The sequence below is a fragment of the Triticum aestivum genome, chromosome 7A, assembly GCF_018294505.1.
Source record: "Triticum aestivum cultivar Chinese Spring chromosome 7A, IWGSC CS RefSeq v2.1, whole genome shotgun sequence".
Lineage (NCBI taxonomy): Eukaryota > Viridiplantae > Streptophyta > Magnoliopsida > Poales > Poaceae > Triticum > Triticum aestivum.
In genome coordinates this window covers 419,207,785-419,279,873 of record NC_057812.1, presented here as the reverse complement: position 1 = coordinate 419,279,873, position 72,089 = coordinate 419,207,785, and positions in this window count along the sequence as shown.

The window sequence follows — 72,089 nt, the reverse complement described above, 5'->3', positions numbered from 1 at the left end:
GCGGGTTGCACCTGGCACTGGGCCTTATCTTGTGATGTGTCCCTGCAAATTTTTCTAGATGCCGGCACTCTACGTCCTCGGGTCCCGGCCCTCGAGCTGGTCTCAGCCGTCGCTGGTATGCCAGGTCACAATGTCGTGGACAAGGCCAGAGGGTGAGGGATGGAGAGCTAGTAAGAGCCCTGAGTGGCGATGCTCAGGTACCCCCCCTTTAACGTGCAAGTGGTCGGCATGGAGAAGAAGAGGTGCCATGGACAGGCATCAAATAATCAAGCATGGTGTGTCGAACGCATAGCCGAAAATAAACGCAAAAGGGGTACATGCCGCTCGGTCTGGCCCGAGAGACTTGGGGGATGATGCAGCCCGAGGGGCGCCCCCAATAAGGTAAGATAACAACATGGAATAAAAGGGATACATGTCGCAGGGATGGACCCATGCGGCCTGGGAATAATGCAGCCCTGGGGGGGGGGGGGCGCTCCCAGCTGGAATGAAACTTGAAAGATGTCACCTGATGATGTTGAGGATGAAGGAGTGTTGGTGTAGCAGACTCGGTGGGGTGCGGAAGCCGATCCTCACGAGCCCCCAGGCCCAGGGGCCTCGGGAGGCTCCGGAGGCGCTGGTGGCTCCTCGCGGACCATCTCCATCTCCGCCAGGGCTGCGGAACGCCTGGCCTCTTGAGCCTCCATGATGCCCCTCATGAGGCGCTGGTACGTGGCAGCCGCGTTCGGCAAGCCGTAAGGCATGGGAACGTAGCTGTGGGGTGGACCTTCGCAGCGCCCCACTCGCGAGGGCCAGAGGCGCTCCAGAGAGGCGACTCGATTGAGCCCTGGTATGTCGATGCAGACGCGCAGCCCACCATCCTCGCCTGGATGGGGAGCCACAGCTGGTAGGCGGCGGCCGCCTCTCATGACTCTTGACTCCTGTAGCTCCTGAATGGCCTTGCTGACGAACTCCTGAGGGTCTGGCTCTCCTTGCCTTACTCCTTCCTGAGGGAAACGTGCTTCGAAACACGCCTCCATGTGGTGCCCAAGCGCCTCCCTCGTGACCTTAGCCAGGTCGGTGGCCCTCCAGGGGAGAGCCCCCGAGCCCTGCCTGAGGAGGGCGCCGGGCGCGCTTTCCTATGCGATGGAAGGAGGTTCCCCTTGGGCAGGCGCGGGCCCTGAGGGGCCTGCCTCCTGAGGGGCCGGGCCGGACGATGTCTTCTTCTTCTTGGGGGCGGTCTCGGGAAGCCTCCTGCTTCCGCGATCCGGGTCTTCCAGTGATGCGGCCTGAAAGGCTCGTTCCAGGGAACACACCGCGTCCTTCTCTTCACAGGGCACCGTGATGACTCCGCCACTTCCTGGCATCTTGAGGACGTTGTAGCCGTGGTGAGTTACGGCCATGAACTTGGCCAGCGCTGGGTACCCAAGGATGGCGTTGTACGGCAGGCGAATGTGAGCGACGTCGAAGTCGATGAGCTCGGTGCGGTAGTTGTCGCGTGCCCCGAAGGTGACAGGGAGGCGGACCTGCCCAATCGGGACCGTGGAGCCGTCGGTGACTCCGGAGAAAGGCTTGGTCGGCTGAAGCTGGTTGTAGGGCACTTGGAGATTGTTGAATGTTTCCACGGACAGGACGTTGAGCCCTGCCCCGCCATCGATGAGGGTCCTGGTGACCACCACGTTGCTGATGATTGGGGAACAAAGCATCGGGAGGACTCCGGCTGTGGCCGCACACTTGAGCTGATCTGCTGAGCTGAACGTGATGGCGCACGCCGACCACCTGAGAGGGCGCGTGGCTTCGAGCTTGGGGAGGACTGCATTCACTTCGCGGGTGAACTGCTTGAAGATGCGTTGAGAGGCTGGGGCTTGAGCCCCGCCCAGGATGCAGGCGACTGCGCGCGGCTCCTGGAAGCCCCCAGCCCCCTCGTCCTGATGGCGGTCCTCGTTTCTCCTTGGCTGCGGCGGCAGCGGAGGGAGGCCTGCGTTGCCTTGCGGGCGATCCTTGCGAGGCTGATCCCTCCAGTCTCCCTCGTGAGGCGGGTCTTGCCAGCGATCCTCACGAGGTTGATCGCGCCACCCTTGGCGCGGGCAGCGGTCTTCCCAGCGTCCTGCGTTCCTTCCTCCTCCTCGACCGTAGCCCCGGTCACCGCGGTCGGGGCGACGGCCGATCCTTCCTTCTCGCACGGCTCGGAGCTCTTGACATTAGTTGGTGTTGTGGGTGTGGAGGTCGTGGCACACACAGTATCGACTGCCCTTGGAAGATTCGGGCTGATCTCTGTCCCGCTTGGTGTCTGGTTCTTCCGCGAGCACGGCAGCCCCCTTGCGCTTCACATCCTTGGCCTTGGGCTTCTTCTCTTCTGGGTCTGCGGCAGGCAGCTCGAGGAGGGAGAGACGCCCTTCCTCAGCCCTGGCGCACTTGGTTGCCAAGTTGAACAACTCCAAGGAAGTGCACAGGTCTTCATGCATCGCCAGCTCCTCCTTCATCTTGACATCACGCACGCCGTCGGAGAAGGCTGAGATGATGGCCTCCTCGGTCACCTTGGGAATCTTGAGGCGTGCATTGTTGAATCGCTGGATGTACTTCTGCAGGGTCTCTCCAGGTTGTTGCTTGATGCGGCGCATGTCGCTCACGGTGGGTGGCCGGTCGCGAGTACCTTGGAAGTTGGCGATGAAGCGGGTGCGCATCTCATCCCAGGAGGAGATCGTGCCTGGGGCCAGGTTCAGGAGCCAGGTGCGGGCCCCGTCCTTGAGCGCCATGGGAAACCAGTTCGCCATGACCTTCTCGTCTCCGTTGGCAGCTTCGATGCCTAGCTCATAGAGATGGAGGAACTCCGCAGGGTCGGCCGTGCTGTCGTAACGAGGAGGCAGGTCTGGCTTGAACTTGCTGGGCCACGCGATGCTGAGTAGCTCGGTGGTGAATGCACGGCAGCCTGTTGTGCCCACGGGAGGCCTTGGGTGACGAAGAGCTTGGTCCTCCATGCCCCCACGCGCTGCAGCTGGGAGCAGCGCGGGGTCTTGACGCGCGGGAGCAGGAGCATGGTCGCGACGTGCTGGAGCAGGGAGCGCCCGTGCAGCTTCTTGCGGGCGAGGGACTTCTTGGCAGCTCTGCTCTTGCCGCGCTGGCACCTGACGGAGCGGGTTCCGCCCAGGGGCCACGCGCCTTGGAGCCATGGCGCCTTCTTGAGGAGGAGGCGGCTGGGGCGCCGCCGGAGCTTCGTCGCCCGCGCGGGGCGGGGTGCGGTGCAGCGGAACAGACGGCGCAGGAGAGCCCCCTGCGGCGCGGACGAGCTCGGCAACGCGGTCGAGCCATTCTTCGTAGACATCGTCGACGGGACGGTAGCGTAGGAGCTCGTTTGCCGCGATGAGTGCAGCTCGAGCCTCCATGGTTGCGCGGAGCGCGCGGGACGAAGAGCCAACTGGGGTGAGCGAGGGAGTAGCGGTGCGGCCGTCTAGCCGCACGGACGGATGCTGAGACGACGCTTGCTGCTCGTCCCCCACCGGGCCAGTGGCGGCGTTGACGGCAGGTGACGGGGAACGACGAGGACGCCCGCCGATAGGAGCCGTCTGGGCGACGCGGGAAGCGAGAGCGGCCCGGCGCAAGGCGCGGGCCCGACGAGCGTCAGACATGGACGCGATGGTCGAAGGAGAACGGGGTGGTGGGAGACAAATTCCGGCGAACCCCTACCTGGCGCGCCAAATGGCGGATTTCGGGTTCCGGCAGACCCTTGAGGTTCGAACACTGGGGTGCGTGCAGAGATTTCGCCTTCTACCTACCTCCACCCCTCCGCCTCGCTGAGATGTAAGCTATGGAAAGAACAGCACAAGAGAAACAGGGTTTATACTGATTAAGGCCACCGTTGTGGTGTAACACCCTACTCTAGTGTGTGGTGTGGTGGATTGCCTCTTGGGCTGATGATGATGAGCAATACAAGGAAGAACAGCCTCGCGAGGGTCTGTTCTTAGTTGGGAGGATGAACTGCTAGGGGTTCAGTCACCCTTCTCTCTCTCTCTTCTCGATTCTCTCTCTGATTTCCGATCCTCTCTCTGATTTCCCATCCTCTCTCTGATTTCCGATCCTCTCCCCGATATGCGATCCCTTCACCCTGTGGGTGGCTAGTCCTATTTATAGGCAAAGGCCCTGGGCCTCTTCCCAAATATTGAGCGGGAAGGGCGCCAACAATTGGCCATTTTGAAGGTGAACATCTGGTACACTTATCCTGACTAAAGTTGGTCCTCGCCTGCCAAAGGCTCTGGTGGTGACGCTGGCTTGGGCTCCACAATGACTTCCTCCCTACCGTTGGACTGTTCTTGGCCTCGTTGCACCGAAATGGGTGCCTTTGCTTGATGCTCTCGCCTGCGCTTGCTCCCTTTGCACCAAAGAGGAAAGGAGGACACTGCATGGGCTGGCGCCCGCCTGGCGCCCTTGGTCGTCATGGTTTGCATCACGGGCACCTCGTGAGGTACCCCGCCTTGATCTCTCCGCCTCCTTGCAAGCCAGCCTGATGTGGCCATGCTTGAGGAAGCTCCGTGTCATCCGCCCTGTGAGGCTTGGCCCCTCGCGAGGGTCTTGTGTTTGCGTCGATGAAGACGGGCCGTGCTGGGCCCCCTATGAGCCACGCCGCAGGCCGCAGGCAGGCAACTCTGGGGACCCCCATTCCCAGAAAGCCGACAGCGCCGCCTCGCCCCACCGCCCCACAAGCCCGCCACCTCGCTGCCTGAGCCCCGCCTCACCGGAGAGGTAACGCGCCGTTTGTCATCGCCGGTTTTTTTAAGAAAACCGATTCGTTTTTTAGAAAGACCCTAGTTCGTTTTTTAAGATCGGTTTGCCTATTTTCCCGGTTCTTCTATTTAGCGGACGTTCATCCATATGTTCATTTTAACGAACAATTTTCGCTCGATAGTTACAGAAAATGAACGTTCGTTCGTTAGCCTGTTCGTCAGTTTTCTTTTCTATCGGATTTTTCCGCAATTATTTCCAATCGCGATTTCTGATCCGATTTTCGTTTCAGTTTATCTTTTGGCTCGTTTATCGGAATCAGGCGATTCAAGTTCCTAGATCTTCGTCTCGAGACTCTCTTTCTGTTTAATCAACTTAAACAAGATTTTGGTACTACAAAATTTGACTTTAGTTTAGATTAGTAAACGGATCTTGTTTCTTTCGCTGTTTGAGTTTCGTTGCTCCGTTCGATTTGATTCTTTTTGCTAACAGGAGTTATTAAGTTGAACTTTCTGGTCAATTCTTCTTATTTGAGTTTTTCCCTTGCATCTTTGCTTGATTTATTATGTATGCTATTGTTTGTTTGCGATAGGATTCCCGGAGTGCGATGCGTGCTACTACGAGTCCCTAGGTTTCGCGGATCGTCAGCAAGGCAAGTAACACATTGATCATACTCTCTCCATACCCAGTCTTTATGCATTAGTTTCAATCCTCAAACACTGCATGGTTAGGATGTCAGTAACGTGTGGGTTGGGAACTAGTTGATGAGGTAGAACCTATTGCCCTCTTACATTTAAACCTTTGGGAGTTACTTCTACGTATTGCTTATATTGCTATGCTATGCCCATAGACGTGGTTTGGGTGAGTGAAATCCATGACAGATGTGAGATTGTTAATTAATGGTTCAACTTAAGGTGGCAACTTCAATACACATCTGGGTGGATTGAGGCACCTGGAGAATCCAATGTTGCCTATATTTTTGGAAATCTTGGGGTTCCGTGTGATCTTCCTATGGACCGCCAACCAGGCTAAAGGGAACTGAGATGATTCATGCTAGAAACTTCCGTGTGCAGCCACAAGCTATTATGGGCTCTAGCATAGTTGAGTAAGTTATGTGAAGCTCTCGAAGAGGTAGATAAGCAGGTAGTGGGTTGTAGGTTTGGTATGGTCTGCCCGGAGTAGAGAGTTAATGTTTCCGAAAGACTGTGTCTCGGTCATCTATTTCTCAAACACCATATAGTGCGAGAAATTCAACGGAGGCGATCGAGTCTTGTGGGGAAAAGTGTGCAAACCTCTGCGGAGCGTACAATCTAATCATGGTTAGCCATGTCCCCGGTCACGGACAATTTTGAGTATCTAGTACTTGGAGTATCTTAAGTATCTCATCACTCTCTAAACTAATATTGTTGGGTTGCTAATTACTTTAATTGGGATTGAGTTGGAGGAACCTTCTCAATGATGTTTCAACTACCATGATAGTTAAAATAAAATAAATTCCCTTGTTGTAGGGAAAAATGGGCTTTTCGCAAAAACTATAATCATAGAGCTTTCCACCAGCCAAATATGCATGTAGTGATAGCATTATTCTGTTCTTGCTCTACTGTGTTATATTGCCAACATATTCCATGTGTTGACCCATTTTCGGGCTGCAACGTATTATGTTGCAGACTTTTCAGGCGAGGAGTAAGGTTCGTTAGGTTGTTGCCGTGCAGCTCAGCTATGCCGTTGGAGTTGATGGACTCACTTTATCTTCCAAGACTTCCGTTGTTATCGTATTAGATGGCCTTAACCCATATTTATTGTAATAAGATCTCTTTTGAGACATTCGATGTAATAAGTGTGTGATTGCTACTCTGTTATAAATCCTTCGAGTATTGTGTGTGTCAGCATTACCGATCTAGGGATGACACGGAAGCACAGAGACTTGACCGTTTGAGGTCGGGTCGCTACAACGGTGGCCTCACCATCGCCGTCGCGGGCCGCCACCACCCCATCACCGGCCTCCTCCATCGCCCCCAAGCTCGCCGGCCGCCGCCACCTTTCCGTCGTCCTCGCCGCAGTCCGCCCTTGCCGGATCCATCGGAGTGTATCAGATCCACCCGTACGGCGAACCAAACGGCGGCCCCATCCCCGGATCTCTCCGTCCCGGATATCTTCGTCGCGTGTTGACTTTTTCGGAGGTTGAATTTCTCTAAGTCCCTAGATCTGCAATATTGTGATGCCCTATTCAACATGTTATATCTACATTCTCTGTGCTCCGAATCATGCATATGATATATGAAAATGTTCGTCTCGTGATGCTCTTCATGTTAGTGTCATTTGCATGCATGTTAGTGTCAATATTGATGCCTTTATCATCGTTGCAAAAACTGCTATATGATATTGTCTGCTGGAAGTTAACGGAACTTGATGATTTGTCAGTTTCGTTGCATTTTGTGTGTGCATCCTATTAGCATGATGTCTACACGTTTTGCGAGTTCCATCATGCCATCTTTAGAGAGGTGCAAGTCTTGTATTTTTGTGATCTATGTGGTGACTAGAAAAAGCATGCAAAGTCCTTTTCCTATTACATTTTGATGCCATATAATCTTGCTGCTACCATGAGATCCATGCACATTTTGAGATAGTTCAGTAAGCATGTTTTGGAGATGTGGTGTTGATCTATCTAGTCATGCATCTGGTTGTAATTATGGAGTAATCTAGCTTGTCATTTCGGTGCTCTACTTTTCCTAAATATTATTCCTAGCAGATTGTTAACATGATGATCAGTTTTGCTATGTGTGTTGCTAGGGATACGTGTACCCTATGAACTTGCTCTTGCCATGATTAGCTTCATGGATATGTGTAATTCATGTTGGTTACATTTTTATGCCATGAAATTCTTTGTGGTGAGTGGCTTGAGCTTGCAAAGTTGCTATCATGAATCTGTTTATGCCATGCTCTGTTTTCTTCTAAGTCTGAAACTGGTAATATAAGTTGCCATGTTTGCATGGGCGTCACCATATTTTCCACACATCTTTGGGTAAAGTTCAGTAAGGGAGTTTTGTTTTATGCCTTTAGTACTAGCATTCCATGCCTTTGTTTGCCATGTTATGTTCCTGTAGCATGTTCTTTGCAAGCTCTAAACATTGCTTCCTTATGCTGTTTTGACATGTTTAGTATTTTCTCTCAAGTCTGTGAAACTGATATCATTTCCATTTTTGCCATGCTATTTTGAGCTTGTTCTAGTGAGAACTAGCAGGATCTTAGTGTTCATAATTCGTAGAGCTTCACCTGTACTTTATGGTCATATGCTTTGTTGCTATGTTGGAGTCCTGTACCATAGTTTCTTGTTGCATTCTAACTGCTATGATGTTGTTAATCGCAGATTTGCATCATTCTTGTTTTGCTTGTCATTTGCAAATCGTGCATCCGTTTCCGGTCATCCTTATATCGATTTCGACCGAAATCACCTCATCTTTCCAGCGGCATAATTGGTTTGCCAAGTGGATGCCTTGATCATCCTTTCCCTTCTGGAGCACGCATATGCATTGCACATCATACCTTGCATTCCATGCCATGTCTTGCATCATGTTTCTTGTGCATTGCACCATGATTGATTTTTGTTTCATTGCTTGTGTTCTTGCTTTGGGTAGAGCCGGTAGAAGGGTACGTGAACAAGGAACCTGTTGAGTACGCTAACGAGGAGCAAGCTTTTGACAACTTGGAGAACATTGCAAGCAAGATGACCATTACCCTCGATATCACTTCTGTCTTTGCTTTGCTAGTTGTTTTTTCTATCGCTATGTCGCGCTAGGTACCACTTGTTTATCATGCCTCCCATATTGCCATGTCAAGCCTCTAACCCACCTTCCTAGCAAACCGTTGTTTGGCTAAGTTACCGCTTTTGCTCAGCCCCTCTTATAGCATTGCTAGTTGTAGGTGCCTTGCAGGTTGTTCCATGTTGGAACATGGATATGTTGGGATATCACATTATCTCTTATTTTAATTAATGCATCTATATACTTGGTAAAGGGTGGAAGGCTCGGCCTTATTCCTGGTGTTTTGTTCCATTGTTGCCGTCCTAGTTTCTGTTATACCAGTGTTATGTTCCTTGATTTTGTGTTCCTTACGCGGTTGGGGTTATGAGACCCCCTTGACTGTTCGCCTTGAATAAAACTCCTACAGCAAGGCCCAACCTTGCTTTTACATTTGCCAACCTAAGCCTTTTTCCTTGGGTTCTGCAGACCCGAGGGTAATCTTTATTTTAACCCCCCCCCCCCCCGGGCCAGTGCTCCTCTGAGTGTTGGTCCAACCTGGGCAATGTCCAGTGCCCCCTGGGCAACCCGGGTCTACGCCAACCTGACGTGTGGCCCATCCAGTGTGCCCTGAGAATGAGATATGTGTAGCTCCTATCGGGATTTGTCGACACATTCAGGCGGTCTTGCTGGTCTTGTTTTACCATTGTCGAAATGTCTTGTAACCGGGATTCCGAGACTGATCGGGTCTTTCCGGGAGAAGGAATATCCTTCGTTCATCATGAGAGATTGTAATGGGCTAAGTTGGGACAACCCTGCAGGGTATAAACTTTCGAGAGCCGTGCCTGTGGTTATGTGGCAGATGGGAATTTGTTAATATCCGGTTGTACAGAACTTGACACTTGACTTAACTAAAATGAATCAACCGCATGTGTAGCCGTGATGGTGTCTTTTCGGCTGAGTCCGGGAAGTGAACATGGCTTGGGTTATGTTTGAACGTAAGTAGTTTTAGGATCACTTCTACTTCACATCTAGCTTCACGACCGTTGCGTAGATTCTCATCTTACTCTTATTTGCGTATGTTAGCCCCCATATTTTCTTAGTGCTTGCTGCAACTCCACCTCATTACCTTGTGCTACCCATAAGCTTAAATACTCTTGATCTCGCGGGTTGTGAGATTGCTGAGTCCTCGTGACTCACGATACTTCCAAAACAGTTTGCAGGTGCCGATGATACCAGTGCAGGTGATGCTACCGAACTCAAGTGGGAGTTCGACGAGGACCTTGGTCATTACTACGTTTCGTTTCCTGATGATCAGTAGTGGAACCCAGTTGGGACGATCGGGTATCTTGCAGTTGGGTTATCTTCTTTTTCATTTGGTTGTCCGTAGTCAGACTATGAGTGTACCCTGATGATGTATGAACTTATTTGAATTTTGTGTGATGTGGCAAGTGTAGGCCAGCTCTATTTATCCCTGTCTCGTTCATTACATGGGATGTTTGTGAAGATGACCCTTCTTGCGACAAAACCACTATGCGGTTATGCCTCTAAGTCGTGCCTCGACACATGGGAGCTATAGCTGCATCGTGGGTGTTACACCCTCCTGAAATATGATGGAGAAGAAATGTAAACAACCTGATCTCATGATTAGGCATATGTTAAAGGACATACCTCTTTGAAGAAGGAGGAGGCTCAACGGTGCTCCCGGTCTCCTTGCATTTTGAATACTACCCCCGCGTAGATGTTGCCTTCCTAGAGTCCGCCCGTGATGGAGTGCGACGCGTTGTGCGCCGATCCTATAAAACACAATTCAGTGTGAGGGGTGAGACGCAGGCGGACTCCCCTTGTTCTCGAAGATGATTCCTGAATACTTACAATGGAGAAAGGGAAAAGGCGGGGGTAGTCGGCCATGATAGCCACTTCCGAGCCATCAGGGCTCACTTGATAAAAGACTCCATCATCAAACTCTATAAATATATCTGGATCCTCACGAAAGTCGGGGTCTTTGTTGCGAGCATAATCCTATAGCTGGGGGGAGGGGCAATGAATATTCTCGACCAAAAAAATTTGCGACCTCCATGTCTGCTTTAAGACAACCAAAACAATTTAATTAGAATACCTCGGTAACGAGGTTGAACAGTGCTGGTAATCAAAAACATGCCCATTCAATGGGGTTATACATGGAGAAACCTTCCCGGCAATTTGAACGGATGAAGTCTTCTTTTTCCCCCTTATAAAGATCAGCCAGGATAATGGCCAGCTCGGTGGGGGTATCCGGGTCCTTGCGCCTATAACGAGACACGTCGTCCTCTCCGTTGTAACACCATAAAGGGGTCACTCTGGACTGAAGGGGCTGGATACATCGCTTTATCGCAATGGCCATGACTTCGATTATCGAAAGCTCATAGTGAGCAAGTAATCTGACCTTGCTGACCAACCCCTTCACTTCCACACCGTCTTCTTCTTTGGGACTCTGGGGGGCCAATTGAGGCACTTCTTCAAAGGGGCACTGGAAAATTCGGGGAGTCCACGCCGAACTAGGTTCGGAAGGGGAACATCTTCAATATAAAACCATTCAGAAGACCATTCTTGGGATACCTCCTTGGGAGTTCCGACAGGGTAACCTGATCCGGCTATGTGCCATACTTCGGCGCCGCCCACTTCAAATATGAAACCCCCTCGATGATGAGGGACGAGGCAAAATAACTTTCTCCATAGTTCAAAATGAGCCTCATAGCCTAAAAATAGCTCGCAGAGAGCGATAAACCCCGAGATGTGCAGGATAGAACCTGGCATGAGGTTGTGAAGTTGGATCCCGTAGACTTCCAATAGACCTCTGAGAAAGGGGTGGATCGGAAATCCTAAGCCTCGCAGGAGAAACAAGACGAAGCACACCCTCTCCTCCTTGTTGGTGTTGGGAAAATTCTCTGCTGGCACATCATTGCCAATCGAGTCCAACCCTGCTAGCACAGGGACTAGATCTGCGAGAGGGAGATATCCTTGCGTCTGAAGTTGATTCAGCTAGAGGTGAGACACTGGGAAACTTTGCCAATCACCCTCTTGGGAGCCATGTGGGCGCGAGGAAGAGCTAGGAGCGCTCGCCATGCTTTGAAGTTTTTCATGGTTTGCTCCTATGCTGTGTGCATGATGTGGGATGGCATTTGGGGGGATCTAACCTCCTTATATAGATGCCGCCCACGCGTGATAAGAGGGTTATTTGTAAAAATTATGGACCGTTCGCATTTGCCCAGCGCGTGGAAATCGAGGCGACAACAGGAATGAATCATAAAGACAGAACATGGAGGTCAAAGTCGGACTTCCATCAATCTGGAGTACGATGAAGAACCCGCCTTGCAAAGCCGAAGATATAAGCCGGATACTACATCGTCATTGAAGGCAAGTTCGGGGGCTACTGAGGGAGTCCTAGATTTGGGGGTCCTCAGGTGTCTGGCCTATTCGGTATGGGCCAGACTGATGGGCCGTGAAGATAAAACAGAAGACTATCTCCCGTGTCCGGGTGGGACTCCTGTATGCATGGGCGGAAAGTTTGGTATCCGGATGTATTATTTCGTCCTTCCAAAACAAAGTTTGTACAACCTAGGCCCCTCTGGTGTGTATATAAACCGTGGGTTTTAGTCCCTAGAGACCATCAGAATAAATCATAGGCTATATAGTTAGGGTTTAGCCATTACGGTCTTGAGGTAGATCAACTCTTTTAACCCCTATACTCATCGAATACAATCTAGCAGGATGTAGGGTTTTACCTCCTTTAAGAGGGCCCAAACCTTGGTAAATGTTGTGTCTCTATTGTTTCATGTTACCATTGATCCTTAGACTCACAGCTTGCCCCTCCCCCTACCCGAGATCTGCCGGTTTTGACACCGACAGTGGGCCTCCTCCGTTAGTTATTTGCTCCAGTATTTTTTATATATTGCAAAATAATTCTCCGTAAATTTCCAACTCATTTGGAGATGTGCAGAATAGGTAACTCTGATGTAGCTTTTCCAGGTCCAGAATTCCAGCTGCCAACATTCTCCCTCTTTGTTTAAACCGTGCACATTATGAAATAAAATGCATTATAAATACTCCAAAAAGCATTATTATGCATAAAAATATTATAAATAACAGTAGGAAAACATGATGCAAAGTGGACGTATCAACTCCCCAAAGCTTAGACCTCTCTTGTCCTCAAGTGAAAACCGAAATCGAAAAACATGTCCACATGCTTAGAGAGAGAGAGGTGTCGATAAAACAAAATACAGACATAGAAGCATCACGTAAATTATTATAATAGCAACAAACTTTAACATAAAACTTTGTCAAAGAAATTTCATCATATAACTTCTCATGAACAAGTAACAATTCATCACAACATCGAAGTGTAAAGCATAAACTCTATTGAAGCCAACAAACTATGTTCTAAGTCAACTTTGCAACTACAATTCATCATCCTTCAGGAAGGGTCACGTATCGAAGCCTTTTGGCAAGTCCACATACTCAACCATCATATAGTATCTATGATTGCTAACACTCACCGCATACACATGAGCAAAAAGTGTCAACCAGACACATAGGAAGATAGGGGCATAAAGTTTCACCTCCCAACGTATTCACCTCAAGGGTGATGTCAACAATAATAACTCATGTCCACCCATATTCAACTGGATATATGTGCCTAGATCTTTCCTCACCGCACGATGTTTGCAAAAGGGGAAAATAAAAAGGAATAGATAAGAATATGTTGACTCTTGCATAAAAGTAAATACATAAAAGTAAAAGATAGGCCCTTCGCAGAGGGAAGTAGAGGTTGCCATGCGCCTTTTGGTTGTATGCTCAATCTCATCTTGCAAAAGAACGTCACTTTATATGGCCCCTTGTGATAGAAACCTTTATTATGCACTCTGTCACTTTCATTATTTTGCCATCACAAGTCCGTACAACGCTCAATTTTCTCTTACACTAAATGATCCAACACATTTTGAAGAAATTTTATTGCCTTATTACACCGATGACAACTTACTTGAAGGATCTTACTCAATCCATAGGTAGGTATGGTGGACTCTTAAAACAAGATTTGGGTTTAAGGGTTTTTGGATGCACAGTAGTATTTCTACTTAGTGCGGAATTTTTGGCTAGAAAAGATATTGAGCAAGCACCACATGTTGAAGAATCTATGACAATATAACTTCTATGTGAATATGAACAAACATAAATCATTACGTTGTCTTCCTTGTCCAATGTCAACAATTTTGGCATATAATATTTTGATGGGGGCTCACAATCATAAATGATGTCCAAGATAGTGTATTTGCATGTGAAGCTTCTCTTCCCTTATTAATTCTTCCATGAATTGCATCATTGACGAATGCTATTTTGTCAATCTCCAATAAATCTTAGCACTTATACTTTTCCTTATGTGATGTTATTACTTACCATAAGATTAGCATATGATCTTTTTCATTTATTTTCCTTTCTTTTTATTGGAACATAAAAGTAAAGAAAGCAAACTCAAACTAAACTTTATTATATATCTCACACATGAGTACGAAGATAGATCACTAAGCAAACACTCGAAGAAAGATCGAACTATTTTTTTCAACTTACTCAAAAGACAACTAAGGATCGAACTAAGATAAAACAGAGGCAGAGATAATGGTGTGATACGATACCGGGGCACCTCCCCCAACCTTGGAACAAGCCAATTATTTCATCCTTACTAGGTAATTCTTTCCTATGAGGTTGTCTATTAAACTTGGAGAAATTAAATTCATGAGACTCATCACCAAATCTAACAATGACAGTTTGTTTATGACAATCTATAGTACCATTGCTAGTATTCAAGAAAGGTCTACCACAGATAATGGGACAAAAGTCATCTTGTGGGGAACCAAGAACATGAAAATCAGCAGGATATTTTATTTTCCCACACAAGACTTCAACGTCTCTAACAATCCCAAGTGGTGTGATGGCGTCTCTATTTGCAAGTTTAATAGTGGCATCTATGTCTTCTATTTCAGCAGGTGCTATGTCATTCATAATTTCTTGGTATAAAGTAAAAGGAATAGCACTCATGCTAGCACCTAAAGCACATAAACCATGATAACCGTAATATCCTATCTTAACTGAGACAACAGGCATGCCAACAACGGGTCTATGTTTATCTTTTTCATCAGGTTTGGCAATTCTAGCAGCTTCATCATAGAAGTAAATAACATGCCCATCAAAATTTTATGCCAGGAGATCTTTACCCATAGCAACACTAGGTTCTACTTTGATTTATTAAACATGTTTTGGTGCTCTAATATCACTTATGCGAACCACAGTTGAAACCTTAGCATGTTCCTTTATCCTAACAGGGAAAGGTGGATTTTCGATATAAGCAGTAGGCACAACTGGATCAACATTGTAAATAATAGTTTCATCTTTAGTTTTGACCGGTTCTTTAATTTATTCTTTAATAGGGGGATGATATTTAAACCACTTCTCCTCAGGGAGATCAACATGTGTAGCAAATGATCAACATGTGTAGCAAAGCATTCTTGAGGGCACACGGGAATTTCATCTAGTCACTTTCATCATGTTGGTTTGATTGATGTTCGCTACTTTGATAATTTGATATGTGGGTGGACCAGTGCTGATGTGTTGTTCTTACTTGAACAAACCTCCTACTTATGTTTAACCCCCTCGCAAGCATCCGCAACTATGAGAAGATTATTAAGATAAAATCTAACCATAGCATTAATCTTTTGGATCCAAAGCGGTCCCTTACAAAGTAGCACATAAACTAGGGTTTAAGATTCAGTCACTCTAGCAACCAATAATCTAATAACTACTCCACAATGCATTCCCTTAGGCCCAAATATGGTGAAGTACCATGTAGGCGACATTCACATGACACCACTAAGGGAATCATAACATATCATCAAAATATCCAACACATATCAAGTTCACATGATTACTCGCAATAAGATTTCTCCCATGACCTCAAGAACAAAAGTAACTACTCACAAATGATAATCTTGCTCAATATCAGAGGGGTATTAAATAGCATAATGGATTTGAACATATAATCTTCCACCAAATAAAACATATAGTGATCTACTACAAGATGTAACCAACACTACTACTCACCCACACACACCAATCTAAGGTCCCGGTACAAAGATTTGACACAAGACATGAACTAGGGTTTGAGAGGAGATAGTGTTGTTGAAGATGTTGATGGAGATTGCCCTCCCCAAGATGGGAGAGTTGTTGGTGAAGATGATGATGATGATTTCCCCCTCCGGGAGAGAAGTTCCCCCGGCGGAATCACTCCGCCGGAGGGCAAAAGTGGTCCTGCCCAAGCTTCGCCTCGAGATGGTGGCGCTTCGTCCCGAAAGTCCTCCCCTTATTTTTATAGCTCAAAATGACTTATATACCATAAGAGCGGCATTGCAGGTGGGCCGAGGAGGGCACAACCCACTAGGGCGCGCCCATGTGAGTTGTGCCCACCTGGTGGGCCTCCTCCGGTAGTTATTTGCTCAAGTATTTTTTATATATTGCAAAATAATTCTCCGTAAATATTCAGCTCATTTGGAGATGTGCAGAATAGGTAACTCTGATGTAGCTTTTCCAGGTCCAGAATTCCAGCGGCCAGCATTCTCCCTCTTGTGTAAACCTTGCACATTATGAGGGAAAATGCATTAGAAATACTCCAAAAAGAAATATTATGCATAAAAATATTATAAATAACAGTAGGAAAACATGACGCAAAATGGACGTATCATCGGTCTAAATCCTAAGCGCACAGGGTTTTTGGGCCCATCGCCCTTTGCACTCCTGCATGTTGCGTGGGCGGTCGGTGAGCGGACCTAGCAACCTCCATTACAAAGGCGGTTGCTTTATGCGGTCCAACCTAGCATGCTCCGCTCAGTCACTGACGTCTGAAAAGCTTTGACTGATACTACGACGCCGGTTGCCCATATCTTGTCCCATGTGGCGTTAGTGTGTATAGGCTAGTGGCCAACTCAGATCAAATACCCAATTCCATTAGTGTCTTTGGAGTGCGCGGTTACAAGAAGACACTCACGATCATGTGACCCCGTCGCCCCGTCTCATATGGACTTACGGCAAGAGCTTGGAATGCCCGGCTGTGCCCCGTAGAAATCTTGCGGGTACCCTCCAGGTCAACCCGACAACACATCAACTCGTGGGTACCCCTCAGGGTCGACCCGACTTCAGTAACATGGTTCTGTTCTAAAGTCAAAGTAATTGTGTTTAAAACAGCAAGGGGGAACCCGAGGAATCATCCTCGGTGGATTCCCACTTGATGTAACCGTCAAGGTCACTACAAAAAAAATACACATCCGTGACATTTTGGGCCAAACGTATTTTTTTGTCATGCTTATGACACTTCTATGACGATAATTGTGACAAACCGGGTATCATCATAGATGTGGTGGGCTCCAACTTCTATGACAAAAAATCATGACAGAAAATGAGCTTTTTGTCCTGGGCGGGCCGGAGACGCAGCTGCATGATATTCTTTGGGCCGTCCATGACGGAAATAATCATGGTAGAAGCGATGGCGAGGAAAATTTTGGGGAGTTCCCGGTTACGGTGGGTGGTCAGGGCCGAGCGATGCACGGAGGTTTTGTGCGTTTCTCTTGTACACATATGCGTGTGTGCGCGAGGCGTTGCACTCTAACAGAACCCGAGCGAGGTGTTGGGCTCTAACTAAACCCGAGTGATTGCACTAGCTATGTTACTGAACCCCGATCGATCCCTTGATGTTAACTGAACCTGAGTGATTCCTTTGCTACTGCTGCTTACTGAAGCTGATCGAAGCCGCCTCTTGATGAACAGTGAGTGTTGTTGGGGGTTGGATGAACAGTTCCTGATGGGGGTTGGATGAAAAGGACCCCGTGATAGTAGCTAGAGGCCGTTGCCGATGGATGTCAGGACCCCGATCAAGCCGGTTGGGGGTGGATGAACAGGACCCCTTGGAGGGCTAGATGAACAGCAGCCGGTGGAGGGCTGGTTGAACAGTAGCCGATGGAGGGCTAGATGAACAGTAGCCCGTGGAGGGCTAGTTGAACAGGACCCCGCGGAGAGGGCTGGTTGAACAGTAGCTGGTGGAGGCTAGATGAACAGTAGCTGGTGGAGGCAGGAGGGAGACACCGTGGATGAACAATCGCAGGTGGAGGCTGGAGGAGGTCGACGGTGGATGAACAGTAGACCATGGAGGGAGTAGATGGTGGATGAACAATAGCCCGTGGAGTCCCGTTTTGTGGTACGCCACACCCTTCCCGATGAACAGGACCCATGTTTCGACCGTAGCGCTCCAAGACAAGTCTGTTTCCTCCATTTTGCGGTAGGCCACACCACTCCCGATTAACGGGACCCAGTTTTGATCGTAGGAGGTCCAAGATAAGTTCGTTTCCTCCATTTTGCGGTAAGCCACACCCCTCCCGATGAACACAATCCCGTTTCAACCGTAGGCAGTCGAACACAAGGCCGTTTCCTCCATTCTGCGGTACGCCAGGCCTCATTTCGGCTGTTCTGTCCAAGCCGGTTGGCCCCCGATGAACACGACGCATTCCATTGCCTCCCCATGAACACGACGACGCAGTTTCTCCGTTCTGACCCAGCCATGTACAAGAGCCCTGGTCGTACATATGCGCGAGTAGGCGTTCGAGACCCCGCCCGTATCTATGTATGTGGCCGTATTTACTTTCTTGCACCCTGGCTATACGTACGCATACACGATATTGATGGGACTATGTGACATGCTACGTGTGTGCCTCTACTACGACACGTGCCCTTCCTTATTCGGCCATGGTTCATCAATGCAGCCTGCAGACAGACTGATCGACCAGTATCTATGTACACGTTCGCGACCAGAATGACAACACTACATACGCTTCGACCAGGTGGGTCCCGACTGTCAGGGATGATAAGGAGGCACTTCCTTGCATGCGAAGATGTAGCTGGTGGGTCCCAACAGTTAGGGGGAAACATTTTTTTATGAAATACGATGGCCCGTTCGGTGGGTCCCTGTTGTCAGGTGGAGGAATCATTATTTTACACGTAATAAGGTTGCATTTCCTTGCTGCGGCCGTCGACCCAGCTGTCAGCCTCTCCACATACAGTACTCTTCTGATGGAAGTCGTTCCTTGACCACATTCACCATGCCGGGAGCACCAAGGCGGTGGACGATGGTGAGGCCTAGGAACGGGACGACATGGAGCCGGGGAAGACGCGGCAGTGGATGCCCATGCGGAGAGGAGTACGAGGGTTGACTGGTTCTACTGTGGTGTGAGGGTACCGTCACCGCAGAATAACAGGGCTTGTGCGTGAGTAGAGGGATGGCCTGGCCAGCGGTAGGAGTAGTAGGGGGTGATAACCCACAAGTATAGGGGATCACAACAGTTTTCGAGGGTAGAGTATTCAACCCAAATTTACTGATTCGACACAAGGGGAGCCAAAGAATATTCTGAAGTATTAATAGTTGAGTTGTCAATTCAACCGCACCTGAAAGACTTAATATTTGCAGCAAAGTATTTAGTAGCAAAGTAGTATGAAGGTAACGATAATGGTGGAAAAAGTAACAGTAGCAGTTTTGTAGCAATTGTAGAAGTGGCAACGGAAAAGTAACTAAGCAAAGATCAATATGTGAAAAGCTCATAGGAAATGGATCAATGATGGATAATTATGTCGGATGTGATTCCTCATGCAACATTTATAACATAGGGTGACACAGAACTAGCTCCAGTTCATCAATGTAATGTAGGCATGTATTTCGAATATAGTCATACGTGCTTATGGAAAAGAACTTGCATGCCATATTTTGTCCTACCCTCCCGTGGCAACGGGGTCCTATTGGAAACTAAGGGATATTAAGGCCTCCTTTTAATAGAGTACTGGACCAAAGCATTAACACTTAGTGAATACATGAACTCCTCAAACTACGGTCATCACCGGGAGTGGTCCCGATTATTGTCACTTCGGGGTTACCAGATCATAACACATAGTAGGTGACTATTAACTTGCAAGATAGGATAAAGAACTCACATTTATTCATGAAAACATAATAGGTTCAGTACTGAAATCATGGCACTCGGGCCCTAGTGACAAGCATTAAGCATAGTAAAGTCATAGCAACATCAATCTTAGAACATAATGGATACTAGGGATCAAACCCTAAGAAAACTAACTCGATTACATGATAAATCTCATCCAACCCATCACCGTCCAGCAAGCCTACATTACTCACGCACGGTGGTGAGCATCATGAAATTGGTGATGGAGGAAGGTTGATGATGACGATGGCGACAGATTCCCCTCTCTAGAGCCCCGAATGGACTCTAGATCAGCCCTCCTGATGAAGATTAGGGATTGGCGGCGGCTCCGTATCGTAAAACGCGATGGATCCTTCTCTCTGATTTTTTTCTCGCCGAGCGTGAATATATAGAGTTGGAGTTTACATTGGTGGAGCCTCAGGGGGGCCACGATGCAGCGGGCGCGCCCCGAGGGGGGCGCCCTGCACCCTCGTGGACAGGGTGTGGGCCCCTTACGCTGATTCTTTCACCAGTATTTTTTATATATTCCAAAACATGTCTTTGTGAATTTTAGGTCATTCCGAGAACTTTTATTTCTACACAACAATAACACCATGGCAATTCTGCTGAAAACAGCGTCAATCCGGGTTAGTTCCATTCAAATCATGCAAGTTAGAGTCCAAAACAAGGGCAAAAGTGTTCGGAAAAGTAGATACGTTGGAGACATATCAGGGGGTGGTGAGGCCTCTGCGGCAGCACACCGGTCACGGGAGGCAGGAGAAGGTGTCACGACCGGCGCTGGTTTGGGCGGCTGGAGCAAGAAGACCAGAGGTTGAAGAAGCACTATGGCCGTTGAATGGACATCATATGGTCACTGGAGCTTGAATCGTTCATATTGACTAAGTTGACAAAGCCCTCCGTCCGTATCAACTTAGTAGGCCTAGAAATCAGCCTCCCACTATGGTGGGTCCAAGCTACCAGGGGGAGTATTCATTTTTTGTGCGTAATAAGGAGGCACTTCCTTGCGGGCGAAGATATTACTGGTGGGTCCAAGCTGTCAGCGGGGGGGTGTTTTTTTTCCCGTAATAAGGACACACTTCCTTGCGTGCGAAGATATAGCTGGTGGGTCCCAGCTGTTAGGGGGAGAAAAAAAATTATTTTTCAATGTAAAAAGGATGCAGGTGCATGCATGTGTCCATGGGCGTGGTGCGTCCCCACTGTTGACCACACTATGCACATGTATAGTCATCTTCCGATGACTCTCATTTATTGACCATGTTGACCACACTGTGCACAGCGCACCAAGCCAGTGGACGACGATGAGGCCCCAGACTGGAATGCCTCGGAGGTGGGGAAGATGCGGCAGTGGAGTCGCAGACGGAGAGGAGTGGGTAACTTGACTGGTTCGGTGCGGGGTGGGCCTACACTCGATAGAGAATAACAGGAGGTGCGGAGCAGTGGAGGGATGGCCTGGCCGGCGGTGGGGTGGCGTTTCGCTGCGAGGCACGCAAAACAGCGCCACTGGATGAGGGAGGCTGGAGCAGGCGGTCCCGATAGCACTGGGGGAAGAATACGAGAGATTGAAGAAGAATGTCGGCCGTTGGATGTAAATCCAACGCCTTGCTTAGGCTTCAACCTTTGTATTTTTTTGCGAAAGTGCTTAGGCTTCGACCTACTGGCCCACATGTCAGCCAGTCCATTTGTATTTAGTCCATTTGGTGGGTTGGGTGAAACAATCATGTAGCAGCCCGTTTATATATTATGGTAGAATTTAAATCCCATTTGCAATTTTCTCGAAATCCGTGGACTTGCTTGGCTGGGTGAAACTATCATGTTGGGTTGGACAGAGAAATGTTATAAAAACATAAACACATGATTGCACATCTATTACAACATTGGTCAGTAAAATCTTTGCAAGCTTATGTACGCAATCACGAGGAGTTAACTTGCCAAGTTATATATAAACAATTATTATTATTATTTTGTAAGAACTTTCGATTTACGAAATAAAATATCATTTTAATTTTATGAGTTAATAGGACGTGGGGTATTATTATTTTTTAGGCTAGACGTGGGATAGTTGAGTTGGTTGTAGGGAAAAGTACTGGGAGAAAACTCACATTACATCGAAAAGGGAGAAAATTCAGATATAGGATTAATGAAAACAAAAATAAAGGAAGTGGGAAGGTCTATAAAATGGTTGCACGAACGACAGGTTTAACGGAACCTTATGGTGTTTCTATTATATATATGTAATAAAATAAGATATAAATATAAATATATATACTATTATAGAAGGGAAAACATAGGTTCCGTTTTGCATTCTTATAGAAAAATAGAACTGAGCTATGCGTTGTCTTGAAAAAAAAACATAACTTGGGCTGCTGATGTTATGGACAAGCTAGGCTGGGAGGCGTAGAGGCCACTTGATACCTGCTCGATCCAAAAAAAGTTGAAACATGTCGTGGGCTGGCATGTTAAACAACAAAACCTAGGCCATGGACCTAGTGGGCCCAGGACTGTCAGCTTCTCGACGAACAGTCGTCTCCTGATTCCTCTTGTTTTGCTGACCATGTTGGGAACGACAGACGGTGGCGCCGCGGCGAGAGCACAAGGCGGAGGACGATGTCGAGACCTAAGACCGAACGAATTGGAGCAGGGGAAGACGCGGGCGGAGGGGAGTACGAGGGTTGACTTGTTCGGGTGTAGGGTGGGCTGGTGGAGCTGCTGCCGCTGGACATTGTGTGGGAGTAGAGGGATGGCCTGGCCAACGCCATAGGCTATGATGGGTCACCGACGCGTTTGCAGCAGCGCCGCCAGCCGCTGTATAGGAAGAGGACGAAAGATTGAACAAAATAAAGAAATACAAATGGATAGGTGGTTGGTCCCAGATGTCTGTGTACGAGACCTGCTGGGTCCACCTGAGAAAGGGAATATGTTGGGAGGAAGGAGATTCAAGGCACAACAGCCATGTGAACTAATTATATACATAAGCAAATAGCCACTAAAAATAGGTTAATGGGTTCTTAGGCAAAATATTTCGGACAAACAGATAATTATGACACATAGGCTAATGCATGAAACACTCAAATGATAAAGGTGCTTAAACAGATAAAGTACATCATCTAGACCTTCCAGACATGCTTGATCATGACGCTGCGGCTATCCGTGTACTCGTCATTTACGGGAAGCAGACACGCCCCCATGTCCAATATCCGCCAGTACATGTCATAGCGTGCATATGTGTCCTTGGCCGCGTAGGTTATGTAGGCTAGATTCAAAGGTACCTCCCACGTGTTCAGTCCTTTCTATCGTTGTCTTTTTTATGTTAGCGTAGCAAGGGTCGATGATGGTCTCAGCAAGGTCAACCATGGAGTCCTTCTCCTGCCTGTTGCCGATGATCTTGTATTACTTCTGGATGTCGATAAGCTTGTTGCACCAGATGGCCGAATCATCGCGTTCTTCCTTCTCTCCAGCATAGCGAAGGTATAGTCGGTGCTGCCGATGAAATGGGCGAATGCCCTAGAACTTCTGATGGCCCTATAGCAATGGTAGACGAGAACCTCATCCCGCATGCATACCTGGGCGATGGCGATCCGTTGGTCCCTGTCAGGAGATGAATGGATGGGCACAATGTCTAGTCCTACGACCTTGTGATTTCTCGTCCTGTAGGTACTGCTTGAACTCAGCGAGGCAGAGCTTCACTGATTCCGGATCATTTGTGTACATCACATTCAACTTAGTGCAGCCATGGGACTAAACGACGAACTCAATGGTGAACTCCTTGCTGAAGTCCATATCCAACAGGCTCACCCCTCGGATCGCCATTGGAGTCTCTTTAAGTGAACGAGTGGGTAGGTGGCCGCAACAGTTCGTTTTTCAGCTCTTGTCAACTGGACTCAATAGTAAATTAAGTGTGGACGTGCGACAACAGTTACTACCCCTCCCTCACCCGTTGCATGCCTAGCAAAACATGCACCCTCGGTGCATTGAAACGCCTCCATTAAGAAACCTGTTCCGGCCACACATCGATTCACGGGTGGGTCTGTATTGGTACTCTAATAACAAGTGTTAGTGGTCACTTTACTTAAATATAATTAGCTTTATTTATAATTTATTCTTAAAATAAGCAATGCATTGGCTCGTTCTATTAGTTCCACAGGATCAACATGCACAACAATTAGAATTATTATTCTCAGGACGCACAGGATCAGCACATTTGTCGCACTTTCACACAGATAATACTACCATGTTTGAACTGTTTGTTATGGTTGTTGTCCTCTGCATCATCATGTCGTGTTTCCCATCTTGCAAGATTCAGAACCAACAAATAAGATTCAAATAATAAGTACAACAAAGATGCTTACACATCTCATTGATTCCCAGCTTGCAAGATTCAGAACCAACAAATAAGACTCAAATAATAAGTACAACAAAGATGCCTACACATCGCATTGATTCCCAGCTTGCAAGATTCATAACCAACAAATAAGATTCAAATAATAAGTACAATAAAGATGCCTACACATCTCATTGATTCCCAGCTGGTAAGATTCCGAACCAACAAATAGCATTCAAATAATAAGTACAACAAAGATGCCTACGCATCTCATTGATTCCCAGCTTGCAAGATTCCGACCCAACAAATAACATTCAAATAATAAGTACAACAAAGATGCCTACACATCTCATTGATTCCCAGCTTGCAAGATTCAGAACCAACCCCCTTTTGATAAAGTGAATATCGGGATTAAATCCATCTTCGCTAGCTGTGTCATACAACCCAAGAACTTGGTGAATGCTCTTGACCATCACAACATCTGTAGTTGAGTATTGCTATTTGCACAGATAAGAAAGAGCATGATTAATAGTGGCACTAGTTGTAGTCAACCTGCAGCTCCCTCGATGATTCAATTCATGTGGCTTTTTCTGCAGTTTACCTAAAATGAAGCAAAGATTGCATCATTCAGCTAGCAAGTACTTGCTCTCATGAGCTGGCAGGTTCTTCTTTAGTAGTTGCACTAAAATTGAGCAACATTAAGGTTGGTTGTTCGGCTCATGTAAGGTGCAACTATAATTTTCTTATCCTTTTGTGAAGTTCCACTAAAATAAAGTGCCATTGTGGTGACAGTGATGGCTCATCTTGCAAAGGCTAATAAAATGTTGCATGAGATTACTAGTTGAATTTGACAGAGATTTTTGAAACTCCAATCACCATTTTGTGCAGTTCCGCCAGAACTGAGAGATGTTGCCCACGTGACATTTTGGTTGAACTACACAAGACACTCATTCCAAAAAAAGTGTTTTGTGCAGTTCACCAAAAGGTCACAATAGCAACAAGGTGAAATGGATATCCCTACCTGCATAAAAAGATAGAAAGAAAACAGTTGCTGGTCAATAACAAGATACGAAACATACACGAAATGAAAAGAAGCATCTTTATTATGTTCATGGCAATCATGCTAGGATAGTAGAACTTTTAAAATGTTAGCAATGCTTCATGTTACCGGAAGCATTACAATCAACAATGACATTCGTCAAATATGGGATTACTTTAATGCTGGCATTGCTTATTTACCAGATACTGTAGATTAACAGCAGCTAATGAATCGGTTTAAGGGCATGGGACCGTGGGGACACTAGGACATTCCGCAGCATAAAGAAGCAACTTATCATACTCGGGAAAACAGCAGGAGTACCATTTGTAACACAGTTTAATTGCATCATATCACTAGAGGCATTAGATTAATAATAACACTAGTTAGACATGACCTTAAGGCAAAAGTGTGATCACTTCATTTTACATGCGCCCTTTCATTAACAACAGCATAAAGTTGGTATAAGGACATGCGACAGTGGTCGCATCAGCACAATGTACCTACAAGGAGGCATAAAATGGTGATGCCGAGTTTGTTCATACTCTGTGAGGGCAGCCAATCTAATCTAGAGACCTTTTACTATGTGAGGGAAGCAAATCTAATCCTGGAGACCTTTTACTATCTGAGGGCACCAAATCAAATCCTGGAGACCATTTACTATGTGAGGGTAGCAAATCTAATCCTGGACATACTCTGTTGACTTGTCCACCAGCTGCCACTTTCTATCCCTTTTTCAACCAACAATAGATTTGTTCCTTATCCAGTTTGTACTGCCTTTTCCCTTTATCTCCCTTTTCAACCAAGAGACGGTTTGGCTATCTAGTCTCTACTACTTTCCCCTGTTATTTCCTCTTTGAATCAAGTCCTAGATTCACGCTACAACTTTCCCCCTTTCTTCGTTGTTTGAACCATGTCCGAGATTCGACTGCATGAAGTAGCTTTACCTGCAATAATACTACAAATTTAGGTGGCTTTGAAAGAGCTGATGGAAGTAGAAAAAGATGCACATGTAGACACGTGGAGAGCTGGGGCAGTAGAGCAAGGCCTCTTTCGAAGAACTTATACCTAAGGGTCGTCAGAATATCGGTGGTGGCAGGTCGGATGTGCGCACAATACGGCAGTGAGGAAGAAGGGTCGAAGGACCTCCCGAGCCGGCGGTGTGTCGGATAGAACGGCACGAGGAGAGGATCGGGACTCGCCGACAGCTGTGGGTTTCCTCCTTCGATGCCAATGACCGCGTGAATGATGCAACTAGTCCTCTACACACACCAGCCAAAGGGATCCTGCTGGATCTGTGACCAGCGGTGAGCAGAGTGAAAGTGTCGCTACCGATGTCTTGTTTAGATGTGGAGAGGATGATAGAATGAAGAGAGCATCCCTAGTAAAGCAAGCGCTTAGGCCCTGCCTATATATATAGTGGAGTGATTATCTTTTTCTCTCCACAACAAGCGTTTCTATATGTGTACATGGCATTAAAGAAAAGAAACTCTCTATTTAACATGACTAACTGTACGGCTCCTACTTACTAGTAGTAGTATTGTTCACTTGTGCTCCCTGGCCCTCCATTCATTGAACAACCCCGCGGGTGAATAAACATACAATACTAGTATTTATATAGAACGAACAAGCTCGACTATTTTAGCTTTGAGATATCGATGGTACATTTGGACCACATTGCATCAATGGACTCAGTACTTTGAAGTAACCTATATGTATAATCACATGCACGGTTTAGATTCCGAATCGCTAGCTAGAGCTTGAACTGTATTTGTTTACATGTACCACATTTTTCTTTTGGTTTTCTACTCCTTGGTGCAATTCATCGATACAAAATTATACTCCCTCCATTCCTAAATGTTTGTCTTTCTAGAGATTTCAACAAGTGACTACGTACGGAGCAAAATGAGTGAATCTACACTCTAAAATATGTCTATATACATGTGTATGGTAGCCCATTTTAAATCTCTAAAAAGACAAATATTTCAGAATGGAGGGAGTATTGTGAGTAGCTAAAAGTTGACGGTGGGGCTTTTCCGGGGTTGTACGCGCGATAGTTTTCGCGTAGGCGGTTTGATGGAGAGCCGAGTAGGGTGAGGGAGTAGTGGATTCAACTTATTGCTAGAAAGGTAGGGCTGTGCGATTTGATGGCCCATTACTGCTGGAAAGACGGGGTCTTGTGATATGAGTACTCACTATAGTCATGAAGTACTGCTCTACGACTGGGGTGATGCCCCCTTCCATTCCCCACTCTAATCTGGTGCATGACACATTGACCTGGATGCTGGCACTCCCACATGTCGACGAAGTACATAAGAAGGAGCAAAGAATCATGCGGTATACTAGTACTACTACTCACGCCAGAGCAGTTCGAACCATGGCAGCCCAGTGAACCAGCAGGCGATAGGCCATAGAAAACAATATGGTTATATGTCCATAAAAAACAATTGGCTACAGTCTAGTCTGTAGCATGTACAGTACTACTCCTCTTCCTCCTCGTCTCAGTTCATCGCCATCATACTTTCCCCATTCATGTGTTTTTAGTATCCTGCAAATCAAAGAGGACCTTAGATTTGTTTAGGTCCGGTCGTTTTTTATAAATGTGTTATGCACAAAATTTAATAAGCGTGCTCCGGTTTCTATGAAAATATTCTGGTTTGCATGTAGTAATTCATTTATTTATTTATTCTTCTACGGTGGGTTAGCATGTAATTCATGAGGTCTGAATGTAAAGTACGCCGGCTTGGTTGCACATGCTCCGAGTTGTGCATGCACTACGACCCAGATGCTCTATGTTGCACACGTAGGTGAAAGGGAGCACGAGGAAAAAGCCTAGGAGTACATATAGGAGGATAAATGCGTGAAAAAATATGTAGTACTGTGAAGTGTAGCTGCAGTTCGAAAAGGAGACCTAAAGTGATGACAGGTATAGGTCACACGCACCCAACTAGTGGTACTATACGTACGACTACTTTTTCCCTCAAAAAAATAGGTACGAGTACTCAGTACTCCTATTCTATCAACACGACTCCCATCTAACAACAGCGTTCATGCTACAGCTAGCTCTTCTCCCTCGTTTCTCGCTCAGCCAACGCGTGGTGGGCAGGGTGGGGATTAGCCGATGGTCAGTTTTCTCAACTACGGCCACACCTCACACTGAAAATGTTACGACTGGAATAAAAATGCCATACACTAATAAAACATTAAGGCCACAAGGCGATGTAGTGCTGGTTATAGGAGGCAAGAAGAAAGATGCATCCATCAACGACGTCTACCTCCTCGACTCAGGGCGCCGGCCCTTCGAATGGCAGCTAAGTAGCAGCGGCTTTTGTGGCCAGGTCGACGCGCTTCTGAATAATGGATTCCAAAGATTCCAGCCACTGGAAGAAGGCCAACCTCTTTCTGTCCTCGCTAGCCTTGTAGTGGCCTATGTAGATGATTTCCTCATAGACGTGGATGTGTAGATCGACGGTTTCTTGCATGGCGAGGCGCTGCCTCAGCGAGCGCGGCTTCGAGGTGCACATTCTTCGTCACGACCTCCAACAGCTGCAGGGCCACCATTGCTTCAGATAGTTCGTCACCTTGGAGGCCGATGAGGGTGGCAGCCAACGAGGAGCCTGGGTGCGCACGCTACAACAGTACAGCAAGGTCGTCCACGTGTTTCTTGACGGCGGTGAACTTGCGGATGGAGTCAACCATCATCTGGCACATGCGAGAGGCGAAGACGGTGTCGAGGAGGGCTATGATTGCGGTGGTCGCCAGCACCGTCTAGAAATGCTGCACGGTGCAAGGCGGAAGGTCGGCGTCCGGGACGATCCGGCACAACCGACTGCCGCTCGCGTCCATCGACGCCATGGGTGCTTGTGGCTTCTGGTCACTTGGTCTTTGTCTTGGATTGGAGTGGTTAGTGTTGCGCAGAGACTAGGAGTAGATGGATTTTAGTGGTGGGGCGCCTTTATATGAGAGTCCAAACTGCGTTGCATTCTCATCGTGTTGGCTCCATTCTGCTTCTCCAACATCTACATGCTAATTAAATGTGGAGGCATCATTGACCGTTCAATGTTTTGGGAACCGCTACCCTCCGCCTTGTTGGCATTCAAGCCGTATCAACGTAAATGCATGTCAAAAATAGACTAGTCAATTGTAGTGTACTCAATATTATGCACCGCGACCAAGGCGGAGAGGAAACCGAGAGAAGTATGTATTTATTTACGGTGTAGATTCACTCAGTTTGTTCCGTATGTACTCATTTAGGGTGTAGTCACTTGTTGAAATCTCTAGAATGGCAAATACTCCCTCTGTTTTTATGTACTCTGCATATTAGAGTTCACCGAGGTCAAATTTTCTTAAAGTTTGACCAAGTTTATAAAAAATAATATAAACATTTATCATAGTAACAAATATATATGATGTGAAAGTACATTCAATAATAAATCTAATTGTATTGATTTGTTATTGCTTATGTTAATATATTTTTTATAAACTTGGTCAAAGTTTATAAATCTTGACTTTTACCAAAGCTAATACAAGGACTAAATAAAAACGAAGGGAGTATTTAGGAACGGAAGGATTAGTCCCTCCTTTCCGGTTTACAAGGCTATACTATTAAGAGCAAGTACAATAGTGGGCTTATAGCCTGCTTACATGGCAATTTTGTCTCATGCAAGAGCCTGGCTATATGCATGCTCCAAGGCTCCGCGCCACACCCCCACCCCTACAAAAAGACTGCCATGCGAGCGTTCACAACTACCATGTTCCGGTTGCGCTTGGATCTTCATCTCTTCGATAAGACAAACAATGATGTTACTACTTCTATAGTATCGAATCAACTGCTGCATGTTCGTCCACCGCGTGCAGGAGGGATAGCTTGTTGTTGTAAGCAAAAGCATGTCCTCGTCTGCGAGCCACCGTGCGCATGGGCGAGGGAGAGGGCGTGGAGTAGTAAAATTAAGCTTCTCCTCATTGTACGAGTTGACGCGACACATCATAGCACTGGCCCCACATGCTTGCCTCTAAACTTGGCTAAAAGACTCGCAGTGTACAATATATTTGCTGCAACCTCTAACATTTAGCCCATCACAAATTAAAATATTTATTCCTGTCTTGACCAGATGAGTGTGCAAACTACAATCACCAGGATGAGAGGTAGGGCGAGAAGATTATTTTTACCAAAAAAATGCTTTGAGACGGCCTCATAGCATTGAGCCGACCCCAACGATTTTAAGGTTAGAGGCACGGTACACGCTATACTAGACTATGTCACTATACCTCCCCTACATATGAAACTGCCACACGAGCGTCCGGATTGCTGTTGGCTCTTCGCCTCTTCGGGAAGTCGAACAATGATGGTACTACTGCAGTGGAGTACTACAGTATGCTTCTGGCCATCTGACACCGAATGAACTGCTGCATGTCCAACGCGTGCGGGAGGGAGAGCGTGTAGCGAAAGCTTCTCCTAGTCCTGCGAGCCACCACGTTCATGGGCGGGGGAGAGGGCGTTGTAATCAAACTTCTCCTTGTTGTATGAGTTGACGCGACACATCAAAGCAGTGCACTCGATATATTCCAATAATTTGCATTTACTAATGCATTAATTACAATGCGTGCATGCATGCCTTGACTTTCCTTTTGATACTTGCATGTGTTGATTTAATGCACTTTGAACTAGTATGAATATGTCACGGTAAAATTTGTAATGCCCCGGTCCTAAAGCGAGAGATGGTTGCGCACAAGGAGGGTGAGATCTTGCCGACGGAACATGACCCGACGATGGAGCTCTCTATGGTCTCTATGGACATCACCTTGCTCCACTGCCCCTTGTGGCTCCGCCCCTTGAAGCCTCTAGGGTATTAGGTTAGAATACACCTCGTTCGTTCGGCTGACAGAGCAAGGTGCAGGTTTCTTGATTAATGTGAGGTTCGACTGATTTGTGCAGTGCAAGGGAGGGAACCTGGCCTAGTGAGCGCCCCGGGAGCCAGTGGTAGTGCCAGAAGTGCGAGTGCGACGGTGGCATTGATGTGCAGAACATGGCGGTGGATGCCTTCCTCTCCTCGAAGAGGGTGGAGTGCCCGCACAAAGGCTATGGGCTCTACGTCACTTACCACAAGCTTGTCGATCACCAGAGCGTGTGTCCGCTCGCACCCTGCAAATGCCCCAGGCCCGTCTGCGGCTATAAAGGCCCGCCGCCGACGCTCTCCCACCATATCAGCATCGTGCATCCCATGCTCGTGCATAGGATCCAGTACGGCAAGGTGCTCTAGCTGCAAGTGCCACTATCGGAGCCACGACTCCTGCTGTTCACAGAGGAGGACGGCCGCACATTTTTCTTGGTCGGCGGCGTGATCGACATCGCACACCTATCGCCGTGTCTTTCGCCTACATCAGAGCGGGGGCGTCCCCACTGCCGCACTATGCGGTGAAGCCGTGGGCGAACGACCCGCCGAGGGAGCCCAAAGGCAGGACCGATGCCTTCAAGGTGCAAATGGAGGTGAAAGTAGCAAGGATCCCGACGACGTCGCCGTGCAGGAGCTGGCCTGGGCTGAGTCCGATGCGCCAGGTGTCTTCCAGTTATTCGCCGTCATTGCCATGTCATTTGCTTGCGTGTTTCACTTTGCCATGTCATCATGTGCATTGCATCCTCATGTTTTCAAAACTTGCATCCGATCACTTTCTCCGTTGTCCGTTTCGGGATCTCACACTCTCACATGCACCTGTTGCACCTCTCAGATCTTGTCTCGTGAGTGGGAGAAAAACGTTCTTGGAATGGTCCGAGATTTGTCGAGGGCCTTGGTATATCACCGGTAGACCGCCTGTCAAATTTCGTTCCATTTGGAGGTCGTTTCATGCCCCAACGGTTAACCGCGTTAACCGAAAACCCTCCTTCTTTTTGCAGCCCAACACCCCTCCACAACAGCCCACTAGCCCATCTAAACCGCCTCCATGCTCTCTGTCGTTGGATCACGATCGTGTGGGCAAAAATCGTACCTCATTTGGACTCTCCTAGCTCCCTCTACCTACAAATAGGTCCTCCCCCTCCATTTCCACGGACGAAACCATAGCCCTCTTCCTCCTCGCGCCGCCGGACATGTCCGCCCGGCGGCCCGACCCGTCGGCCACCGCCTCCTCGCCCAATGGGAAGCCTCCATGTCACCTCCTCCGTCGCCAGCCACCCACCTCCTCCCCGCGTGGCCCACTGAGCCCGTCCGCGGCCCGCCGCGGGCAGAAGCGGGCCTGAGCCCCACCGTCGCCCGACGCCCGAGCCTCCCCGCACCGCGCTGCCACCCAGGCGCCTCGCCTGCTCGCCGGAGGGCATCGCCGTCGAGCTCCTCCGCCGGCCCGCGCGCTGCACCCTGCTCCGTGGTCGACCTCCACCGCCCGCGCGAGGAACTGGGTCGCTGCGCCTCACTCCCCGCGCCCCGTCCAAGCGCCACCGCCCCGCAGCGCGCCTCCTCCGCCCGGCCGCCACCGCCTCGTCCCCACCCCGTCGGCTACCTGCCCGCGCCCTTTGTCACATCCCAGGTTCTGGTAATGCCTAGTGCTAACATATGGTGTTGCATCATGTCTACTTTACTCAAAAAATTTGAAATGGGGATGACAAGCCCTAGCACCAAATGAAATGCAATTAGGATCAAAATAAAAATATTTTCAATGAACCCAGAATGCCCTTTAGAAAAGTTCATTATTTTTGATAAAGGTGAAAACCTCTGCCAAAAATGATGCACATATTTTTAGGCCATTATGGATTTTTGAATAACCCATATTGTATTTGAATTGGGGCTGTTAAATACTATTAATATTTTTAAATGCTCCAATAATTCTGAAAATAGTTAAGGGCATCTGCAATAATTCATTTAATGCCCGCAATTATTTTCAGGATTTATTAAAATGGTTTGGGTTATAAACTAAATCAAAACAAAATAACATAAATAGAAAACAGAAATAGAATTAGAAAGAGAGGAACCTACCTGGCAAAGCCCACCTGGCCTGTTACTGTAGTGGCCCAGCTCCTCTAGCCGGCCCAGCCCAACTGGCCTGTGCCATTCGTCTTCAACCTCTGCCAGTACGCAGAGGCGAAGGCGGGCACGGCGCGTGCTGAGGCCGCCACCTCCTCCCTGCCTGCCTCACGCCCCTGAGGCTCTCTTCCAGCGCCACGGAGACGGCCACGCACCCCCAGGCCCTCTCACTCCTCCCCCCGTGCTCATCCCCTCCCCTATCTCTCTCCCTTGCACCACCGAACGCGGCCGCCGCCGCCGACGAGAACCACCACGGCCACAGCTACCCCCTCGCCCCTCCGTTGTGCCCACGCGTTCCGCGGCGTCGTCCTCGACCCCCTCACTGAACCACGCCCCGCCGAAAGCCCTGTAGCGTCGCCTTCGAGCTCTTCTTTAACCTTCGGCCGCCGGCGACCTCGTCGTCGATTCGCCGGACCCCGTGCCTCCCCTGCCTCGCCAGCAGCACCAGAAGAACTACGGTGAGCCGCTGCACTGTTTCCCCCATGCCCCGTTGCCTAATTTGCGCCCTAGCTAGCTCCACCACCCTGCCCGAAAGCTTGCTCGCCGCCGGCCATGTCGCCACCGTGGCTAGAGCCCGCAAACGTCGCGTCAGAGCATGTTTTCGTCCTCAGCGCGTTCCCAGGAACCCAGAACACCTACCCACTCGTCCTCCCGTGCATCGTAGCACGCTATCCATCTTCACCGAACTCCGGCCACCGCGGAAGCGGACACCACCGTCGATCTAGGTCGTCTTCGGTGACCCTGCTAGCACCAGCCGACGCGGACGAGGCTCAGGGTCCCAACGGTGTCATCCGTGCCTCGAACCGTGGCCTGTGCTGCGATTCCGCGCATCGCCGCCGTCTCGGACCTCGCTGGCGGTTAGTCGCCGGCAGGCTTGACTGAGTTGACCCGGGGGTTTGACCCCGTCTGACCAGGGTTTGACCACCTTGGGTCACTGACGCGTGGGGCCAGCCCTGCTAATTAACCCAGGTTAGTGTTAATTTATTTAGTTAGTTTAGTTATCCTCTGACATGTGGGCCCAAGCCCCTAATTAGTTAACTCGAGATTAATTAGAGCTAACTAATTTAGTTAACTAAAGTAGACACTGACATGCGGGCCCCGCCCTGCTAACAGCCTAGTTAGGGTTAGTTTAACAGTAACTAACTCAGTTAGTGGACTCAGTCACTGACCAGTGGGTCCCACTGGTCAGGTTTGACCCGGACCAGCCCCTGTTGACCTGCTGACATCATTCTGACGTCAGGCTAACGCAGTAATGCTTTCTGGAATTTAAATAAATCTTAAATGATTTATTTATTTCAGAAAATGTCCAAAACTTCTAAAAATCATAGAAAATCAACCGTAACTCCAAATGAAATAAATTATATATGAAAAATTATCAGAAAAATTCAAGGGAATCTGTTTATGGCATTTTCATGCATGTTAGAGCAACTTATGGCTGCTGTTTAGGCCAATTCACATAAATGGAATTTAAACTCTCACTTATGGAGTTTGAATTTGAACCTAGGGTTCAAACCAACTTCATTTAATATGGTTGCTAGTTGCATTAGCTCAATCAACAGCATATTTCCATGACATTATCATGCATCATAATTGTTGCATTGCATTGATTGTGTTCCTCTTTGTTTGCCGGTATTTGTCCCCTCTCGATAGACGTGGTTCCGACGACGAGTTCGATGACACCGATGAAGAACTATACTATCTTCAGAAGTGCCAGGCAAGCAAAAACCCCTTGTTCATTCCGATACAATCCCACTCTCAAGCTCCGGCTCTCTTTTACTGCATTAGGACAACAACGATTCAACTGTTACATGTTGCGGTAGTTGAACCCCTTTCCTCTGCATGACCTGTCATTGCCACAGTAAATAGATGAAATCCACTAGCATGAGTAGGAGTTGTTTGAGCCCTGATGTGCCTAATCATTCATGCTTGTTTGTCATGCCTGCTATTGCATAGAGTCGTGTCAGGTCTGGTTCATCGGGGATGAACCGGAGGTGTGTAAACATGTCCTACAGTGTGTGAGCTAAGTGTGTGAACACGATTTGGTAAAGGTAGCGGTGAGAGGCCATGTAGGAGTACATGGTGGGTTGTCTCATTGAAACCGTTCTTAGGAACTGAGTTCTGTGTTTGTGATCCATGAAACAGTTACTACCACGCATTGGGCCCGAAACCAATGGACCCTCTCGGCTTCTTGATCACCCTTGTCCTCTGTCCAGGAGTTGCAACTAGTTTCTGGTGTTTATAGGATATGTGTTGGCGGCCGTGCGTAGCGCTGACCCTAGGGGTGGGCTATGTTGCGGTAGATACACTGTGGCCGGGCATGCCGGGCGCCCGTTTGGTGTCTCGGAACCCTGTACACATCGTTCGGGGCCGTATGTGGAAACCTCGGCCGGACTCCCTGCGGATGGAACCTGGATAGGCGATAAACCTGGACTAGAGACTTGAGTGTTTAGGTAGGCCGTGGCCGACACCCTCGTTGGGCTTCCGCTTGAAGGTTGCCGAGTACATGTCGTGTAAACGGCGGTAAGTGGTGAGAGCGTGTGTGAAGAAGTACACCCCTGCAGGGTTAACATCATCTATTCGAATAGCCGTGTCCGCGGTGATGGACTTCTGGGTTGCCTATAACAGTCCATAGACAAGTGAAAGTGGATACTTTAAAATGTGCAAGATAAGTGTGAGTGCTATGGATGGTCTTCTCGTAGGGAGACGGGAGCGGATCCATAGTGGTGTATTGAATGGTGAATATGTGGACTCGTGTGCGCCACCTCAAAAGAGTTGCTTGCAGTCGTAGTTCAGGTTAGCCACTGAGTCAAAGCTGGCTTGCTGCAGTTAAACTCCACCACCCCCCTTGTGGATACCGATGCATATGTAGCTAGTTCTGATGTAAGTCTTGCTGAGTACCTTTGTACTCACATTTGCTTAATTTATGTTTTGCAGAGAGAGAGACTTCAGTCTCGCTAGTAGTTCCGCGTGGACTTCGACGTTTAGCTTGATACCTCAGCTACGATCTTGTGCCTCGGCAGGATCTGGTAGATAGTCAGGCTTCTTAGCCTTTTCCATTTGTAGATGTCTGTACTCAGACATGTTAAGCTTCCGCTTGTGCCTTGATTTGTATGCTATGATTGTTGGGTCATGAGACCCATGTTTGTAACATCTCGCTCCTCGGAGCCTAATGAATAAATACTTGAGTCGTAGAGTTATGTTGTGATGCCATGTTGTATTTACACATATCGAGCATATTGTGTGTATGATTGAAATGCTTGCTATGTGTGGGATCCGACAATCTAGTTGTTTATCCTTGGCAGCCTCTCTTATGGGGAAATGTAGTCTAGTGCCTCCTTGAGCCATAGTAGTCCGCTACAGCCCGGTTCACCGGAGTCCTGCTAGCCCAGCACTACTGCTTAGGACACTTGACTGGCCGGCATGTGTTTCACTTTGTTCCTGTGTCTGTCCCTTCGGGGAAATGTCACGCGGTGACATCCGGAGTCCTGCCTAGCCTGCTACAGCCCGGGTTCCCGGAGTCCTGTTAGCCCAGTGCTACAGCCCGGATTCACACGCTGCTGACCGACAAGCTCGATGTGATTCATGTATGCTTGTCCCCATAGGTTAGTGCCGCTTTGGGTTCACGACTAGCCATGTCGGCCCGGGTTCTCTGTCATATGGATGCTAGCGACACTATCATATACGTGAGCCAAAAGGCGCAAACGGTCCCGGGCCATGGTAAGGCGACACCCGTGGGAATACCGTGCGTGAGGCCGCAAAGTGATATGAGGTGTTACCGGCTAGATCGATGTGACTTGGAATCGGGGTCCTGACAGCGTTGGTATCAGAGCCTGACTCCCTGTAGGATTACCAAGCCAAACTGGTCGAAGTCGAGTCTAGAAATGCTTTAGCTATGTAAGGGAATTGTTTGTGGAAGGGAACGTAAGGCTCTTTTTACTCCTTATACCTCATGGCCTTCTGGTCTGAGTCATCCTCTTCCTTTCTACGGGGTTTAAGAACTAGGCTTCTCTTCTATCTCTCAGGATGACGTGTTACTAAACCGTAGTTGCCTAGGATTATTGAGTTCAAGCCTTAGTTCAGTTCCTACTACTTCCATATATTCATAACTGGCCTCAGAACCTTGATATTATGATGTTGAGTGGTTATGCCACAATTTTTGCAGGATGTCTCAAATCTTTTCGAGCATTTACTGCCGTTATGCTGTCCGAGTCATCCCAGGTCTCTACATAGTCTGATGCATTTGCAAACCCTTTCCTTCCGTTCTCGATGTCCTTTTGGGCCAGTTTAATCACACTAATCGGTGAGTTGAGGTACTTCGTTGCCTTAGCATATATGTTGGAGCTATTACTATGACCCTAGGTGTTTTTGTGAGTCACCTAGTGATCTAGCCATGTTTTGTATCCCCAGTGTGTGATTCTGGCCATTATTCTCAAAAGCATCCCGTGATGCCATGTAGTGGTAGGTATTCTATTCATGGGTTCTTGAACCCGAGATTCACCCTACTTACCTCATGTTGATAGTGTTTGATAGTTCCTTTAGGATATTAGTAACCTTTGCGATAGTCCTCGATGTTCGTGGTACATCCTTCTTCCAATTATCATGAACTATTCTTGGCAGGAGTTCTTTTGAACCAAAAGGTCACGACAGAGTGCTCCTGATGAGTTCTCCATTCATAATTGTGATTCTGTCAGTTCTACCTTTCTGCATGGGTTATCCGGACTTGATTCAGCATACTAATCTATGCATCCACAACTCAGAAAGTTATATGTTCCTTTGAGTTATCCCTCTTTAGTTGTGCATTCGTGTTATAGATGCTTATTTTTCTCGTGGTCCGTCGAGCCATTCTATTTCAGAATGACTAGGAGAAACAAACTCTAGTACCTCATCCATATCCAGGATTGGGTCAAAGTAGTTGTGTTCTGCAGATCAAATGCCATCCAGCTTTTGCTCTGTTCTACCCTGGAGTATTCCCCCTTTTATGTCAGGACTGTCATGAGAATTGCACCACCTCTTATGAATTCTTGACGCAGTAATGCTTCTTGCCATCATTGTTCATTCCTCAGTTCTGTGTTATTATAACCGGAATGCCGACAGGTGAACCATGATGTGTGAAAGCAATATTCCTAGCAACTCCGTTGCTTGGTAGTTAATGGACATTAATATCATTCTTAGTGTGCGGATTATTGAATCATCACCCTAAGGTTGATCGTGCTACCTAGTCCTTATTTCCTGGTGCACTCTTCGATCAACGGGTTAGGATTTTGTCAAACCCTTGCTCTTTTGATCATATCCTCCTGCTCTGAAAAGCAAGATTGTTCTCGAGCTTAGTAACATATCGGTGGTTCGTGATTTTCTGAAGATCTTCTCAGAAGTATTACCTGGTTGTCACCTGACCGCTAAGTTGAGTTCGTGACCAAGTTGTGTTTTTTATAAATCACCCCTTCTCCAAGAATTTGTGTTGGATATCCCTGAGTTAGTTAGTTGAGCTAGACAACAACTTGGAGAATTGGAAGATAAAAGCTTGTCTGAATTAGTTCATGTTAAGGGATATCTTCTGTGTGTGTGTGTGTGTTGAAGAAAGATGATATCTCCATCAATTGGTCCTTGTGAACAGTTGTTGGATCTATTATCTTGCCCAAACCTTGATTTGAGTGTGGGCTATTGTCAAATCAAATCAGGACCAACGATGTTCGTAATGTTGTCTTACTTGCGGTTGTCCCTCGAGCATACACCATTATATCTTTAGTCTGACCAATACTATCACATTGTTCACATAGTGGTGGAAGTCCAGTGATATGGAAATTCCGATGAGTTGCTGTTGAGCCCATCAACGGCATTTTGTCTCCTCCATGATTGTGTTGAACATCCAGCTAGTGTTGGAAACTTTATAAGCATTGCCCTCATGTCCCGATCATGAAGCATATGTCCGGTTGAAAGATGTGACTTCCTCTAATTCATGTGCATCTGATGTAAGTTGCCGCCGTGAATTCGAGAAAGTTTGTTTTTGCTTCCTCTGGAATCATCCCAAGTCAGTCATGCATGTGCGAAGTATTCTATGGTCTGATAGACTGATCATCTACATTCTATACGTATCCCTAGCACACCAAGCCACTGATTGATTTGTTCAAGGAGAAGGAGTTTCTTCTTAAGGGTTAGACTTACGCAAGGACTTCGATATCCTCGTTGATGGTTCCCCCTGAACTCGGTAGTGTTTCATTTTAAGACTACCAGGTGACCATGCTTGTCTAGGAGAACGTGTTCACATGCTTGTAGCAGAACCGGCTCATGTTTTGGAGCTTACTACCATAGTTCATTCCCCCGAGAATCTCGCAACGTCGTCTCGTCGATTTGTGTTGCAAACCTTCATTTTCCTTTCTAGACTCGATGAGTCTGGAATATCCTGACACCAACCAGATCTGAATCTCAGGCAGATATGATGGTTGGAGCATCTTCCAAGAACTATAATTTTGGTCTCTCGATAACCGGTAAAGTGGATGTCGAGGCCAACACACCTAGCCGGAAGGCCTATTATTGTAGTATCTTGATTAAGGAAGTTGGTCACCTACCCATAAGGATTTCGTAGGATTTACTCCGGAAATTGTTCCTTATGGATTTATTGTATTCCGAAGTCCGACCACTACTTGGTGTCTATGCCGATGCTTTAAAGCATGACCGTGGTAACCAGTACATCAAGGAGAACATTAGAAGCGGAGAGCTAAATGTCTCTCAGTCGATCATCCAGATTTCTTTCCCTTGGCCTCGCCAAGGTGAAATATGAGAAAGTGTTATCTTCCTTTGCACCCGCATTGTCCATCACTATTCATCATGGTAGTAAGATGTGTTCCCAGGATCCTCGGCACGGATGTTGGTAAGACCTTGATGAGTATGGAAATGCTCAAGTTCTTGAGAGCATGCTCAGGCACTAGGTTCTGATGTTGTCTTTAACTGGAATGTGCCTCCGTTCTCTCAGTTGTTCGATAGCCATCCAATTGGTGGAATCACCTTTGCCGGTGAACCTTCTCCCCATTTACTAGAATCATTCCCAACATTTGCATTTTGTTCCCAGCCTACACCTCAGTAGCTGTTGTTCAGGATCATCTTCAAAAGTGGACTTACCATGGGTCTCATCCATTTCTGATGATAAGCAAAAATCATCCATTGTGTTGTCTTCAACAAGGTAGTCCACATCATCCATCCTAGTCGGAGTATGCCATTCTTTCAAACCCTTTCCAACGATCGATTGTGATTACCTCAGGCTGGTATAAAGAGTTTCAATGATCTTTGTATCAAAAGTAATTCTTTTTGCCACTTAAGGGAATATTTCTGCGAGTCACCTTCCTTAAGATGTCTCGTTGTGGTATCATGGCAACCCAACTCCTCGCTACGTTGACACCGTTCGCCACCCTCCTAGGTGTGGGAATTCCGCTACTTATTTAAACCTTGTCATATGCTCATTTCCATCATTCTTGATGTGTGTATCGTGTCTCATCTCGACAAGTGTCGCTATGTCTCGTTCTGTGAGTTGATCGTCGGTTGCTCGATCTTCGAGAAGATCGACTCCTCTAGATTCTCCTTTTCTTCCCGTTGTCATGTTGGATGGAGTTCTCATAGCAAGACGTCGAGTCAAAGATGATGATCGAATCAACGTTCCTATGAAGTGCAACCTAGATCGTGAAGACTGTGTTAGCTTGTGCCCCCTCTGTCTTCTTACCTCACACTTGAATCTCAGGACGAGATTCTTGTTTTAGTGGGGGTGAGTTGTCACATCCCAGGTTCTGGTAATGCCTAGTGCTAACATATGGTGTTGCATCATGTCTACTTTACTCAGAAAATTTGAAATGGGGATGACAAGCCCTAGCACCAAATGAAATGCAATTAGAATCAAAATAAAAATATTTTCAATGAACCCATAATGCCCTTTAGAAAAGTTCATTATTTTTGATAAAGGTGAAAACCTCTGCCAAAAATGATGCACATATTTTTTAGGCCATTCTGGATTTTTGAATAACCCATATTGTATTTGAATTGGGGCTTTTAAATACTATTAATATTTTTAAATGCTCCAATAATTCTGAAAATAGTTAAGGGCATCTGCAATAATTCATTTAATGCCCACAATTATTTTCAGGATTTATTAAAATGGTTTGGGTTATAAACTAAATCAAAACAAAATAACATAAATAGAAAACAGAAATAGAATTAGAAAGAGAGGATCCTACATGGCAAAGCCCACCTGGCCTGTTACTGTAGTGGCCTAGCTCCTCCAGCCGGCCCAGCCCAGCTAGCCAATGCCAGTCGTCTTCAACCTCTGCCAGTAGGCAGAGGCGATGGCGGGCACGGCGCGTGCTGAGGCCGCCACCTCCTCCCTACCTGCCTCGCGCCCCTGAGGCTCTCTTCCAGCGCCACGGAGACGGCCACGCACCCCCAGGCCCTCTAACTCCTCCCCCCCATGCTCATCCCCTCCCCTGTCTCTATCCCTCGCACCACCGAACGCGTCGGCCGCCGCCGACGAGAACCACCATGGCCACAGCTACCCCCTCGCCCCACCGTTGTGCCCATGAGTTCCGCGATGTCGTCCTCGACCCCCTCAACGAACCACGCCCCGCCGGAAGCCCTGTAGCGTCGCCTTCGAGCTCTTCTTCAACCTTCGGCCGTCGGCGACCTCGTCGTCGATTCGCCGGACCCCGTGCCTCCCCTGCCTCGCCAGCAGCACCAGAAGAACTGCGGTGAGCCGCTGCACCATTTCCCCCATGCCCTGTTGCCTAATTTGCGCCCTAGCTAGCTCCACCACCCTGCCCGAAAGCTTGCTCACCGCCGGCCATGTCGCCGCCGTGGCTAGAGCCCACAAACGTCGCGTCAGAGCATGTTTTCGTCCTCAGCGCGTTCCCATGAACCCAGAACACCTACCCACTCGTCCTCCCGTGCACCGTAGCACGCTGTCCATCTTCACCGAACTCCGGTCGCCATGGAAGCGGACACCACCGTCGATCTAGGTTGTCTCCGGTGACCCTGCTAGCACCAGCCGACGCGGACGAGGCTCACGGTCCCAACGGTGTCATTCGCGCCTCGAACCGTGGCCTGTGCTGCGATTCCGCGCATCGCCGCCGTCTCGGACCTCGCCGGCGGTTAGTCGCCGGCAGGCTTGACTGAGTTGACCCGGGGGTTTGACCCCGTCTGACCAGGGTTTGACCACCCTGGGTCACTGACGCGTGGGGCCAGCCCTGCTAATTAACCCAGGTTAGTGTTAATTTATTTAGTTAGTTTAGTTAGCCTCTGACATGTGGGCCCAAGCCCCTAATTAGTTAACTCGAGATTAATTAGAGCTAACTAATTTAGTTAACTAAAGTAGACACTGACATGCGGGCCCGGCCCTATTAACAGTCTGGTTAGGGTTAGTTTAACACTAACTAACTCAGTTAGTGGACTGAGTCACTGACCAGTGGGTCCCACTGGTCAGGTTTGACCCGGACCAGCCCCTGTTGACCTGCTGACATCATTCTGATGTTAGGCTGACGCAGTAATGCTTTCTGGAATTTAAATAAATCTTAAATGATTTATTTATTTCAGAAAATGTCCAAAACTTCTAAAAATCATAGAAAATCAACCGTAACTCCAAATGAAATAAATTATATATGAAAAATTATCAGAAAAATTCAGGGAATCTGTTTATGGCATGTTCATGCATGTTAGAGCAACTTATGGCTGCTGTTTAGGCCAATTCACATAAATGGAATTTAAACTCTCACTTATGGAGTTTGAATTTGAACCTAGGGTTCAAACCAACTTCATTTAATGCGGTTGCTAGTTGCATTAGCTCAATCAACAACATATTGCCATGACATTATCATGCATCATAATTGTTGCATTGCATTGATTGTGTTCCTCTTTGTTTGCCGGTATTTTCCCCCTCTTGATAGACGTGGTTCCGACGACGAGTTCGATGACACCGATGAAGAACTATACTATCTTCAGAAGTGCCAGGCAAGCAAAAACCCCTTGTTCATTCCGATACAATCCCACTCTCTCGCTCCGGCTCTCTTTTACTACATTAGGACAACAACGATTCAACTGTTACATGTTGCGGTAGTTGAACCCCTTTCCTCTGCATGACTTGTCATTGCCACAGTAAATAGATGAAATTCACTAGCATGAGTAGGAGTTGTTTGAGCCCTGATGTGCCTACTCATTCATGCTTGTTTGTCATGCCTGCTACTGCTTAGAGTTGAGTCAGGTCTGATTCATCGGGGATGAATCGGAGGTGTGTAAACATGTCCTACAGTGTGTGAGCTAAGTGTGTGAACACGATTTGGTAAAGGTAGCGGTGAGAGGCCATGTAGGAGTACATGGTGTGTTGTCTCATTGAAACCGTTCTTAGGAACTGAGTTCTGTGTTTGTGATCCATGAAACAGTTACTACCACGCATTGGGCCCGAAACCAATGGACCCTCTCGGCTTCTTGATCACCCTTGTCCTCTGTCCAGGAGTTGCAACTAGTTTCTGGTGTTTATAGGATATGTGTTGGCGGCCGTGCGTAGCGCTGACCCTAGGGGTGGGCTATGTTGCGGTAGATACACCGTGGCACGGTGTACCGGGCGCCCGTTTGGTGTCTCGGAACCCTGTTCACATCGTTCGGGGCCGTATGTGGAAACCTCGGCCGGACTCCCTGCGGATGGAACCTGGATAGGCGATAAACCTGGACTAGAGACTTGAGTGTTTAGGTAGGCCGTGGCCGACACCCTCGTTGGGCTTCCGCTTGAAGGTTGCCGAGTACATGTCGTGTGAACGGCGATAAGTGGTGAGAGCGTGTGTGAAGAAGTACACCCCTGCAGGGTTAACATCATCTATTCGAATAGCCGTGTCCGCGGTGATGGACTTCTGGGTTGCCTATAACAGTCCATAGACAAGTGAAAGTGGATACTCTAAAATGCGCAAGATAAGTGTGAGTGCTATGGATGGCCTTCTCGTAGGGAGACGGGAGTGGATCCATAGTGGTGTATTGAATGGTGAATATGTGGACTCGTGTGCGCCACCTCAAAAGAGTTGCTTGCAATCGTAGTTCAGGTTAGCCACTGAGTCAAAGCTGGCTTGCTGCAGTTAAACTACACCACCCCACCCCCCTTGTTGATACCGATGCATATGTAGCTAGTTCTGATGTAAGTCTTGCTGAGTACCTTTGTACTCACGTTTGCTTAATTTATGTTTTGCAGAGAGAGACTTCAGTCTCGCTAGTAGTTCCGCGTGGACTTCGACGTTTAGCTTGATACCTCAGCTACGATCTTGTGCCTCGGCAGGATCTGGTAGATAGTCAGGCTTCTCAGCCTTTTCCATTTGTAGATGTCTGTACTCAGACATGTTAAGCTTCCGCTTGTGCCTTGATTTGTATGCTATGATTGTTGGGTCATGAGACCCATGTTTGTAACATCTCGCTCCTCGGAGCCTAATGAATAAATACTTGAGTCGTAGAGTTATGTTGTGATGCCATGTTGTATTTACACATATCGAGCATATTGTGTGTATGATTGAAATGCTTGGTATGTGTGGGATTCGACAATCTAGTTGTTTATCCTTGGCAGCCTCTCTTATGGGGAAATGTAGTCTAGTGCCTCCTTGAGCCATAGTAGTCCGCTACAGCCCGGTTCACCGGAGTCCTGCTAGCCCAGCACTACTGCTTAGGACACTTGACTGGCCGGCATGTGTTTCACTTCGTTCCTGTGTCTGTCCCTTCGGGGAAATGTCACGCGGTGACATCCAGAGTCCTTCCTAGCCTGCTACAGCCCGGGTTCCCGGAGTCCTGTTAGCCCAGTGCTACAGCCCGGATTCACACGCTGCTGACCGACATGCTCGATGTGATTCATGTATGCCTGTCCCCATAGGTTAGTGCCGCTTTGGGTTCACGACTAGCCATGTCGGCCCGGGTTCTCTGTCATATGGATGCTAGCGACACTATCATATACGTGAGCCAAAAGGCGCAAACGGTCCCGGGCCAGGTAAGCTGGACCCGTGGGAATAACGTGCGTGAGGCCGCAAGGTGATATGATGTGTTAAATGCTAGATCGATGTGGCTTAGGATCGGGGTCCTGACACCCTTCGCCATTGCCTCTCTGCCGCGCCTCGCCGTCGTCCTCGCCGCCGCTCGTCTCCACAACCGCGCCACCAGAGCTGCTCGTCGAAGCAGCCACCGCTCGCCGGATCCGGCAACAGCCGCCCCGGACCTAGTCCCTGCCGCCGTCCGCCGCCGATCCAAGCCCCGCCGTCGTCGGAGCACCGACGCACCGCCGCCGCCTTGCGGGATCAGGAGGAGCCGGATTCGGCGCCGTTGACCTGCGCCTCGTGGGCCCGGCCTCGTCCGCCCGGCCTAGCGCAGGCCCAGCCTGCCACGACCCATCTGCCTCATCCGCCTCCTTGGGCTGAGCCCACTAGGTGAGCTCCAGATCGCCTAAGCCCCGCCCCGTGTGCTGTTTAACTATTCTTCGCCCGTTCATTTTTTTCTTCAGAAATGCCTAAGTCCCAAGCATCATGTTTGCATGTTCATCATGTCATATCTCCGTGCATATTGCTCCGTTTTGCGTGTATGATATGTCAAATTGTTCATCTCTGAATGCTCTACATGCTAGTGTCATTTGCATGCATTTAATGTTATTCTTGATGCCTTAATCATTGTTGCAGAAGTGCTATATGTTGTTAACTACTAAAAATTGTCATAACTTGCTGATTTGTCTTTTTCATAGCATTTTGTGTGTTGATCTTTTGAGCATCATGTCCACATGATTTAGGAGCATCTTCATGCGATCTTTACAGTGGTGCCATCCATGTATTTTTATGTGCCTTGTGGTGACTAGCACAAGCTTGTGAAGTGTGCTACTTGATGTTGTTGTTTTATGAGACTTATTGATTTTTTGCAAATTATGTAACTGTTACTTGATGTTGCCATGTTAGTTTGATACTACCATCTATTCCATGCATAATTTGGAGATGCCTAGTTGACATGTTTTGATGTCCATGTTATGCTCTAGCATGCCATGCCTTTTGACGCCCTATACATGTCCTGCAGCATATGTTTTCATTGCCATGGACATGCCTAAATGATGTTCCTCTTTTCTGTTAACTTCATGATGCCATGTTGTGAGCTTGTTATTATTTAATCTATGCCTATTTTAGTGATGCTTCAATTACATGAATTGAAGTATGCTATGAGTACTTTGTCCACATGACAAGTTTGATAACTGAAAACTTCATATGACCTCTGTTCCGAGCTTGCAAACATGCTATGCTGATGTTGCTGTTTTACACTTGCTACAACTATTACCACATTCAAACTTGTGTTGATGGTTCCCACTAGTCCATGAGCCATATGGTTATGATGCCTTGATGTTATTTGCTCCTTGTTATGTGTACTTTAATTCCATGCCCTTGGTTGACATATAACTTGCTGTAGCGTGTCCCTTTCTTGCTCTCAAGTTGCCATCATGCTAAATTTGTCATCCTGTTAGCAGCATGTTCCTTTTTGCAAGCTTCATAGTAATTACTCCATGATTCATATGAACTTGTACCCATGGACTAAGTTGAAGTTTATCATGTATACCACATGTCCATGTCTTTTGCATAATCATTAAAGTTGCTATGCTTGCTGTTATGTGCCTCCAAAGTCAGCATCATAATGTTATTGTTTTGCATTCTCAGATTTCCTCTAGTCTGAGAATCAGCTTATATCATGTTGCATCTTGTCTTGTTGATTGCCTTTGATCTAGGGGGTATATGTAGATGCTTAGTAATCATGCTCTTCCATGTTTAACATGTACTTTAATGCCATGCTTTTGTTTGCCATGATCTTGCACTATATCATCATTGTTTCATGCCTCCAACATGTCAACATGTTATTTCTGCTCACATGTGTGCCCTGTATTTCACTATCATAATTTGTGTTATTAAGTTTCTTTTTGATTTGATCATGTTGGATTAATCCTGATGCCTATGAGCTTGAGCCTTAATGTTATTTGGAGCATGTAATCTGTATTTTGAGTGCATGTCAAGTTTGTGTCCATATGTTTCCTGTAGCATGTTGTTTCCTTGATTGAAAAGTGCTTAGTTGCTGTTTTGGGCAGATTGTGTTTGAAACTTGCATTGAGAGTTTGTGTTGAACCGTTGCTCCGTTTTGAGCATGCTCTATATGAAACTTGCTTGATTTTGCATGTAGTTTCATCATGCCTTGTTGCATCCTTGTTTTGGAGTGTTTGTGATGTTGTTTTACTTGCATTTGCATCATTGCCATGTTTAACTTGTTTTGCTCATATCTTCTAGGTCGTAGCTTCGAATTAAACAAACTTTATATGTACTTGACTAAAAACCGTGTAGGTCATCCTGGTGCACTTTAACTTGATGTTTAAAAACTTCAATATTATGTGTTATTCAGATCTGAACCAATTCCGAAATTTGCATATGGGGAGTTTCCGAAATTGTTATATCTTTTTTCCGACCTCATTTAAACTTGCTTTGATATGTTGCTCTTGCATGCAACATCTCTTGCCATGAGTAGCATCATTTAGACTTGTCATGCATCATACTTGGTTGAGCATCATGTCTTGTTCTTGCTTGTGTGTTTACCATGTTGTTTTGCTTCTTTCCGGTTGTGCTCCTTCTTGATTGTTTCTGTTTCGTTGCGATTGGGAGGATTCGTTCGACTACGTGGAATCGTCTTCTTCATGGACTCGTTCTTCTTCCTAGCGGGATTTCATGCAAGATGACCGTCACCTTGGATCTCACTATGATTTTTGCTATGCTAGTGGTCTCGATGCTATCGCTATGTCGCGCTACCTACCACTTGTTTATCAAGCCCCCCAAATTGCCATGATAGCCTCTAACCTTTTCACCCTTCCTAGCAAACCGTTGTTTGGGTATGTTACTACTTTGCTTAGCCCCTCTTATGGCATTGCTAGTTGCAGGTGCAATTGCAGGTTGTTTCATGTTGGGACATGTATATCATGGGATATCAGAATATCTCTTATTTAATTAATGCATCTATATACTTGGTAAAGGGTGGAAGGCTTGGCCTTATGCCTGGTGTTTTGTTCCACTCTTGACGCCCTAATTTCCGTCATACCGGGGTTATGTTCCTTGATTTTTGCGTCCCTAACAAGGTGATGGGTAAGGGGCCCTCTTGACAGTTCACTCTGAATAAAACTCTTCCAGCAAGGCCCAACATTGGTTTTAACATGTGCCATAATAATACTTGAACTAAATAATTAATTGGAATAGGGCGTCATGAACCCGAGGATTTTTCTACATAGCAGGGGGGCCAGTGCTGATGGTGTCAGTCCCAAATGGGCAGCCTGCGGGGCCAGCTCGAGGAAACTCGAGGGATTGTTTTACTCGTAGCTTGTCCCGTCCAGTGTACCCTGAGAACGAGATCGCGCAACTCCTATCAGGCTAGGTCGGTGCATCGGGAGGTCTTGGTGGACTTGTTTTACCATTGTCGAGATGTCTTGTGCATCGGGATTCCGACTCTGATCAGAGGGTCCCGCGATGGAGGATTGTCTCTGTGGATCGTGAGCTTGTCATGGGCTAAGTCGGGACAACCCTACAGGGTTTAAACTTTGGAGAGCCGTGCCCGCGGTTATGTGGCAGATGTGAGTTTGTTAATATCCGGTTGCAGAGGACTTGAAGTAAACTCAATTAAAATACACTAACCGTGTTGTGTAACTGTGACTGTCGCTTTTCGGGGAAGTTTGAGAGGAGAACACGGTTGGGTTATGTTTGAACGTAAATAGTTCAGGATCACTTATTGATCATTACTAGTTTGTGACCATTTGCGTAGTCTCTCATCTTACTCTTGTACTCGTAAGTTAGCCACCATACTTTGCTTAGCCACTGCTGCAACCGCACCACTTTACCCCTTCCTTACCTATTAAGATTTTCTAGTCTTGATACCCATGGTAATGGCATTGTTGAGTCCTCGTGGCTCACAAATTCTTATGCCAACAGTTGTAGGTACAGGTAATGCGATGTTCATGACGCGAGAGCGATGTTTGCTTATTTTGGAGTTCTTCTTGTTCTTCGTCGATCTTGGGTTAGGTTCCTAGTCGGCAGCCTGGGCTAGCAGGGTGGATGTCGTTTGAGTTTCTGTTTGCATTCATCCGTACTTGGATGTTGTACTTTTGTACGATGTATTGATGTATTCTTCTGGCATTGTATGCCTTTTGTATTTATCCCCAACTATTATGTAATGGTACGATGTAATGATATACACCTTGCAAAAGCGTATCAATATGTGGTTCTATATATCCTTGGTGGGACCTTCGAGTCCCTTTAGGATAGTGCTGCATATTGGGCATGCCACAAGATTACTGCACATTCCTCCTCAACTCCTCATCGACAAAAACAAACAAGCCATTCAGCATCGTTCCCTTCCGTCTGCCATGGCCAGCGTGAGTTCTGGGTCGAGAGATTACCACCAGGGAGATGTCCCGCCTCACCGCGAAATTAGCCGACATGTTCCGCCGCGCGGAAGTAGCATCACGGAGGTCCCGCCGTGCCGTCGATGCAGCAGACTGGTCCGGTCGTGCCGCGGAAGCAGAAGAGATGTCCCGCAGCGCCACGGCGACCTGGGAAAATGTCTCACAGGCAGGCGACGACTCTTTCAGGCGCATGCATGTGATCATCCATTGCCAGATGGATCAGATCTCCGGCTGGGTGAGGTTGTAGGACGACATGAAAGCCTCGTTTGAACAGGCTACCAGCGTCATCCGGCAACTACGGTAGGGCAATGTGAAGCTCCGGGCCAGAAGGGCGAAACAGGCGGAGGAGACCGCTGCCTTGTTGAACAGGACATGCGTCATCTTCAAGAAACTTATGGACAAGAATGCCATGCTCCGCATCAAGCCCCAAAGGCTAGTGAAGGAATCCTTGGATGCTGCCAAGAAGCGTGATAAGGACATGAAATTGATGAAAGAGATCATCAATGCGAGAACTAGTCTCCGCGACCAGCAGGGCATCAAGAAAATAGAGTTCAGCGAGCCAGATCGTTGTATGCATCTTCCTTCTTCTTTTTGCCTTGTGTATTTCGAGCTTAACCACATGTGGCTTTTTTAATTATCTTCCTAATTATGTACGACAATTATTATGCACTATCGTCGTCCTTATATATTCATCGGTCTTGCTATAAGTCGTAGTAGATGTTATATAGGTCTCTCGGATCTTACATCAAGATCCATGTAAAATTTTCTTTTCAGATTTTCTTTTTTCTCTCTTAAATCTCAATAGAGTGAGACATGGCCACACCATTAAGCAGGGGCTCGAGCACTATTAATGGAGACCTTGGGAGAGAGGTGGACGACAGATGGAGGTCAACGGGCTCTCCTCCCAATAAGCACGCGCAGGGGTCTGATCGCACACCTCCCGTACCCAAATAGCTGCCCTAAATGACGCCACCTAGCTAATAATAAAAGGGGACGCATGGTGGAACGTAAATGGTAAGTAGAACACCCATAGTTTCAATAATACTTGTGTTTCTGATTGTAACGTGACAGCACTTGTTCCAAAATGGCTTTGTTGATTTTTAATATGTGCGCCTTCGCAAATCGGACATCAAAATTAAAACAGCATGTCAGTGCCATGTCATGACACCAAGCCAAGTTTCATGATTTTCATGCGCGTTTTGGATTTATAGGAACTAAAAAAGCAAGTTTCTCAATGTTTCTGGCCAAGCCACGACGCCCAGATGTTTGAATTTCATTCCCATTTCTTGCATGTGACCTAGAAATTTACCCGAGTACACTGAGGGAGTCCTAGATTAAGGGGTCCTCGGGTGTCCGGCCCATGTGTTATGGGCCGGACTGATGGGCCATGAAGATACAAGGTAGAAGGCCTTCCCCCGTGTCCGGATGGGACTCTCCTTTGCGTGGATGGCAAGATTGGCATCCGGATGTGTAGTTTCCTTCTTCTATAAACCGACTCTGTACAACCCTAGGCCCCTCTGGTGTCTATATAAACGGGAGGGGCCAGTCCATAGGGATCATCATAATTCATATAGGCTAGACATCTAGGGTTTATCCATTAGGATCTCGAGGTAGATCGACTCTCGTAACCCCTATACTCGCTAAATACTATCCGGTTGAGGACGTAGGGTTTTCCCTCCGTTAAGAGGGCTTGAACCTGGGTAAACATCGTGTTCCCTGTGTCCCTTGTTACCTTCGATCCTTAGGCGCACAGTTCAGGACCCCTAGCCGAGATCGGCCGGTTTCGACACGACATTGGTGCTTTCATTGAGAGTTCCACTGTGTCATCGACAGAAGGTTCGATGGCTCGTTCGATCATCAACAACGATATTGTTTCTGGGGAAATCTTCCTCCGCAGTCAGCTTTTTGTGTTCGGCGGCTTCGCTCTATGTGCCAATTTAGTTGGTCACCTTGAACAGATCGACAGCTACTCCCCTAGTCATCAGATCAGATTCAGGAGCCTGAATTACGTCACCGATATCACTTGATCTTTGAAGGGTTGACGACCTCAACCACTATTCCTCGTCTCCAAGGAGGAAATTCATCGGATCTTTCATCAGGCACCGCTCAAAGACCAACTATCATCCCTGCCCTGGCCTTAGATCGAGAGCACATCACTTCATCCGAAGAAGGGTGTTTGAAACCCACCGAACTCTCTTCTTCTACGGAGCTATTTTCCTAAGACCCAGAGGCAACTATGTCTTCGGCGAACCTGGAGTTAAGCAGGACTCTCCCTATCATCGGAGATCCGAACTTGCCACTGGATGCCTATTCCGAACTCTCAAGGCCTGCGCCTAGTGAGCACAGCCTGGTGGAATCTGCCATGCCTAGCCCCGCAGGTCCTCGATTCCCCGTCTAACCTTTGCTCTTAAGCGAGGCCTTGGATTTAATGCGATCCCTTGCCATTATGGAAGCATCACTTCCGAACCACGCCCATCCCAAACTAGGGGCTGAGCACAGGGAATTTTGCATCCCGCCCACCACCTACTTTGTACCCACTATCGAATACTTACCCGACATGCTCGACTACGCCTCTAAAGACATCAATGGCATGGATGATGAAGCCGCAGACAAACCAGGCCAAGACCTTCCCTTTACCGGGCATTGGACGGCCCCCTTCACATATGATGTGTATATGGTAGATACACCCACAAAGGATGACGATGATGGCAGGAAGGATCCAAGCAAAGACAAGCCCGTCGAGGCACCACCAAAACATCCACTTCAACGGCGCCGCTCAAAATCATGTTGCGAAAAAGAAAGCAATATCGTCACCAGAGATAATAACACTCAGGACGAGGACGAAGATCCCGAAGACCCGGTCGAGCCTGCATCCGAGTAGGATGAATGGGAGGAGGGACAAGTTAACCCCGACGAGTCGGTCGGGAACGAGGATTCGGAAGATAGTAACTATCTACCAATATCCAAGGAGGATGTCAGTCTCGGCAACGAAGAATTCATCATGCCAGAGGAACCCCTCGAACAAGAATGCTTCAAGCGGAGGCTCATCGCACCTTCAAGGAGCCTAAAAAAGAAACAACAATAGCTTTAGGCTGAACATGATATGCTCAATGACAGATGGACCCAGGTCCTAGCTGCCGAAGAATATGGCCTCCAGCACCCACCAAAGAGTTATCCGAAGCGTCGGCTACTACCACAATTCAACGACGAGGCCCTTGAGCCAATACCGTTAAGATAGGACCGCACTGATGAACCAGACCGTCCACCACGTGGGCGAGACAAAGAGGCTACTTACGCCGAATACCAACCCACACCACCTTGCCGTAGAGGCAAAGAGGCGGCGGCTCTCGGATACACCTATGACTTACGCCAGGACCTAGACAACAGAGCCGGTCAAGCTAGATCAATCTATGGGTCAATGGGGCGTGCCCCGATGCGAGAAGACGGCCATTAAGCCTGGCGCGATAGGCATAACCTCAACCGGGTTGAAAACTGAACACGGATGTCATCCTAAATCCATCGTGATGTTTCGCCATACAGAGGCGCCGCACACCCCTTATGCTTTACCGACAAGGTAATGCAGCACTAGTTTCTAGAAGGGTTTATACCCGTAAACGTTGAATCATACAATGGAACGACAGATCCCGCGGTATGGATTGAGGACTTTTTTCTCCATATTCACATGACTCACGGTGATGATCTCCTTGCAATCAAATACCTCCCTTCAAAGCTGAAAGGACTAGCACGACACTTGTTAAACATCCTCCCAGAAAACTCCATTGGTAGTTGGGAAGATTTGGAAGATGCCTTTAGAGACAACTTCCAAGGTACCTATGTCCAACATCTGGATGCCGATGACCTTAGTTATATAGTCCAGCAACCTGGAGAGTCAGCCCACAAATTTTGGACTAGGTTCTTAATTAAAAACAACCAAATCGTAGATTGTCCGAACGCCGAAGCCCTCGTGGCCTTTAAACATAGCGTCCGCGATGAATGCCTCAGGTGACACCTCGTCCAGGAAAAACCGAAGTCTATGGCAGCTCTTACCGCACTCATGACCCGCTTCTACGCGGGAGAGGACAGCTGGTTGGCCCGTTGAAGCAACAGTACCAGTGACCCTAGCACCTCCAAAGCCAGGGATGGCAATGGCAGGCCATGACGCAACAAACATAAGAGTCGAAACAACAATGAAGAAACTGAAGACACAATGGTTAAAGCCAGATTCAGTGGCTCTAAATCCGGTCAGTGGAAAAGCCATTCAAAGGAAACAAAGAAGGTGCATCCAATTTGGAAAAAATACTCGATCGGCCTTGCCAGATTGATGGCACCCCTATCAAGCCTGCCAATCATCCTAACAGAAACTGTTCGGTCATTAAACAGGCAGGTAAATTAAATACCAAACATAAGGGGAAAGGACCGCCAAGCGAGGACGATGAGGAGCCCCGCCCATTGAACACAGGGGGACAAAACAAATTTCCTGAGGTGAAAACAGTGAATATGATCTATGTCACACATACCCCCAAAAGGGAGCGCAAGAGCGCACTAAGGGACGTTTACGCCGTAGAGCTTGTCGCCCCTAAATTCAACCCATGGTTGGTTTGTCTGATCACCTTCAATCGCAAGGACCGTCCGACCAGTATCCGTCACGGAGGTTTGGTAGCTCTGGTCCTCGATCCAGTCATCGACGGATACCATCTCACCCGGGTCCTTATGGACGGCGACAATAGGCTCAACCTGATCTATCAAGACACTGTCCGTAAAATGGGTATTGACCCGTCAAGAATCAAGCCTAGTAACACCACCTTTAAAGGAGTGATACCCGGCATCGAGGCCCGCTTCACGGGCTCGTTAACATTGGAAGTAGTCTTCAGTTCACCGGATAACTTCCGGAGCGAAGACTTGATCTTCAACATCGTCCCCTTCCGTAGTGGCTATCACGCATTGCTCAGACGAACCGCCTTCGCTCGCTTCAATGCAGTCCCGTATTATGCTTACTTAAAGCTCAAGATGCCTGGACCGCGTGGCGTTATCACAGTCAATGGAAACATGGAGCTCTCCCTCCGTACTGAAGAGCACACCGTAGCCCTGGCGGCCGAGGTAGAGAGCGGCCTCGTCAACCTGAACACTTCATCGGCCATCAAGCCTCCAGACACTGTTAAACGGGTCCGGCACACCCTACAGAACGACATCCTGATCAATCCAGAGTTGGACTAGCAGTTCCGCCTCCGTCGATCGCCCCATTTAATCGCGGCATATTTTTTTGACTATATACTGGAAGGCAACAACCTCACAAACATTATTAATTTAAAAAGGAAAGTTACAAGTTTACAAGTTTACAAGAAAAGAGAATAGATACTTACAAAAAAAGGTCTATGAAAGGTTAGCTATCCAAGACAGTAAGCTATGTTTATATTTACATCTAATTCTATGAGACAGAAGAGAGATGTCATGGATAAAGTTCCTCCTCTAAGCTCTCGCATGTGCATAACTACACACTCAAAATACCTTGGGCAACGGCGGAGGCACATTTCAGACGTGGTCCATAGTGCAGTTCGACCTTATTTGGACCTTAATCCTTTTTTCCGTCCCTTTTTCTTCTTATATTACGGGTTCGTTAAAACCTAATAACTTTATGGTCGTGCAAGGGCCCCTTTCACATGCCCCTTTTACATAGATGATCGTCGATTATTCCTCTCAAAGGATCTCGCACTAAGGCAAAAAGCGGCGCAGACGTGCGATAGCGCCTCCAAGGGATCTTCAAGCCCACCTTTGTCTTCTTAGGCCCTGTATAAAGCTTTCCCTTGTTTAGAAATTCTCGGCATGTAAAATAGCCCTGATGATTATGGCATTATCTATAATAGAATGTTTTGTCATATCAAACAGATTATAATGGAAACAGTTTTGTTTCACCAACCCTTGTTCGACATTGGTTTATTTCATAATCTGTATTCCTCCTTTGTGCTAAGATTGCCATACACATATTTTGTATGGCCTAAACGCCAGGGGCTCTATTCGGCCACAGATATATTCCAAAAATCCCGAACAATTCTAAGTATACTTCGGCATCCCGAATTTTGCATTATATGCATTAGCTCCGAATCATGTCTTTGGTTAATAGTTGGGTTGCCCAGCTCCTGTGATTACTACCTTACGTTCCGCTCGTTCGGCTAGGGTAGTAAAGGGAGAACTACTACAATTGTGTTTCTGGTTCATTCGGTCAAACACCTCAGCAGAGAAAGCCGAAAACTGACTGTCATGATAAGGCTAGAGTTGGTCGGCAGTTCGGCGACCTACTACGAATCTCTTGCGATTTCTTCCATATTATACGAAAGACTGGTCTTCGTCCAGTCGCGTTCCTACGGTATCCCAGTTCGGATAGCCGCATATGCACCAGGGGCTAGTTCCTAGTCTGATTGTCAAACTCCTTTGGCTAAGTGAAATTGATAAAGCCGCATAGTCTGATTGCGTGGTTTGCTGCGCAGACACCTCCTTTACGGACCAAGACGTTGGGTCAAGTGTGATCTTGCGCTATTCCGAACAACCCCGTAGCATCTACGTGGGGGCTGAAGCCGTGGACTGGTAACTCTCAGAATTAAAAATGGCCACACAGGAGGAAAGTAATTTTAGATAAAGGCATAAATATATTACAAAGCCTTGGTTCACAAAACGAGGCCTGGACAACCCGGATACATCTAGTCGAACATGATATCCTTTGAGCATTGGCCCTCTACTATCCGGGCACCCTCCAAGACATTGTCGAAATATCGCTCCGGCTTGCGGTGGTATTTGCCTTTGGGTGGGCCCTCGGTCCCCATGATGGTGGCCTTCATCTTCGCCCAATGCATCTTGACACGGGCAAAGGCCATTCGCGCACCCTCTATGCACGCCGAGCGCTTTACAGCTTCGACTCGGGGTAGGGTGTCGGCAAGTCGCTTCACGAGGCCGAAATAGATGCTAGGAATGGGTTCGGATGGCCACAGCCAGACTATGATGTCCTTCATGGCCAATCCGGACATCCTATGCAGCTTCGCCAGCTGCATCATCTGGTTGTTCAACAGCGCCAGACGCTCTGGCGCCAGGTACTGTGACCAGAAGAATTTCTCCCTCGTATTTCTCTCTTAGGCCCGGAAAAACTGCATGGCGTCGGTAGCGCTCTTTGGAAGATCCGCAAAGGCATCTGTAGAACTCCATAGTCAAGTGAGCAAGGCATATTTCTGACTGCCAAATTTACTCTGCAAAAGAAAGGGCTTACCAGCCGCTATCTGTTCGGCCTGCTGGATCTCCTCGTGAGCCACCCGGGACTCGGTCTGCACCTCCTTGGCCTCTTGGAGGGCCTTGGCGAGATCGACTGCTTGGGCCGCATTCTTCTCCTCCAAGGCCTCGCACTTGCCGGCGGCGTCCTTGAGCTCTTGCTCCACCTCGGTCACCCTCTCCTTATACTGGCGGCGGGCGAACTGCTCGGCCTTTAAATCCTCAGCCACTTTGTCTGCGGTAGCTTTGCTCGCCCTCGCCTGCTCTTTCGCTTGCGCAAGAGTGCTCTTGAGGGTCTCGACCTCAGCCGCGCTACCCTATAATCATATTCATGGCAGCGTATGAGCTTAAACTCCGCATTTGAATGTCACTTCAGGCGCGTAAAACAATCTTTTAGAACATACCTTGCGCCTCATCGAACCGCTTGTTAATGCGGTCGATATCATCATCGGCCAGGTTCAACTTCCGCTTGAGTTCGGAAACTTCAGCGTCCTGGGTGGTTGCCACCAACAAGGAAGCATGTTTACCAACAGACAAGTACGTTACTTCCTGCGATTGTTACTTTATCCTCTGTTCGTCCGTTTTTTCAACACCGAACATAGTCTCAGGGGCTACTATCTATACACAGGCATATTTTTCATATGTAAAGCAGCTAAGAATATTACATTGCATACCTCGAAGCCTGTTAGCAGGCTGGTGAAGGCTTCGTTCAGCCCGCTCTTTGTGGACTGAACCTTCTCAACAACCACACCCATCAGGGTGCGGTGCTCCTCCATGATGGAAGCACATTGTAGTGCCTCCACCAGAGTGTTCGGCGCCTCCGGATTAGTGGAGGTCGCCGTCGGAGTTGGTGCTCCCCCCTTTTGAAGGGGGTTGCTCACTTAATTTTGGAGCCCCATGGGTCTTCGGTATGGTGTTCGGCTGGGGGCCGGACTAGTCAGGGCCCCCGTCGTCAGTCTCCATGGGGGTTGCGCCCCCTATGTTCTCGGCAGCCGAGACATTACCCTCTGGTGCCGTCTTGGCGGCCTCCCGCACCTCTCCGTGCCCTGGAGAAGCCCTTCAAGACAACACCTTGGTGTTATCCAGGGTGTATGGTGGAGAGGCTCGCGGAGGCGTCTCTCTCTCCACCATCTCCGGTGCCAAAGAGTTCCCCTCAGATGATGATGGTTGGGGGAGGTCGCAGGCCGGACTGAAACAGAATGTATAATACGTTATATTACAATCATAAAAGACCGGATACTAGTAAAGTATCCTTTGGCACTTACGATGTGCCCAGGGGTTTTCCCTGGGCGCCTCTTGGGGGAGTGTTCGGCATCCGTGTCCGAATCATCCGAGAGGGTCATCTTCCCCCTCCTGGACGCCACTGCCTCCAGGTCTACAGAGGAAGCCCTTTTCTTCTTCCACCCCTTAAGGGGAGAATCGCTTTCTGCCTCCTCCTCCTCCTCTTCATCTTCATCTCCCTCGTGGGTGGAGAGAACTTTAGTATCTCTGGACACTGCGTCCTAAGTACCTTTGCGGCGGAGACCACCCTTGGCCTCCTTGCTCTTCTTCTTGGCCTTCTTTTTTGGCACCTGATACGGTGCTGTGACTAGCATCCTCTTAATAGAGAAATGGCTGGGTCTTCAGGTAGCGGAGCTGGACACTTGATCTGCTCCGCCTTTGTTGTCTAGCCCTGAATGACAAAGTATACCCTTTGATTTGTGAATCGAAGTTATGTTCGGAAACAAAATACTTACCGGAGTGGATGGATTCGCGCTATCGAGGCCGATGCCGTCGGTCTTCTTCGGCCACGTCTTCTGGGCCTTGAAGAGAAGCTTCCAGATCTCTTCGTGTGTTGTGTCGAAGAATTGCTGCAGGGTCCACAGCCCTTCCGGATTGAACTCCCACATATGGAGAGGCCGACGCTGGCAGGGGATGGTCCGGTAGAAAAGAATCACCAGAATCACGTCAGTGAGACTGGTGTTCTTGCCTATCATATTTTTGATGCGCTTTTGCAGCATCAACACTTTGTCGGTCGACCCCCAGTCCTGACCCTTGTTGGTCCATGACACGAGCCGCATAGGGGGTCCAGATCTGAACTCAGGAGTGGCTGCCCATCCGGCACCGTGAGGTTCGGTGATGTAGAAGCACTCCTGCTGCCATACCTTGACGGTCTCCATGAAGGCTCCTTTGGGCCAGGTAGTGTTGGGGATCTTGCTCAATATGGCACTGCTGTAGCCCGTGTGTTGCCCATCAACCACCTTCAGCTTCACGTCGAAGACCTTGAGCCATAGGCCAAAGTGTGGGGGGATGCAGAGAAGCGCCTCGCACACGACGATAAACGCCGAAATGTGGAGGAAGGAATTTGGGGCTAGAACATGGAAATCTAACCTGTCATGGCTTTGTCACGGCAGATGTCCTAGAGAAAGGACTTAGTCGTGGAGCCATCGCGACGGGTTAGCTTGAAGGGGTTAAAGTGGACACAGGGACACAAGAGAGTTTATACTAGTTCGGCCCCTTCGATGAAGGTAAAAGCCTACGTCTAGTTGTGATGGAATTGATGAGGTTTCGATGACTAGGGAGCAAACAAGCTTCGCCTATGTCTCAAGTTGTTGTCTGTTGTCCTTGAGCCGCCGCCGGGTCGTCCCCTTATATACACGGGTGACTCCCGTCGGTTTACAGTGTCCCAATACCGGCTCATAGATGTGTCCAGTTTGGTCTCTACTTATTCCTAACTTACAATACAAGTTAACTACTAACGCCGGTTTACGGCTACAGGCCTTGAACCGACCATGGGCCTTGAGCCCTCATCTGCCTTCTTGGGCTTTAACATACTTAACTACTGACAAAGTTAACCCGGCCCAGATAGGCCGGTTTACGCCCAGTAGTAATATCCCCAACATTAGGCCCCAGGTTGATTTGAACGGGTTCATGTCAATCCTTTAACAAAAGCTTCATCTTCAACATATTCTCATCAATTGGTAAACCGCCATGATGTCATCTTCTCTGATTGCTGTAAACCGGAGTGACGTCACCTGTCATAATGAAGCTATCCATTATGCTTCTTTGTTTAATAGATCTGCAGAAATCGAGGCGACAGCTCCGTTTCGTGGCCCCTTGATTGTCGCGCCTGACACCTGTTCTTTCGCCTTATAAATAGGACAGAAGGGTCATTGCTTTTCTCCCCTTCGTGCCTTTCTTCTCCGTCTTCCTCGTGTCGCCAGCCTCGGAGCTCCGCCGCCGCCGTCGACCTCTGCCTCAACCTTGGCCGCTGCATCAACCTGGGCGCACCAGAGCATCGCGGCAACCTTTCGCGTCTTCCTCAGCTCCGGTAAATCTTCTATCCTTTCCCCCGTAGATCTGACCTAGGTTTTCACAGTTCTTCAGTGTTCATCGTCTGCCTCTTGCTCATACGATAGATCTTTAGATGACTCCGCAAATCTTTATTCTGTGCAATGGTAGCTGTTTACCCTTCGCCTTCACTTACACATCTCAAAACCATAGATCTGTATGTACATCTTGCTCATTGATTCGGTACTGTTCCTTTTGGACCTCTAAATATTTATCTTTTTTCTGAACTTGCTTCAGATCCATCACTGTAGAGAAATCTTACGAAATCTGTTTCTATAAACTTACTCATCTGCTTCAATGTTTAAACCAGGCGGTTTAACCTTGTAGAATTTTTTTGCCAAACCGGTATATACCATTAGTCCCCTTGTTGAACAGCCAGATGTTGTTGCTTCATAAAACTCTGGTTCAGATAGTTCTGTCTCTGGTTTAACATTGCACATACCAATGTACCTTGATCAAATGCATTTTTGAACCAGGATCTTCTACCTTGTAGATTCCATCATGGCCAAGCAAGTATATGAGTGCAATTGGGTTCCTTCCTGCGTCACAGAGGCTCAGCTGGACGATCTAGTCCTGATCGGCGCTTTAGGCAGCAAAGATACCATCCATTGGAGGGCTCCTGGCAAAGAATGCCCTCCCACTCCTCAAGAAGGAGAGGTTGTTGTTTTCGCAGACCACTTAGCTCGGGTGTAACACTCTCGATGCGACTATAGCTCCCACATGTCGAGGCACGACTTAGAGACATAATCGCATTGAAGGCATATGTCGCAAGTTAGGCAATCTTCACAAACATCCCATGTAATATAATAATAAAAGGGGAGATAACATAGTTGGCTTACACTCGCCACGTCAATCAAGTACATTAATAACATTACATCAACCAAGCACTCATGGCCCGACTACGGCGCCAAAATAAAAGAGAACCCAACATGCGACACGGTCCCAATCACCCCCAACTGGGCACCACTACTGATCATCGGGAAAGGAAACATAGTAACCTTGAGAGTCCTCGTCGAACTCCCACTTGAGCTCATACGTGTCTCCTGGAGCGGAATCATCAGGCCCTGCATCTGGTGTAATAGTAATCTGTGAGCCACAGGGACTCAGCAATCTCGCACCCTTGCGATCAAGACTATTTAAGCTTGTAGGTAAGGCAAGGTAAATATAGGTGGAGCTGCAGCAAGCGACTAGCAAATATGGTGGCTAACTTATTCGCAAAAGAGAGCGAGAAGAGGAGGCAAAGCACGAGCGAGAAACTAGAGAACAACCTGCGCAAACATTACTCCAACACCGTGTCCACTTCCCGAACTCCGCTGAGAAGAGGCCATCACGGTAAAAGACTCAGTTGATTCATTTTAATTAATTAAGGTTCAAGTTATCTACAACCGGACATTAACAAATTCCCATCTGCCCATAACCGCAGGCACGGCTTTCGAAAGTTCAATCCCTGCAGGGGAGTCCCAACTTAGCCCATGACAAGCTCTCACGGTCAACGAAGGAATAGACCTCCTCCCAAGACGTTCCGATTAGACTCGGTATCTCAGTAATTCAAGACAACTCTGACAATGGTAAAACAAGTCCAGCAACACCGCCCGCTGTGCCGACAAATCCCGATAGGAGCTGCACATATCTCGTTCTCAGGGCACACCGGATAAGCTAAGCGTACGGGAGCCAACGTAACCCAAGTTGCCAAGGGACGGCCCCGCACGGTGCTCTAGGTTGGACCAACACTCAGAGGAGCACTGGCCCGGGGGGGGGGGGGGGTTAAAATAAGATGACCCTTGAGTCCGCGAAACCCAAGGGAAAAAGGCTAGGTGGCAAATGGTAAAACCAAGGTTGGGCATTGCTGGAGAAGTTTTATTCAAGGCGAACTGTCAAGGGGTTCCCATTATAACCCAACCGCGTAAGGAACGCAAAATCCGGGAACATAACACCGATATGACGGAAACTAGGGCGGCAAGAGTGGAACAAAACACTAGGCGAGAGGCCGAGCCTTCCACCCTTTACCAAGTATATAGATGCATTAAGATAACAAAGTAATATAATGGTATCCCAACAAGTAAATAAATGTTCCAACAAGGAACGGCCTCCAATCTTCACCTGCAACTAGCAACGCTATAAGAGGGGCTGAGCAAAGCGGTAACATAGCCAATCAACGGTTTGCTAGGACATTGGGGGTTAGAGGTTTGACATGGCAATTTGGGAGGCTTGCAAGCAAGTGGTAGGCATCGTAGCAATGGCATAGCAAAAGAGCGAGCAAACTAGCATAGCAAAGATAGTAGTGATTTCGAGGGTATGATCATCTTGCCTGCATAGTTGTCAGAGTTGACTGGATTCTCGAAAGCAAACTCAACAGGCTCCTCATTAGCAAACTCGTCTCCTGGCTCTACCCAAACAAGACAAACAAGCAACAAGGATACAATCAACCACGTGCAAACTCAAACAACACGATGCAAAGATGATATGCTATGCGGGATGCGATGCGGGATGCAAAATGCAAGATATGACAGGAAATGCATGAACCTGGACTCAACTTGGAATTCCAAGTGTGCCACTAGAAAGATGAGATGAAATTGCTTGAAAACGATATAAAGAACGCCGGAATCGGAGTTACGGTTTGGAAATGGCAAGCGATTCAAAATGACACTGGTCTACGATTTACAGCAAGTAGGCAACTAAATGCAATGAGATGAACATGCTACAGCACCCAAACATGACAACAAAATAGATGGCAGGAATGCACACAAGATGCTTAACAAAAGTCTAGCACTGAGCTACGGCCAATTAATCCATTAACAGGTCCAAAGAAACATGGCAAAAATGCAAATGGCAAACAGATCTCAGACTTAGTGAAATTAACACTTGTCTGGAATTTCAGATCAGGTAGCCCTCTTCAGAACAACAAAACTACATGCTACAGGACCTGAACATGGCAAAGTAAAGCATGGCATGGAGCTACTCAAAGAGCCTAACAAAAGTCCCTTAGTGACCTTGAGCCAAAAGGGATCAGAAAATACAATTGCAAGCATGTGAACATAGCAAAAACATAATCAGTTTTCAGACTTAGTGAAAACTGACACATGCTGAAATATAACTCAAGTAGGCATGTTTACGAGCTCGATGCACTCACTACGGTGCAAGTCATGGCAAGACAAGCATACATCCATCAATAAGGCACAAAATTCAAGCTAGACATGGCAATAACAATAGCATAGAATGCACGGATCAAGTACAACATCACCGGCAAAATTGCAAACAAGTTGACAATCCCCCTAGATTCACAAAGTAGCAAAAGTAGAGCTCGATTGACTCAAGCTAGGGTGCTCCATAATTGCAAACAAAGATGTGGCTGCATATAGAACTACAATATTAACAAAACTCCCTTACTGATCATCCTCAAAAGAGGCACGGATCACTAGGAAACAACATGAACATATGGCATCATGAGATGAACAGCTCCAGGACTTAGTGAAATCACTAAGTCCCTGAAAACAGAATTAGCAAGTGCACCACTTTGCAAGCTTGCACAAGTTACCACACACATCCTAAAAATACATGGGTTGCACCTCTGGAAAGATGACAAAACCCTTAACAAAACATATGTAGAGCACACAGGCATATCATGCACACAATAATCATGGCAAAAATGACAAAAGTGCTAAACGGAGTAGCAGATCTGACAATTAACTCAAGTAGCCCTCTTCTAACAGCATTTCGGGCATCAAGATGACGTCAAATGAAAACGATGCAATGGAATGAATTGATGTACTCTCTGAGATGAACATTTTGATATGCTATATGCAAGAATCGGAGCCACGGATGAAAAGTTATGGAGCCGAGAACATGAGCACTTGAACTGAAAATATCCGGGACTTAGTGAAAAAATCAACCTCTCCGGGACAGATCTAGGGTTTGCACGGAAACCGAGGCGCAGTCGGGGCACTGTAGAAGGTCGAGGACCGCCGGAAAAAAAGGAGCCGCGGCAGCCGGATCTCTCACCGGAGAGGCCGCCGGCGACGAGGAGGCGGTCGCCCGGAGCTTCACGGAGGCGGGGCGTCGCGTCGCGGGGCGCGGGGCTGCTGGCGTCGAGCTTGGCGGCGGAGGCGGCGAGTGGCGGGGCGGCGGTCACCGGCCGGTGCGGCGAGGCCGGCAATGGCGCGCGGCGGCACCGGCCATCGGGCGCGGGGACGGAGGAGGCGCGAGGCGCAGGGCGGCTCGGGCCCGATCCGGCCCGGGGCGGGCTCCCCGTGGGCCGAGCGGGCCGCGGCGGCGGTGGGTGGCGGCATCCACGTGGAAGCGCACTAGTGGGCGCAGGCGGAGGCGGACGTTGTCCGACCCGCTCCGGACACGTCCAGCGGCGGCGGTGGATGGATCTAGGGTTAGGGGGGAGAGTGGAACCACGAATTTGAAGGAGGGGGGGTCTATATATTGGCATAGAGGGAGCTAGGAGAGTCCAAATGAGGTGCGGTTTTCGGCCACGCGATCGTGATCGAACGCTCTAGATGATGGATCAGAGTTAGGTGGGTTTTGGGCCAAATTGGAGGGGTGTTGGGCTGCAACACACATGAGGCCTTTTCGGTCCCTCGGTTAACCGTTGGAGTATCAAACGAAGTCCAAATGATACAAAACTTGACAGGCGATCTACCGGTAGTAAACCAAGGCCGCTTGGCAAGTCTCGGTCCAATCGAGAAATGTTTAATCCCCGCACATGAAAGAAAGGTAGAATTGACCACCGGAGGAGAACGAAGCACCGGAATGTAAAATGGACAACGGGGAAAATGATCGAATGCATGAGATGAACACGTATGCAAATGCAATGCACATGATGACATGATATGAGATGCATGACAACGACAACAACACACGGAGACAAAAACCCGAACCCGAGGAAATAAATATAACTTAACGCCGGAAACGTCAAGAGTTGGAGTACAAATAGGGAAAGTTACATCCGGGGTGTTACAACACTCCACCACTACGAAAGGATCTCGTCCCGAGATCTAGGACTGAAAGAACGCCAGGTACTCAGAACGGAGGTGATCCTCGCGTTCCCAGGTAGCTTCACGGTCGGAATGGTGTGACCACTTGACTTTGAGAAATTTGATTGACTTGTTGCGAGTCTTGCGTTCAGTCTCTTCAAGAATAGCAATTGGGTGCTCACGATAAGAGAGATCTTCTGGGAGCTCAATGTCCTCGAAGTTGACAATGCGGTGAGGAGTCTTGAAGCACTTTTGGAGCTGAGAGACATGGAACACGTCATGAACATTTGCAAAGTTTGAAGGAAGCTCGAGTTGATAGGCGAGGTCGCCTCTCTTGCTGACAATCTTGAAAGGTCCCACGTATCTAGGGGCAAGCTTCCCTTTGATACCGAAGCGACGAGTACCTTTCATAGGAGAGACGCGGAGGTAAACATGATCTCCGATCTCGAAAGCCAAATCGCGGTGCTTACTATCATAGTAGCTCTTCTGGCGGGATTGGGCTGCTTTGAGGTTATCACGAATGACTTTGCACATTTCTTCTGCTTCTGTGATTAAGTCATTACCCAAAAGCCGACGTTCACCGGTTTCAGACCAGTTGAGAGGGGTACGGCACTTCCTGCCATACAGAATTTCAAATGGGGCCTTGCCCGAACTTGCTTGAAAACCGTTGTTGTAGGAGAATTCAGCATAAGGAAGACAATCCTCCCACTTCATGCCGAAAGAGATCACACAAGCCCTGAGCATATCTTCAAGAATCTGGTTGACACGCTCGACTTGACCGCTAGTTTGAGGATGGAAAGCTGTGCTGAAACAGATGTTGGTGCCCATGGCCTTCTGAAAAGAATCCCAAAACTTCGAGGTAAAGAGGCTACCACGGTCTGAAGAGATCACTTGAGGAATACCGTGCAGAGAGACAATACGAGAGGTATAGATTTCCGCCAATTGAGTTGCAGTGATCGACTCTTTGATAGGCAGAAAATGAGCCACTTTGGTGAGTTTGTCGATGACAACGAATATAGCATCATTGCCACGCTTGGACTTTGGAAACCCAGTTACGAAGTCCATTTCAATGTGGTCAAACTTCCATTCTGGAATGGCAAGAGGTTGGAGGAGACCTGCTGGCCTTTGGTGTTCTCCCTTCACTCTTCTGCAGACATCACATTCATTCACGAATTGAGCGATCTCGCGCTTCATTCGAGTCCACCAATAAGCTTGCTTGAGGTCCTGATACATCTTCGTGCTCCCAGGGTGGATGGAGAGGAGAGAATTGTGAGCCTCGTTCATGATCACTTTACGAAGTTCACCTTTGGGTACCACAATTCGATCCTCGAAGAAGACAGTGTCCTTGTCATCAAGGCGGTAGCACTTGTACTTGGACTGACTCTTGGCAATCCCAAACTTCACCTTTTTCACCATAGCATCAAGAAGCTGGGCTTGGCGAATCTGGTCTTCCAAGGTAGGTGAGACTTGAAGGTTGGCGAGGAAACCTTGAGGAACAATTTGCAGATTAAGTTTGCGGAAAGCTTCACAAAGCTCGGGTTGATAAGGCTTGAGAATCAGACTGTTGCAGTAAGCTTTCCTGCTCAAAGTGTCAGCAATCACATTAGCCTTGCCTGGAGTATACTCGATACTCAGATTATACTCTTGAATCATTTCGACCCATCGAGTTTGCCTGAGGTTGAGATTAGGCTGAGTGAAGATGTACTTGAGACTCTTTGTGATCAGTGAAAATGTCCACTTTTCTTTCCAATAGAAGATGTCTCCAAGTCAAAAGAGCATGCATAACTGCCGCCAACTCGAGATCGTGAGTGGGGTAGTTCTTCTCATTAGGCTTCAACTGGCGACATGTATAAGCAACAACTTTCTTTTCTTGCATCAAAACTGCGCCAAGACCTTGGAGAGAGGCATCACAAAAGACCTCGTATGGCTTGGATTCATCAGGCGGAGTCAGAACTGGAGCAGTGATCAATTTCTCTTTCAAAGTGTTGAAAGCAATGTCACACTCCGGAGACCAAACGTACTTGACGTGCTTCTGAAGAAGATTTGAGAGAGGCTTCGCGATCTTAGAAAAGTTTTCAACGAATCTTCGGCAATAGCTTGCGAGACCGAGGAAGCTACGGAGTTGCTTCACGTTCTGAGGAGGTTCCCAATTCACAATTGCAGACACCTTCTCAGGATTCACGGCAATGCCCTTGGCAGAGATGATATGACCAAGATAAAGAACCTCATCAATCAAAATTCACACTTGGAGAACTTGGCGTAGAATTGATGTTCCCTGAGCTTATCAAGAACCAAACACAAGTGCTTGGCATGATCTTCCTTGTTCTTCGAGAAATCCAGAATGTCGTCGAGATAGACAAAAACGAAGTCATTTGTGTAGGCATTGAAGATGAAGTTCATCATGCGAGAGAACGTCGGAGGAGCGTTGGCGAGGCCAAAAGACATGACAGTGTATTCATAAGAACCAAAGCTTGTCCTGAAAGCCGTCTTGGGAATATCTTGCTCACGGATTCGAATCTGATGATAACCCATATGGAGATCAAGCTTGGAGAATACTTGGGCTCCTTTGAGTTGTTCGAACAGCTCATTGATGTTGGGAAGTGGATATTTGTTCTTGATGGTCTTCTTGTTCACTGGACGGTAATCAACACAAAGACGGTCCGTTCCATCCTTCTTCTTCACAAAAAGAACACCACAACCCAACGGAGAAGAACTAGGCCGTATGAGACCCATTTTCTCTTGAATATCGAGTTGCTTCTTCAGCTCCTTCAACTCTTCGGGTCCTAGCTTGTAAGGACGTTTGCACACAGGTTCCGTACCATGCTCAAGATCAATAACGAATTCAACTGGCCGGTGCGGAGGCATTCCTGGGAGCTCTTCTGGAAAGACGTCTTGATATTCGCAAACGACTGTAATTTGCGAGATAGCATCGAGTTCACCCTTCTCATTGAGAGAAAACAGACGGATGGTATCGTCATTCGCGGCAAAGACAATTACATCCTCAGACGAATGAGTTAATTGAATCTGCCTGGCTGCACAATCAAGCTGAGCCTTGTGCTTAGAAAGCCAATCCATCCCGAGAATAAGATCAATATCCGAGTTACCAAGAACCATTGGAGAAGCCAGAAACTTGAAATCACCCATCATGATAGAAACATCCGGGACTATTGAAGTAGCCCTCATAGACTTAGCCGGAGAAACCACTCCCATAGGTTTACCCAACATTTGTGAAACGAAGTCATGCTTGGAAACAAATGATCTTGACATGAAACAATGCGATGCACTAGTGTCAAAAAGAACTTTTGCTGGAAAAGAGTTAACTAGAAAGTTACCCATGATGACATCTGATGATTCCTCTGCCTGAGCTGCATTCAGGAAGTTGACCTTTGCGTGCTTGGGGTTATGCTTGACCACAGCTGTACTTGCCTATCTGACAGGAGGAGGAGGAGGAAGATGCCTCTGGTTGAAACACTTGTTGGCATAGTGACCCTTCTGTTGGCACTTGTTGCACGTGACCTCTCAAAGCGGACGGTGATATGGAGCACTCGATCTTGGAGCTTGAGACGAAGTCTTGTTCTGAAAGCCAGGGTTGGGTGGGTGGGAAGAACCATTGCCACCTTTGCTCTTCTGTTGATACGGCTGACGGAACGGAGGAGGAGGAAGCCAATACTTCTGCTGCTTGGCCACTTGAGTAGAGGAAGAAGGAGTAGCATCTCTGACTCGCTTCTTGGAAGCATCACACCTCAACTGAGCAGCCTCTTGCCTCAGTGCGATGTTGTAGAACTTATCGTATCTCAAGGGCTCAAAGAGGACAAGAGCTAGCTGAATTTCTTCTCTGAGACCACCCCTGAACTGATATATCATGCTCTTCTCATCAGGGACGTCCTGCTTAGCAAAGCGAGCGAGCTTCTGGAACAACTTGTTGTAGTCATAGACAGACAAAGAGCCTTTCTTCAGATTGCGGAATTCCTCACTCCTGCTTTCAACCACGCTCTAGGGAATATGATGAGCCCTGAAATCTCGTCGAAAATCATCCCAAGTGATAACATGTCCACCTCTGGAGTCCTTGTACTGCTGGAACCATTCTGCGGCTTGATCTTTGAGTTGGAAGGAAGCGAACTTGACAAAGTCCTCAGGCCTGACGTTACTGCACTCGAAATGCTTGCACAGATCCACAAGCCAATCGTCAGCATGGGTTGCCTCAACACAATTGCTGAAAGTCTTTGGCCCGTTAGCAAGGAACTGGTTGAGTGTAGCAAAGTGACTCTGATTGCTGCCTTGATTCCCTTGACTGCCTTGATTGCGCTCTTGAAGAATTTGCATGATCAACTGTGTGTTTGCATTGGTTGCGGCCATCACAGCTTGCCATGCTTCCGGAGGAGGTGGAGGTGGTGGCGGATCAGGATTCGGAGTCGTGCGTGTTGGAGGAGCCATCCTGAAGAGGTTGGCCACCATTAGCACATTGATAAACAATTATTGAAGCTGAATCCAACGGAATGAAAATTGCAACATATAGTCTTCACATCCGAACAAAATGAACGAATGCATTCCTCTTGAAATGGTCACATATCCATAAATTGAGAAGCCACGTAGAATTAAGGTAGAGAAATAAATCAACAAGGTATGGATCAAGAACGAATAATCGGTAAGAAATCCCAATCTCAAACCAATATCTGTGGAAGAAGAACTAGAGCTACTAGAATTCCCACCTATGAAACTCCCGAACCTTTCCGGTTATGCAATCAGGTGTTGGGGATACAGGGGAAGCATAATATCTCACCGAAACTAGCAATTCCTACATCCAGCTCTATCCATCCTTCAACACATAACCAAGAAATCTTCGGAAACCATCTACCTCAACCTTCGAAAAGCATCCGTTATACAAGTTATGGCGATACTCCCGAACTCCCACCCCAGTACTGGGTGGCGTGGAGGTTATCTCACCAATGAACTGCATAAAATAGATTTTCGATGTCGGCGTACTAAACTCAGGTATTCCAGAACTGCAACGATAAAATTATGATGACAACACCTCAGAGCTCAACTCCCCGGGACACTTCCACTAAACCCCTGGCAGGAGGCACCAAGACAATGTTCTCATCAAAAAACCATCGGAACGATTCTAAGATACCCGCGTGATCCTAAATTTTTTTTAGAGAAATTTGAGAAGAGAAGAGTCAAAACTCTGCGTCAGGATGCCTTACCAGAGCGATGAGGAGACTGGGAAGTAAAAAGAATTCCTAATCTCTCCGATATATAATTCCTAATGACTCAAAACATTTTTCTAGACACAACTCGGCCGCTAAAAACGATCAAGCAATGGGGCTCCTAAGGTCGGGGAAGGCTCTGATTACCAACTTGTAACTCCCTCGATGCGACTATAGCTCCCACGTGTCGAGGCACGACTTAGAGACATAATCACATTGAAGGCATATGTCGCAAGTTAGGCAATCTTCACAAACATCCCATGTAATATAATAATAAAAGGGGAGATAACATAGTTGGCTTACACTCGTCACGTTAATCAAGTACATTAATAACATTACATCAACCAAACACTCATGGCCCGACTACGGCGCCAAAATAAAAGAGAACCCAACATGCGACACGGTCCCAATCACCCCCAACTGGGCACCACTACTGATCATCGGGAAAGGAAACATAGTAACGTTGAGAGTCCTCGTCGAACTCCCACTTGAGCTCATACGCGTCTCCTGGAGCGGAATCATCAGGCCCTGCATCTGGTGTAATAGTAATCTGTGAGCCACAGGGACTCAGCAATCTCGCACCCTCGCGATCAAGACTATTTAAGCTTGTAGGTAAGGCAAGGTAAATATAGGTGGAGCTGCAGCAAGCGACTAGCAAATATGGTGGATAACTTATTCGCAAAAGAGAGCGAGAAGAGGAGGCAAAGCATGAGCGAGAAAATAGAGAACAACCTGCGCAAACATTACTCCAACACCGTGTCCACTTCCCGGACTCCGCCGAGAAGAGGCCATCACGGTAACGCACTCAGTTGATTCATTTTAATTAATTAAGGTTCAAGTTATCTACAACCGGACATTAACAAATTCCCATCTGCCCATAACCGCAGGCACGGCTTTCCAAAGTTCAATCCATGCAGGGGAGTCCCAACTTAGCCCATGACAAGCTCTCACGATCAACGAAGGAATAGACCTCCTCCCAAGACGTTCCGATCAGACTCGGTATCTCGGTAATTCAAGACAACTCCGACAATGGTAAAACAAGTCTAGCAACACCGCCCGCTGTGCCGACAAATCCCGATAGGAGCTGCACATATCTCGTTCTCAGGGCACACCGGATAAGCTAAGCGTACGGGAGCCAACGTAACCCAAGTTGCCAAGGGACGGCCCCGCACGGTGCTCTAGGTTGGACCAACACTCAGAGGAGCACTGGCCCGGGGGGGTTAAAATAAGATGACCCTTGAGTCCGTGAAACCCAAGGGAAAAAGGCTAGGTGGAAAATGGTAAAACCAAGGTTGGGCATTGCTGGAGAAGTTTTATTCAAGGCGAACTGTCAAGGGGTTCCCATTATAACCCAACCGCGTAAGGAACGCAAAATCCGGGAACATAACAGCGATATGACGGAAACTAGGGCGGCAAGAGTGGAACAAAACACTAGGCGAGAGGCCGAGCCTTCCACCCTTTACCAAGTATATAGATGCATTAAGATAACAAGTAAATAAATGTTCCAACAAGGAATGGCCTCCAATCTTCACCTGCAACTAGCAACGCTATAAGAGGGGCTGAGCAAAGCGGTAACATAGCCAATCAACGGTTTGCTAGGACATGGTGGGTTAGAAGTTTGACATGGAAATTTGGGAGGCTTGCAAGCAAGTGGTAGGCATCGTAGCAATGGCATAGCAAAAGAGCGAGCAAACTAGCATAGCAAAGATAGTAGTGATTTCGAGGGTATGATCATCTTGCCTGCACAGTTGTCAGAGTTGACTGGATCCTTGAAACCAAACTCAACGGGCTCCTCATTAGCAAACTCGTCTACTGGCTCTACCCAAACAAGACAAACAAACAACAAGGATGCAATCAACCACGTGCAAACTCAAACAACACGATGCAAAGATGATATGCTATGCGGGATGCGATGCGGGATGCAAAATGCAAGATATGACAGGAAATGCATGAACCTGGCCTCAACTTGGAATTCCAACTGTGCCACTGGAAAGGTGAGACGAAATCGCTTTAA